General features: G+C 46.4%; 2 protein-coding genes and 1 pseudogene across 3 annotated transcripts in view; 2 read left to right on the top strand and 1 right to left on the bottom strand.

The window, feature by feature from the left end:
• Positions 1–30,789: 30,789 nt before the first annotated feature.
• Positions 30,790–30,912, top strand: LOC130036791 (uncharacterized; annotated as a pseudogene).
• Positions 30,913–40,119: 9,207 nt separating this feature from the next.
• Positions 40,120–48,704, bottom strand: SLC38A5 (solute carrier family 38 member 5). Its single transcript, XM_056128638.1, has 15 exons — positions 48,583–48,704; positions 48,425–48,500; positions 47,935–48,050; positions 47,750–47,823; positions 46,854–46,946; positions 46,647–46,725; positions 44,624–44,706; positions 44,297–44,355; positions 44,057–44,197; positions 43,750–43,829; positions 42,471–42,571; positions 42,158–42,273; positions 41,099–41,243; positions 40,907–41,010; positions 40,120–40,502 (listed from the first exon to the last, which is right to left on the bottom strand). Exons 1-15 carry the CDS (start codon positions 48,633–48,635, stop codon positions 40,401–40,403), a joined length of 1,422 nt encoding a protein of 473 aa, XP_055984613.1. The 5' UTR covers positions 48,636–48,704; the 3' UTR covers positions 40,120–40,400.
• Positions 48,705–59,246: 10,542 nt separating this feature from the next.
• The window catches only part of FTSJ1 (FtsJ RNA 2'-O-methyltransferase 1), an 18,152-nt gene continuing 9,770 nt past the window's right edge, over positions 59,247–67,628 (top strand). The window contains exons 1-9 of one of the 2 annotated variants that reach the window (XM_056128589.1): positions 59,247–59,541; positions 62,554–62,705; positions 62,922–62,991; positions 63,103–63,193; positions 63,990–64,068; positions 66,433–66,485; positions 66,581–66,634; positions 66,721–66,823; positions 66,932–67,015. In XM_056128589.1, coding sequence (XP_055984564.1) covers positions 62,585–62,705; positions 62,922–62,991; positions 63,103–63,193; positions 63,990–64,068; positions 66,433–66,485; positions 66,581–66,634; positions 66,721–66,823; positions 66,932–67,015 — 655 coding nt within the window. In that variant the 5' untranslated portion in view covers positions 59,247–59,541; positions 62,554–62,584. Of the gene's footprint in view, positions 59,559–62,553; positions 62,706–62,921; positions 62,992–63,102; positions 63,194–63,989; positions 64,069–66,432; positions 66,486–66,580; positions 66,635–66,720; positions 66,824–66,931; positions 67,016–67,628 lie in introns of both variants that reach the window. The other variant, XM_056128590.1, reaches the window with a different exon arrangement.

The following is a 67,628-nucleotide window of genomic DNA, read 5'->3' as shown; positions in this document are numbered from 1 at the left end:
GGCCCTAAAACAAAATAACCTATAAAACTAAAATAGAGGAGTGGAGAGAGAAGAGAGTACAGTGGATCTGGCACTTACCTTGCACACACCCAACCTGGGTTCTATCCCTGGTGCTAATATGGTCCCCGAGCCCCACTAGGAGTAATTCCTGAACACAGATCCAGGAGTAAACCCTGAATATCTCCAGATGTGACCCACAAAGCAAAACCAAATAAAAAGGGGATGGAGAGATAATACAGAAGGCAAGGCGCTGGTGTTGCATGTGGCCAACCCCAATAAGATTCCTGGCTCGAATATGCTCCCCTGAGCACATCGAGAGGTCACTCCTCAGCACAGAGCCAGGAATAGCTCCTGAGAATCACCTAGTATATGGTCCAAACACCAAAAGAGAGAGAAAGAAAGGGGATATCTGTGGCATGAGCAGTAAGGGAGGATGCAGTCAGAGTACAGAGTCTTTAAGGTCAGTATGCAGATGTGGGTACTAACTGAACAGGTGATTAGAGCTCACAGCCACTTATGTTTCTTCTCTCTCCTCTTAGCCCTCGAAAAGAATGCCTTTCATATATGCATGCAAAACTGTGAATTTCTGAACTTCAGAACAATAACAAGTGAAAGAAAGAATTTACAACACTAAGCACTATTTTCCTTTGTACAAAATGTTTTATTAATTAGTTGTTAGTTTTGATGATGAAGAATTTTATCTAACTCATGTTTCTTTATGTAACTAAGCACTTAATAGATATTCTCTGCCTAGAACAGCACTCCTTCCTCTATGTGATTATAGGCAGGGGGCAGTATTTGGTATTTAGTTTCAGGTGTTTTTCTTTGCATTTTCACACATGGGATATAGTTATGAGTATTTTCCACTTGCTTTTCCTTACCACTAGCATGTTATGGACAATTCTATCTCATTCTCTTTCAAACAGTGCTCCATGCTACAAGTGTCTGTTACTAATTGACCTGTACTTGTCACTGAAAATCAATAAACATTTACAAGTTTTTAAAATGTAGTTTTCTCCTCTCTTTCTTGGGCATAGACCTTACAGGTGTGATACTTCTTTAGCGTACATTCCTACAAATAGAAAAACTGCATCAGAAAGTTAATTCAGGAGGCTAGAGCCATAGCACAATGGGTAGGGTGTTTGCCTTGCACGCAGCCAACCCGGGTCCAATTCCCAGCTTCCCATATGGTCCCCCGAGTACCGCCAGGAGTAACCCCTGTGCATCGCTGGGTGCGACCCAAAAAGCAAAAAAAAAAAAAAGGTTAATTCATTCATTCAACAAACACCTAGTGACCACAGTTTACTTGGTGCTGTTCTAGGTGCTGAAGTAAGGGATAGTAGGGGGAGAATGAGAAGAGACAGAAAAATGTCCACAACCAGGAGTGGAACAGGAATTCTAATGGGGGAATTTTTCAGTTTTTATTTTGTATTTTTGTTGTTTTATTCAGGGGTCACATCAGGCTATGCTCAGGGATTACTCCTAGCTCTACACTCAGGGATAACTACTGGCAGGCTTCTGGGGACCATATGTGATACAAGGAATCAAACCCAGGTCAGTTGTATGCAAGGCAAGTATCTTAGCACTATGCTATCTGTCCAGCCCTTCAGTTTTTATTTCAAGAAATACTTAACAACTCAGCCCCAAAGCAGGATTCTGCAGTAAGTAGTTCACCTTTTGTCTAAGAATCAGGCCAAGGGGAATAGTACAAGGACTTAAAACATAAGTCTTGCAAGCATTTGGTATGAGTTTAAATCTCTGGTGTCCCACATGTGCCAGCTGTGATCCTGGAAACTTTGCTATTTGAGTCTAGCAACTCAACTATCCTTCACCAACCAGAGTTTCAGGCACTTTCCAACCACATTATAACCAGGTGTGTGTGAACACCACAGAAGGGGTGTGATTCCAGAAGAACATCACAACTAAAAAAGTGTGTGAAATGGCCAAGGAGATGGCTCAAAGCACTGCATGCAGATTTTCATGCATGAACCCAGGGTTCAATCCCCAGCACTGCAAGTTCCCCCAAGAACCAATTAGTGCGACCCCGAAAAACATTTTCAAAAAGTGCAAGAAGGTTGGGGGTATGGTGCCGCCAGCAGGTCAATCTATACCTGTGAGGCAAGTGCATCAGCAGCCTGATGGCGCCTTCAGACTTTCAGATACCCCAAAATTGCTGCTGGCCAGACCCCAAACACTTGGGGCAAAGTTTACCAAGAAAGTAAATGGCCAAAAGTTAGGTATGTGGGAGACACACTCACAAACCACCTTCGGCTCAGCTATATAATTGGAGGCATGGCCTCTCTGGTTCCTAATCAAACTGCTAAACAACCATGATCCCAGAGACTCAGAAAAAAATTGCAAAACCCAACAGCTTTTGGCAGAAATGCATCCAGTCCCTACAGTAGGTTACAGACGCTGGGCCACCCCAGGTGGCAATAGGTTTCGCGCCTTAGCCTGTTCCCCCTGGCGGCCCGGTGGCCGCCATCCTCCAGATGCCACTGGACAGTCAGGTTTGGGCCCACAATGACGAGACACGTGGGGCTTCACGGTGGTGCGGAGCCAGCCCTTTCCCCACACCCCAGTGAGACCTCGAGTCGCTGCCAACGAACGTCCTCTCTGGCTCCTGAACAAGCCGTTTAATGGCCATGATCCCAGAGACTCAGAAACAAATCGCAGAACCCAGTGGCTTTTGCCAGAAATGCGTCCAGTCCCTGCAGTAGGTTACTGGCGTTGGGTCACCCAGGTGGGAATAGGTTTCGTGCCTTGGCCTGTTCCTCCTGGCGGCCTGGTGGCCTGGTGGCCTGGTGGCCGCCATCCTCCAGAGGCCACTGGACAGTCAGGTTTGGGCCAACAGTGACGAGACATGCAGGGCCTCACAGGATGGGGACAGAGCCGGCCCTTTCCTCCCCATCCCAACAAGACCCTGAGTCGTTGCCCATGAGCGGCCTCTCTGTCTCCTTATCAAGTTGCTTAATGGCCATGATCCCAGAGACTCAGAAACAAATCTTGAAACCCAGCGGCTTTTGGCAGAAATGCATCCAGACACCGCAGTAGGTTACTGTCCCCGGGCCACCCCAGGAGGGAAAGGGTGCTATCCCTCCACCTGCTCCCTCTTGGCCGCCATCTGTCAGAGGCCATTGGAGAGTCAGGTTTGGGCCCTCAGTGATGAGACACGCGGGGCCTCACGGGATGTGGGTGGAGCTGGCCCTTTCTTCTCCATCCCAAGTCGCCACCCACAAACGGCCTTTCTGGCTCCTGATCAAGCTGCTTAATGTCCATGATCCAAGAGACTCAGTAACAAATCTCGGAACCCAGCAGGTTTTGGCAGAAATCCCTCCAGATTTAATTGTTAAAATTTTGGAATTTCAAAATTGTGCAGCCACTGCTACAGCCACGCGACATCATATGTTATTCATAACCAGCAATAGAAAACAAATTGTCTACTGTTGCCTTTTCAGCAGATCTGAATATTGGGGTAAAATCCCAAGTAATAATGGTGGGTCTGGTGTCAAAATATTGAATGTAACTCAATTAGAGAAAGAGTAATGTGGAAATTATCTGCCCCATAGGTAGGGGGAGGGTGTGGGTTGGGGGTAGACTTGGGTTTTGGGGGGTGGAGAATGGGCACTGGTGAAGGTACAGGTGTTTCATTGTATGACCGAGACTTAAACCCAAAAGCTTTGTAACTGCGCTCACAGTGATTCTAATAAATAAAATTATAAAAATGAAAAAAAGTAAGGTGAAGTTCATGCCCAATTCAATCAGCTAATCAGTGGCTGAATAAACAGCAGTGTTACTACATAAAAAAAGATTGAGAGTCCTCTCTCAAGTGCACCACTGCAGGCTGCAGAGAAAGTCCTGAGAAGGAACTAAAGAAGGACTTTTTAGTGAACCAAGATAATTTTTTGTAGGAGTACTGCTATTTATTCAGTCACTGATTAGCTGATAGAATTGGGCATTAACTCCACCTTAATTTTTTAATTTTATTTATTTTTTCTTTTTATATTTATTTATTGAATCACTGTGGGAAAAGTTACTAAGCTTTCAGGTTTAAGTCTCAGTCATACAATGATCAAACACCTTTCCCTTCACCAGTACTCATTTTTCACCACCAAGAACCCCAGTATACCCCCCCACCCCTCCAAATGCCTGTGAGGCAGATGATTTCTACTTAACTCTTCTCTACATTAATTACATTCACTATTTCGACAAAAGATGCACCATTATTGTTTATAATTTCCCCCCAAACAATCAGAATTGCTGAAAAGGCATTGTGAAATATTTTGTTTTCTATAGCTGGTTATGAGAATCATATAATGTCATGCAGCCATGATTTTGGATTTTTGCAAAGAGCCAGATAATTACGAGATTGGTTTCTCTGTGTCTTGTGTTATGGCCATGCCGGAGAGCCGCTCGTGGGGGGTAACTTGTGACCTCGGTAAGGCGTGAAGGATATGCCGGTACCACCCCCTTCCCATGAGACTGCAGTTGCCCCGTCACCACCGGCTCATACCTGGCTTTCCTATAAGCTCTGAGGCGGCAGCCACTTTGCTGCCAGGGGGGAAAAAGGCAGAAGGGAGCAACACCCTTTCCCTCCCGGGGAGGCATGGTGCCATAGTTTAACGCATGGTCCATTCACTTTTCTTCTGCAAGCTGCTGGGATCTGAACTAAGTCCTTTTGCCTCTCGAGCCATGGCCATGCCAGAGAGCCGCTTGTGGGGGGCAACTCATGACCTCAGTAGGACGTGAAGGACAAGCCGGTACCCTCCCCTTCCCATGAGACTGCAGTTGTCCCTTCACCGCCAAACCAAGATAATTTTATTGAAAGATATTTATGTAGAAAGCTGTATGATGAGAAGAAAATGAATAAAAATGTGTTCAAAAGAGAACAGGAACTTGAAAGTACAAACAAGCAAGGAAACATAGACAAGCAAGCAAGATATTCAAGAGAGAATACTGGCTTGAAGACAACCTGAGAGGCTTTTTAAAATTTAGTTTGGGAGTTGAGGGGATACCGCTGCAGTTCTCAGGGATCATTCCTGGCAGGCTAGAGGGACTGTATGTGCTGCTGTGGATCCATCCCTGGTTGGCTGCAAGAAAGGCAAGCACCCTACCCGCTGTACCCCCATAGAAGGCTTTAAAATATTAATAAACCATTATGTTTGTTTAGGATATAAAGGCCACCAACAGAGGTCACCAGAGTAACTTGCATGCAACATCAGGCAGCAGCTCCAGAAGGAGGCAGGATTGGCCATGTTGTCGCTATTTACACTCAACTTACCTTCCCGCCTCTCCCCCTCAGCCTTAGATAGTCACTCTCCTGCTGCTGAGTTCCCAGTGTGCACTACCTCCGCCTTTGTCCCATATCAGGATCCATGCCCTCCTTCCTATAGACTTGGACTGAAAGTAGGAAGGGGGGCAGAGAGAGAATACAGTGCTTGCTTGCCTTGCACACTGCTGACCCAGGTTCAGTCCTGGGTCAGAAAACATAAGGTATTCACTAATGGGAATATATCCCAGAGAGGCAAAAAAGTATAGTAGAAGTGACATCTGCACTTGTTTATTCATTTCAGCACTGTTTACAATAGCTAGAATCTGGAAAAAACCTGAGTGCTCAAGAACAGATGACTGGTTAAAGAAACTTTGGTACATCTACACAATGGAGTACTTACTATGTAGCTGTTAGAAAAGATGAAGTCATGAAATTTACATACAAGTGGTACTACATGGAAAATATGGTAAGTGAAATGAGTCAGAAAGAGAGGGACAGACATAGAAAGATTGCATTCATCTGGTGAACATAAAGTAACAAAATAAGAGACTAACACCCAAGAACATCTGTGATAGACACCAGTTTGTTCACTCCATGGCTTTGAGGCCAGCCACACACTCTAGGGGTAAATGCAGCTCAGATAGAGAAGGGAGCACCAAGTAAAGGGCATTGGTAGGATCCTCCCAGGATGGAAGATGCACACTGAAAGTAGACTATAGACTGAACATGATTGCCACTCAATGCCTCTTTTGCAAACCACAGCACCCAAAAGGAGAGAGAGAACAAAAGGGAATGCCCTGCCACAGAGGCAGGGTGGGATGGGTGGGGATGGGGGGTGGGAGGGATACTGGGATCAGTGATGGTGGAGAATGGCCACTGGTGGAGGGATGGGTACTTGATCATTGTATAACTGAAACCCAAGCACAAAAATTTATAAGTCTACAACTGTACCTCATGGTGTTTCACTAATAAATTTTTTTTAAAAATAAATAAAAGAAAACATAAGATACCCTGAGCGCTGGCATGAGTGATCCCTAAACACAGAGCCAGAGGCAAGCCCTGAGCACTGATGTGTATGCCTCCACAAAAAAAGGAAGGAGTGGGTGGGAAATAGCACAGCAGTTAAGTCACATACCTAACATGCACCCACCTAACCTTGATTTCGAACACTTCATGGTACCCTTTGCATCACCAGGTGTAGCTCTGGAGCCCCCAAGTACCAACAGGTTGTCCAGGTGCCCCTGGCATCCCTGAAACCTCTGGCACCACAGGGATTGAGTGTCCTCAGTTTGGCAAGAATTAACAATGGTGCTCCCAGCCCTCTTGAGCATTGCTTGGGAGCCCCCATTCCCACCCCACCAAAAGTAAACCAGAAGATGCTTCACACCTATGAGAATAGCACACATCAGAAAGTCTGGAAAGAGCCTGTGCTGGCTGGGTTGTGGTGAGACGGGAAACCTCACCCACTGTTTGTTTGAATGTTGTTTGTTCAGCTTTTACAGAAATCAATATGGAGAGTTATCCAAAAAATAGGATTAGAACAACAATATGACCCCCAACAATACCACTTTTGGATTCTCTCCCCCAAACACGAAACCATTAAATCAAAAGGACATATGCACACCTATAGTCACTGCCGCACTTAGTATAATAACCACTGTCACTGTCACTGTCCTCCCATTGTTCATCGATTTTCTCGAGCGGGCCCAGTAACGTCTCCATCATGAGACTTTGTTGTTACTGTGTTTGGTATATCGAATATGTCACGGGTAGCTTGCCAGGCTTTGCCATGAGGGCGAGATACTCTCGGTAGCTTGCTGGGCTCTCTGAGAGGGGCAGAGGAATCAAACTCGGGTTAGCCATGTTGGCTGCTTGCAAGGCATACGGCCTACCCACTGTGCTGCACTGGCAAGTATAATAACCAGGATATGGGAACAACCTAAATGCCCAACTATTGATCAAGAAGTTGTGGTACACACTCACATGCACACACACACAGGAATACTATGCAATTCTAAGAAAGAACAAAATCATGCAACAGATGAAATTAGAGGCTGTCATGCTAAGCTAAGACAGACAGAAGCAAGGGGGAGTGTTGGGAGAGATTCTGGGGATATTGGTGGTGGGAAATGTACACTGCTGGAGGGATGGGTATTGGTTGAGACATTGTATGACTGAAACCTGGTCATAAACGCTTGTAGCATAATCTCATGGTTATTCAATTATAAATAAATAAATAAAAGAAGGGAAGGGAGAGATACACAATGATCTCTGTCATATGTGGGACTTAGAGATAAACAGCAAGAACAGCAAAGTAGTGCCAAAGATCCAAAGGCAACACAATGGGAAAACTGATCCACATAATTGAGTTGAGGGCTGGGGGGTCAAAAGGGAGGGGTGTTGGAGATCTTGATGTGGGGTAAGTGGATACACTGTTTATGAGCATGGTTTCAGAATTATGTGCATAAGAAACTATTATTAACTGTACAGTAAACTGGAGGGAGAGTACAGTGGGTAGAGAGTTTGTCTTGCATGAAGCCAGTCAGGGTTTAATCCCAGCATCTTATATGTTCCCCCAATCACTGCCAGAAATAATTTCTGAGTACAGAGCCAGGAATACTCCTGAGAATTGCTGCATGTAACCCCAAAACTTAAAAAAAATGCAACTCAACTAATGGGAAACCACCGAACTGGGCTAGATTTTCCATGCCATTCTTTCATGATGCCTCTGTGTTGATCTTAGCGTTCTCTTATACCCCATAATCAATATGTGAGGAACTCCACAGTATTCCCTATAGTATGACTCGTTTTCAAGAAAGCATGATCTTCCACTTTGTCCTATTTCATAATCTACGTGCCAGGCTCCCTGATTTAGAAAAACTACTAGGAATAGGAAGGTAGTACAGAGGTTGACACTTGCCTTACATATGACCAACCCTGGTTCAATCCTCAATACCACATATGATCCCCTGAGCACTGCCAGGTGTGGCCCAAAACATACCCCAAAAAATATAAAAAGAAAAGATAATTACTGGGATTCTTATTGGAATGTCATTTATTTCCTGACCTATTTCAATTTCAATTGAGTCTTTCATGCAAGAAGCTGGCCTATGTCTCAAGTTCTAAGTTTCTTTTTAATGTCTTCTGTATGTTTTGTAAGTTATTGCAGCCAGTTTGCATATTTTCATTATATTTATTTCTAATTCTATGTAAGAGTCTATTGCATCTATTTTTCACATAGGTGGAGAAAGCCCGAGATTTACAAAGTGCTCAGCCTCTTCACTCCATTCACTTGAGGAGGAACTTGCAAAGAGACAGATCTACTCTTCCACTCAGGACAAATACTGCTGGAAGACACCATTCACACTTAAATCACACAGGAGAAGAAATTATGTAGTTCCAAGATCATCATAACATTTCTACTTTTTGAGGAGGGGGAGGGCATTGGACCACACCTGGTACTCAGGGGTTATTCCTGGCTCTGTTCTCAAGAGTGATACCTGTGGTGTTCAGGTGACCGTGTGTGATCCCAGGATTGAACCAGCATTGCATTCCAAGAGGCCACATGCTACACAAATGTCCTTAATGTACTATATCTCCAATCCCATACTATTTATACTTTTATCTTGTTTTGGGGCCACACTGGTGGTGCTCAGGGCTTATTCTGGGCTCTGCACTTAAGGATAACTCCTGGTGGACTCTGAAGACTATATGGGGTACTGGAGATTGAACCTAGTTTGGCCACATGCAAGGCAAACTCACTACCCATTGTATTATTGCTCTAGCCACAACATTTCTACTTTTGAGGAAACAGCTAATCTTTACAAATAAGAATGATACTGGGTAGGGAACAGAGGCAGAAAGAATTCTGGAATCCAGTGAGAAAACCACACTGACCCCACAATATCACCCGAATTTATTCCAGTTCACTTTGTTCACTCTGTTCAAGCCTGTTCTCTCTCTCTCTCTCTCTCTCTCTCTCTCTCTCTCTCTCTCTCTCTCTCTCTCTCTCTCTCTCTCTCTGTTTATGTGTTTGTATAGTGCTGGAGATTGAATCCAAAGTCTCACACATGCAAGTGATCTACTGCTGAGTTGAGCATCAGCATGTTTTACTGGGAATCCAACTTGTGGTCTCACACATATGTTCTGCTCCTCTGAGTTTTTCTCCAGCCGTGGATCATTTCTCTTAATATCAGTGTATCTGGGGGGCAGAGAGATAGTACAGCAGGTAGGGCATTTGCTTTGCATGTGGCCAACCTGGGTTTGATCCCTGGCATCCCATATGGTACCCTAAGCACTGCCAGCAGTAATTCCTGAGGGTAGAGCAGTAATTCCTCAGGGTAGAGCCAGGGCTAAGCCCTGAGCAACACCGGGTGTGACCTCCCCTCAAAAAATGTGAGGGATGGTAGGATTTATTGCTGCTGATTTCTTCTGTCAATACAAAGAACCAGAGGAGGGGAGCAGGCCAAGTGAAGGGGACGTTGGAGACTTGGGAGGAAGAAATGCTGCCTTGTTGCTATGTCAGTACCCCTGGAGGCAAATGTCTCACCTTTCTGCTCTGGTCCCTGTCCATTGACTTCCTCCCCCAAGACAAGGGCTATGAAGGAGGCAGGGCTGGGAAGAGGATCCCACAGTCCCTAGGATTGAGGAAGCTCAGGGAGCCAGGGCTTGGCATTTGGCTCCTATGAGATCTGAGGAGTACACCTAACCTGTCTGTAGGACTTTATAGGTATCTTTGGGGGTTACAGTTTTTATTTTGGCAGTGATGAGAAGCTACTCCTAGCTTAGGGCCTGGTGGAGCATGTGGTATCAGGGACGGAACTTGGGCTTTCTGCATGCAAAGCCGCTGCTCAGATGTGAGCAGCTTCTCCAGCTCTTCAAGGGTGCTTTCTTAAGTTCCTAGTGCAAAGGTGGTTTTCATGTGTGGCCTATTATATGGTCAATTTTGTTTCTTTCGTTGGTTTGGTTTGGGGATCACAACTGATGATACTAGGGGCTACACCTGTCTCAATTGCTTGGAGTTGCTCCAGGTTCCAATGAGTGCAAACCATGTACCCTATTGCATTGTGCTATCTCCCTGCCCCCAGAGTCAAATGTTTAAATGTTCATGTGTATTACATAGAATGTTAGATATATAGATATTTCTTTGTCTTTCTTTCTTTCTTTCTTTCCTTTGTTTTTCTCTCCTTTTTCTTTTGTGTTTTGCTGTTTCGTTAGCTTGGTTTTGGGGCCACACCCAACAATGCTCAGGAGTTATTCATGGATCTGAACTCAGAAATTACTCCTGGTGGCAAATGCCCTACCCACTGTACTATCGCTCCAGCCCCCAGCCCTCATTTTCTTTAATGAAAAATTCTTGAAGTTTCATCTGAGAAGCAAGAGCTGCTGCCTTCATATCTGTGGTGTTGAAGAGGAATCAGCAAATAAACTTTTTTTTCTTTTTATTAGTGAAACACCATGAAGTACAGTTGTATATTTACAATTTTTTGTGCTTGGGTTTCGATTATACAATGATCAAATACCCATCCCTCCATCAGTGCCCACTTTCCACCACCATGGATAATATCCCTCCCACCCCCACCCCCCCATCTCACCCTGCCTCTGTGGCAGGGCATTCCCTTTCAGCAAATAAACTTTTTAAGGTTTGGGTTTTCTTTCCTTTCCCCTCCCATGTTACAATGACCCGAAATTGCACATACTTGGTTGATGTGTTTGCAACTTGGTTGTGGTATTCACCAGGGCTCACAAACTGTAGTTGTGGCCCTTGCACATGTGCTTGCAGCTGGTCACATCTGGTCGCCGTTCTTACACTCACCTGGCTGTCATGCATCTGAGATTCCTCACTCTGTAGCAGAGCTAGGAGCCCCAAATAACAGTCACAAGGATTGCACTAGGCTCATGTGGGCCACACCAAGGATTAAACTCTCAGACTCGTGTTTAAACAAGGCATGAAGGCAGATGGCCTTTTTTCTATTGGGGACACAGCAAATAAATAAATTTTTATTTATTTTGTTTGAGAACCACACCCAGCAGTGTTCCTGGCTTACTCCTGGCTCTGTGCTCAGGGATCATTCCTGGTGGGGCTCAGGGAATCATATAGGGTGCCAGGGATCAAACCCAGGTCAGCCTCATATAAGGTTTAACCCCTTATCCCCTGTACTTTTTGCCTTAACTCCTATATTGTCTCTCTGGCGCCATGCAAATGAACTTTTACATTAACTTACCTGATACTCCTGCTTATTATCCTGTTTGATTCTAGGTTTAGAGTTTTTTGTTGTTTGATTTTTTTTTTTTTTTTGCTTTTTGGGTAAAACCAGATCTCTGAACCGCGCGGCCGCATTTGCAGCCGCGCGACATTTTATTATGACATTTTATTATGACATCTTATTATCTCATTCCTACTTTGGACAAACTGGCAGGCTACCAAATGTAGCCTGCCCACACGGCAGAGTCTGGCAAACTCCCTGTGGCGTACCCAATATGCCAAATACCAGTAACAATGATGGGTCTCATTCTCCTAAAGAGCCTTGAATATAATCTCAGGGCTAGGATGAAGGAGACGTTACTGGGGCCTGCTCAAGGCAATCGACGACTAACAGGATGATTTGTGATTTGTGGGTAACACCCAGCAATGAGCAATGCACAGGAGTTACTTCTGGCTCTGCACTCAGGAATTACCCCAGCTGTGCTCAGGGGACCATATGGGATGCTGGGAATCGAACCTGGGTCGACTACGTGCAAGGCAAATGCCCTACCCTCTGTGCTATTGCTCCAGCCCTGAGGTTCAGAGTTTTTCAGAGACTTGGTTATGGAGAAAATCTGTTGCCTCTGATGCTCTGAGCTTCAATCATCTATTTCCTTAGACTTCTATGATATTTTCTACTTCCTCTCTACCAGAAGTTCCTCAATGTTCCTGGGGGCTTACTGTCATTTGTTCTTGTTTTCCTTGACTGTTAAGAGTTTATTCTTGTGGGACTAGAGAGATAGTATAAGGGGGTAGGTGTTTGCTATACAATAGTTCGAATCCCTGGTACCACCAGAGGTCATTTCTGAGCACAGAGCCGGGAATAGTGTCTCAGAGTACTACTGAGGGTGGCCTAGAAACTAACAACACAAATATATAAATAAAGCCAACAAACAAAATACAACTTGTCCTTGGGAACTTTCAGGTTGATCAACACAGACAGGCGATGAAAGCATGCTGGCCAGTGAGGGATACAGAACCTCAGAGGTCCTTCCCACTCTCCAAAGCTCATGCTGGGGATCTGTTCTATATAGTTGCTCCAGAATTGTATCCTTCACATAAGCTATTAAATGTTTTGTACCAGTCTGTGAACTGGAGGAAGAACCTAGAGATGGAAAACATGTAAGTAAGGTAAAGTAAAGGCCCTCCCGTTGATCATCGATTTGCTCGAGCAGGCCCAGTAACGTCTCCATTGGAGACTTTGTTGTTACTGTGTCTGGCATATCGAATACTCTCGGTAACTTGCCGGGCTCTCTGAGAGGGGCGGAGGAATCGAACTCGGGTCGGCCATGTTGGCTGCGTGCAAGGCAGACGCCCTACCCGCTGTGCTATCGCTCCAGCCCTGGAAAACACGAATGGGAGGAAATGAATGAAGATTGCCAGGAGGACATCATGGATGACTCTTGTGTGCACACTCTTGCCTTGCAATTTCTCCAGCTCTTAAACTCTAAAGATTTTCATTTTCTGGTCCTCAGTGATATAGTTAAATCCCTGCCATCACCTATGGTTTCCCCAACACCACCAGGAGTAATCCCTGAGCACAAATCCAGGAGTTAGCCCTATGTATAATTGGGTGTTGCCCCCCACAAATAAAGATGTTCGTAAAGCTTTTCATCCACCCACCCTCAACCTGGGGCTCAATCAGGTCTGCAAGATTTCAAGACTTTAAATGGCGCTTCCTCTGTTTTGGTGGAGGTTATTTTATATTGTTTTGGGGTCACATCTGGCTATGCTCAGGGCTTAGTCCTGGTTCTGCATTCAGGGAGCTCTCCTGGAAGGGCTTAGGAAACCATATGGACTGAACAAAGATCAGCAAGGGACAAGCACAGAATGATTTTTCTCATAACTGGGATATAAAGAACATAATAAGGAAATGTCCATATTGAGAACTGGTCTTTAGTAAAAGCATATCATTGCAGGGGGGTGGAGGGGAATAGGAGGGGTTACAGTAGAACAATGATGAAGGAAAAGTTTCACTCTGGTGGAAGGTGTACTGTTGCAATGTTCTATGCAAGAAACCCTGTCATTATCAATATTGTAAATTATGGTCTCTAAAACTAAAAAAAAAAAAAATCAGAGGAAAAAATATTCTGTGGGCCAGTTATTTGAGCTAGATCGCTAGTATTGCTAGTCTCACGTGTTATCACTCATACAACCACAGTCAGGCAGCCGGCTGGTTTGGGGCCTACCTGGGATGGACAGACAGGGCTTTTTTGCATGGTAGACCCAGGTCTTCTTAGATCTGCTGCTTATCCAAAATCTTTTCTATACTTTTTCTTGCAACAATTGTGGTGCATGACTCAATCGGTTATAGAGTCCAGATAAAAACTCATCTCTCAAGTCAGTATTTAGAAAACAAAGAACTTTAGACAATTCCACAGGGTAGGTTAGTGGAGATAAAGAAACTATGTACTGTACAGAGCTGAGCCGAACTGCAAAAATAATCTGAATATCCTTTTTCTCCAAAAATATTGCCTGTAAACTAGTTTACTACTTATTTTCTATTCCCTCTCTCTAACTCCTGTCTCAAATTGTCCATTTTCCTTATCTTTTTTTTTTTTTGGTCTTGGGGCCACACTCATCTATGCTCAGGACTTACTGTGCTCAAGGAACACTCCTCACTCCTGGAAGGGTTCTGGGACCATATGTGGTGCCAAGGATCAATCCAGGTCTAATGTGTGCAGGGCAAGTACCTGACACTGTACTATATCTAGGGTTCAATTTTCCATTTTCTTGATGGGACCGTTTTGTTCTTCCCAGAACTGTAGCACTGTAGCACTGTAGCACTGTCCTCCCGTTGTTCATCAATTTGCTCGAGCAGGCACCAGTAACGTCTCACAACAAATTGTGAGACTTGTTGTTACTGCTTTTGGCATATCGAATACACCACGGGGAGCTTGCCAGGCTCTGCCGTGCGGGTGGGATACTCTCAGTAGCTTTCCGGGATCTCCGAGAGGGATAGAGGAATTGAACCCGGGTCAGCCACGTACAAGGCAAACGCCCTACCCGCTGTGCTATTGCTCCAGTCCACCCAGAACTGTAGTTTCTATAATCAACACCATATATCTCCAAGTATCTGTGCATGATATATAAGCCATTTTCCAAAGATAGACCTTGGGACAGCTAAGACATTTCCAGATAGATGGCACAGAGGACCTATGTTTGGAAGAGTGTGTGAGAGAAAGGAAGGAGAGAGCATTTGTCTGTCTGGCTCACTTCCAGTTTCTTTTTTGATGGGTCAAAAGATGCCCCATCCTGGGGGCCGGAGCGATAGCACAGCAAGTAGGGCGTTTGCCTTGGACGTGGCCAACCCAGGTTCGTTCCCCGGGGTCCCAAATGGTCCCCCCAGCACTGCCATGAGTGGTTTCTGAGTGCAGAGCCAGGAGTGACCCCTGGGCATCGCTGGGTGTGACTCAAAAGGCAAAAAAAATGCCCCATCCTACAGCTTCAGAGGCCAGAACAGGTAGGTTCAATTCCCAGGACCCCACATGTCCTCCCCTCACCCCAGGTTGGCCAGAAGTGATCCCTGAATGCAGAGCCAGAAGTAAGCCCAGAGCACCACAGGGTGTGGCCCAAAATCAAACAAACAAACAAACAAAAACCCAGCAGATATTTGCTCCCCCATCTGTCTCAACTGCATTAGGTGGCCTGCAGGGCAGCTATTTGGAAAGCCAGGTGTCACACTTTGATGTGTATTTTCATAAGACTCGAAAGCGATATCAGGAACCAGAATGTTCTATAGTACAGTTGAGTTGCCTGGTTTTGCAACCACACTCAAGGGAAAGCTCTTCCCAGGAAGTTCCTAAGTTCACCTGGTAGTTCAAGCAGCCACATGTGTAAACAAATGGCCTTTATCCAGAGGGGAAAGAAAAATACAAAATTCCTCTCCCCAGACAAGCAGGTGCTCCTGTCTTGGACCCATGCATAGAGGAGTTCCCAGGTGACAGACAGGAAATAGGGGTACTGATCTTCCACGACATTCACATTTCAAAGAGATGGCTCCTTCAGAAAGACATTCTTGGGTTATGGGCTGACAAGAGGCTTATTTAGCTTTTAAAAGGATGTACATGCATATCAAAGCAGAGGGAAGGTTCAAAAGTCCTGGGTTTCTCAAGGAAATGCTTTAAAGAAAAATGAGGCCAGGGAAGTCTCTTTCCCTTCTGGCAACCAGGAACCTTCAATTCAATGTTTATTTACCCTTAACAGTTTTCCCCTTTGGTTACTCTTTTACAGTGACACGCCCATGATTTCATGCTCTCCCTTGCCATTTCAGCCTTTCTCTGGGGAGTTCATAGAGTACTTCTAAAGAGTAAGGCAAAGAAATGCAATTTTCAGAATAACAATAGAATTAAATTTAAAAGTCAGGGTAGGTCAAAGTGCTAGAGGACATGCTTTGGCACAGCATCCCAGATTCCAACCTGGCCCAAACCCCTCTCCCCTACATCAATTAAATTCCCTGTAGAAAAAAATCCTTAACTCTGTCCTACTAAGGGTTCAGGGAGATACCACTGGGGTGAGGCACAAAGCATGTGACAAAATTGGTTAAGTTGAAAAAAAATATTTTTCTTTTTGGGTCACACCCGGCGATACTCAGGGCTTACTCCTTGCTCTGCATTCAGGAATTACTCCTGGCGGTGCTAGGGGGATAATATTGGGTGCTGGGAATCAAACTCCGGTCGGCCGCATGCAAGGCAAACGCTCTACCCAATGTACTATCACTCCAGCCCCAAGTTGGAAATTTTTTTATTTTATTAATGTACATGATTTACAAAGTCATTCGTAGCTGAGCTTTAGACATACAAAGTTCTAGCGCCAATTCCATCACCAGTGTCAACTTCCCTCCACCAATGTTCCAAGGGTCCCTTCCCCACCAACCTCCACCCCCTGCCTGCCCTCTTGACAGGTACCTTTTTGAGTTTGATTATTATTGAAGTTTCTATCTCATGAGTTCAGTGTTGTTGACTCTGGTTTGGATATCATTCCTTAACACCACCAATATACCTGAATTTCCTTGACCCCTGGCCCCAACTCTGTTGCTTCTCATCTGTCTCTTATCCCCCCCCCCCCACACACACACTCAATTTCTTTCCTTCTCCCTATACTCTGGGGCCATGGGTGATCTAGGCATTCCCCTTCCCTCCCCTTTAAACCAATGCATTCCCTCATTCAGTTCATCTGAATACCACATAAAAGTGAGATCACCTTGTGTTGCAAATCCATTTTGATTACTGGCACCACAAGATCTCCTGAGCACTGCAGGGCCCAAGCAACAACACATTCAAGTGGAACCTACAGATCAGTTGGCCAAACATTGCTGGGAGTAGCCATGACCTGGGAGGACAAAATTATATTTAAAAAATTCCTACACAGGGATATAGCTCAGTGGTAGATCTCTTACATTGCATGGTTTCAACCTACAATGATTATAATAATAATAATGCTAAAGAGGGTATTACACGTAAGGCACTTACTTGCCTTGTACACAACTGACACATACAGTATGCCAAACTCAGCCAGAAATGATCCCTGAATTCAGAGCCAGGAGTAACCACTAAGCATAGCCAAGTGTGGTCCCAGGTTCCCCTAATACTAGTAACAATGACGCATAGTTGATTCTTGCGCAGTAATGTTTTAAAACTATTCACAGTAGTGCCTTAGTTTTATTACTTGTGATTTTATTGCTTCTGCTTTCTCTTTAACATAGACCTTCTGAGGCCCCGTATGACTGAGATTCTCTTTATTCCACCTTATATAGTGTCCTTTCTTTTAACACTTCAGAGCTACTACACCATTTTTTCCTTACCTCCAATGAGGTTTTTGACAGATTATGGTCAATTTCCCTTGAATTCAGTCCCCCCTGTGCTTCCCCAACACACACACACACACACACACACACACACACGCATGCACGCAAGCACGCACACACACAGTCTTGTTGAAGAACTGTTCTACTCTTGGCTCTTCCTGATGCCAACTTTCATATTCATCTTTTGTAAGAAAACCGCCATTTGTCTGAGCGTTTCCAAACAATTTTTGCTTATCTTTGAATATCTTAGGGCTGGAGCAATAGCACTGCGAGTAGGGCGTTTGCCTTGAACGTGGCCTACCCGGATTCGATTTCTCCACCCCTCTCGGAGAGGCCGGCAAGCTACCAAGAGTATCCCGCCCACAGGGCAAAGCCTGACAAGCTACCCGTGATGTATTCCATATGACAAAAACAGTAACAAGTCTCACAATAGAGACGTTACTGGTACCCACTCGAGCAAATCAATAAACAATGGGAGGACAGTGCTACAATGCTCGAATATCTTAAACTTCACTGTATCTGTGGAAATGTGTGTGTGTGTATGTGAGAGAGAGAGAGAGAGAGAGAGAGAGAGATCTATTCTGTTCCATTTATTGTCATCTGTTTTGGTAGGGTGTGAAGGTTGAGTCATACCCAGCTGTGCTCAGGGATCACTCTTGGCCAGGTTCAGAGGATCATATGTGTTGCTGGGGCTAGAACCCAAGTCAGCCACATGCAAGACCAAGTGCCTAGCTTCTGTACTATCTCTCTGGCCTCCATTGTGATCCCTTAAAAATTCAGTAATCTAACTAAATCTGAGATTTTGTTTTAATTTAGGCACTTAGTTTACAAAGTAGCTGACAATAAGACTGGAGTGATGGTACAGTGGATAAATCACTTGTCTTGCACACAGCTGATCCATATTCCATCTCCAGCATACCATATGGTTCCCTGAGCCCACTAGAGGTGGTCTCTTAGTGCAGAGCCAGGAGTAAACCCTGTGCACTACTGGATGTGGTCTCAAAACAAAAATATGCCGTAATCTTAACTCCAATCCTACCACCAGTGTCCACATTCTTCCATCAATGACCCTAGTAACTTGAGATAAGTTATGACCCCCCCAACTTCTCTCCTTGAAAGATATATTTTGAAGTTTAATTTTGTAGTTTGTGTCTCATGCTTATAGTCATGTTGGTTCCAGTGGTTTAGATATATACAGATACCTTGCTTTCACATCTCAGATGAGTTCAAGGCCCCTGACACTTGTTCCTATGTTACTAGAGCCACCTCTTCTTGCTCCCCCACCCCAATTCATCTCCTTCCTTCGCATTTTCATTTCTTTAATTTAGGGTCAAGGGTTTGTCCGCTTTTGATACCTTCCTTTCCCTTATCATGTGAGGATCTCATGTTAAGTGAAGTCAGAAAGAAAAGGATAATCTGTGGGATATATTTGAGAAATTGCTCATTATTCACTTCTTCCTTTCTGATCACTTTGTTTTTCTTTTCATTTATTTTTGGGGCCATACCCAGTGGTGCTCAGAGGTTGCTCCCAGTGATACTACAGGATCATGTAGTGCCAGGAATCAAACCATGGCTTCCTATAAGCAAAGCATTCACTCAGCCCTTTGAGCCAGGTCCCCAGTCCCATAGTCTCCTCTTTATTTTGTGTTTGTTTGGGACACACATCTGGTTTACTCAGGGATTACCCCTGGCTCTGCACTCAGAAACCACTCCTGGCAGGGTTCAGGGAACCATATGGAGTACTGGGGATCAAACCAAGGTTGGCCTCTTTCTTTTTTTTTTTTTAATTTTATTGAATCACCGTAAGATAGTTACAAGCTTTCATGTTTGGGTTACAATCACACAATGATCAAATACCCATCCCTCCACCAGTGCACATTCCCCACCACTAATATCCCCGGTATACCCCCCCTTTACCACCCTCCCCCTGCCTCCATGGCAGGTAATATTCGCCGTACTCTCTCTCTCTCTACTTTTGGGCATCATGATTTGCAATACAGATGCTGAGAGGTTATCATGTTTGGTAAGGTTGGCCTCCTTCAAGACAAGCACCCTACCTGCTGTACTATCTTTCCAGCCATGTGCTGTTCTTTTTTATAACTCCCTCACCCCCTCCCTTCATTATTGTTGATGTGATTGTTTTGACCAGGGTTGCAGACACGACTGGCTATGGTGCACCTGCATTTTTAGCTATGGTGTTCTTGAAACTGGGGGGTGGAGTCATGTTTACATCAGGTGCACAGACATTTGGTGGAAAGGTTCACCAAGTTGCAGTGTTTATACACATGAGCACCAGGTGCCACTGCAGTGAGCAACCATATACTCCAGAGCTTGCCTTTCTGGTTCATGGTTTGCACACATCTTTTTTTTTGTGGTGGTGCTCACTAATAATTGCTCGTTTTGCTTGCGGTGCTTGTACATATCTAGCCAGAAATTACTTGTATCTCCACGAATCATGAATAGCAGTGGTGCCGGGATCATGCTTCGCACATGTGGGACACTGAGCCATGAAAACATCACCATACACTTTGCAAGGCTCGAGCGGGCCCAGTAACATCTCCATTGGAGACTTTGTTGTTACTGTGTCTGGCATATTGAATACTCTCGGTAGCTTGCCGGGCTCTCCGAGAGGGGTGGAGGAATCGAACTCGGGTTGGCCATGTTGGCCGCGTGCAAGGCAAACGCACTACCCACTGGGCTGGAGTGATAGCACAGTGGTAGGGCGTTCGCCTTACAAGCAGCCAACATGGCCGACCCGAGTTCGATTCCTCCGCCCCTCTCGGAGAGCCCGGCAAGCTACCGAGAGTATTCGATATGCCAGACACAGTAACAACAAAGTCTCCAATGGAGACGTTACTGGGCCCGCTCGAGCAAATCGACGATCAACGGGAGGGCCTTTACCTTTACCTTACACTTTGCAAGGCATTTGTGCGAAATTTGGAGGTGGGGAATCATTTGTCATTGTCTAGACTGCTGATTTCATTACTATCCTGCCTAACTACACATTTTCCAGGAGATTTTCAACCCCACTGTGACTTGATGTGATCATGCTCCCTCAAACTATCACTAAACCATTCTTTTTTTTTTTTTTTGCTTTTTGGGTCACACCCAGCGATGCACAGGGGTTACTCCTGGTTCATGCACTCAGGAATTACTCCTGGCCGTGCTCGGGGGACCATATGGGATGCTGGGAATTGAACCTGCATCAGGCCGCGTGCAAGGCAAACGCCCTACACACTGTGATATCGCACCAGCCCCATTAGTCTGTATTTTAAAAGGGATAGGCATCCTTGTTTTTTGCTGCTTTTCTGTTTCTTTGGGGGAGGGCCACACCAGGCAGTGCTCAGGGCTTACTCCTGGCCCTGCACTCAGGACTTATTCCAGGAAGGCTTGGGGGACCATAAGAGGTACCCAGGTCATCCACATGCAAGGGAAGCACCCTACCCAGATATGCTCAAGGGTCTCTGGGGCCACGCCCAACAGTGCTTGGGAGGTTTCCAGGTTTACACCAAAACAAGCTTGGGGATCACACCCAGGTACCAAGCTTGCAAAGCATATACCTCTCAGTCCAGTGGTATCTCCCTGACCCCTCAAATTTTATCCTTCTGAATAAATTTGACTTTGGTTTTGTCTGCTCTGGGGCACACCGGACAGTGCCCTGGGGCTGTGTCCAGTGGTGTTCAGGAAACCGTGTAGTGTTAAAGCTGAAAACTGGGCCTCAAACATGCAAAGTCTGTGCTACTACCCAGATGGCTACTACTCTGAGCCATCTCCCCACCCAGATTTTACTATTTTTCTTCCTCACTATTGCTTATTGGAACCTCTGTTCTCCTAAATCCTTTTCCTCCTACTAATCTTGGGAAGGATACATGTGCAAGGATATTTTTCTTTTTGTTTTTGTTTTGTGGACACACCTAGAAGTTCAGGAACAGTTTCCTGGCTCTGTGTTCTGTGCTTGCTCCTGACAGTGCTTGGGGGTACAAGAGGTGCTAGGGATGGAAAGAAGCTGGCCTACTTCATACAAAGCCACACTCCAGTCTGGCGCCATCTCCCCAGCTCTTGAGCATTATTCCTTCAACCTTTGCCTGCTCTCCAGTCTTTCCACTCTCTATGTCTAGAACTCCTATTAGATGGGTGTTGAAACTTCTGGCATTTCCCCTCCAGTTCCTTTCGTTCATTTCCCTTTATACTTATATGTTTCTCAATCCCTTTGTGCTATATTGTTCATGAATGATGCCCAAATGATTTCATCACCGTGTTGCTTCACTTTCTCTTACTGATTTGCAAAAATTGTGTTACATATTAGGGAAAGCTATTTTTAACTTGTTGCATAATCTAGGAGATCAGAGTATGCCAACCCAAAATATGCTTTTTGGCATAAAGATTAATTTGAGCCATTTATTTTGAAAAACAGCAGACACAGGAGAATCTCTGAAAGAAAAGCAAAAGTGGCTCTTTGGTAAGAAATATATATATATATTGCTTATATATAAGCAATATATATAATATATATAAGCAATATATATTGCTTTTATAATCACACCTGGCGATGCACAGGGGTTACTCCTGGCCCTGCACTCAGGAATTACTCCTGGCGGTGCTCAGGGGACCATATGGGATGCTGGGAATCAAACTCGGGTTGGCCGCGTGCAAGACAAATGCTCTATCCACTATACTATCACTCCAGCCCCCCCAAAATGCTTATATTTTTTAAAAGGAATCTGCATTTATAAAAAAGTGTTCCTCTCAGTACCTGGAAGAAAAGGGTGACTAAATAGTGTGCTAGTACGCATGCACAAGCACACACGCACACACACACACACACACACACACACACACACACACACCCTAGTCAATGAAGGTCTCCACTGATATTTGCATAACACATCTTATCTTCCTTGGCCATCTTTTTCCTGATCACCTCCCATAATTGCATAACTGGTCTCTATCGTCCAGAAATCCAAAATCCCTTTTTCTTTCTTTTAGTTCAAGTTTCTGTAGAAACCAAAACTGTAGTCATTATTGGACATACTCAACCTTGAGTTGCTCCCATCTATTTATAAGATACAATGTCAGGGGACTGGAGAGATAGATAGGGCACTTGCCTTGCACACAGCAGACCAGGGTTCGATTCCTGGGGCCCTAATGGCCCCCTGAATCTTGCAGGAGTGATCCCTGAGCGCAGAGCCAGGACTTAGCCATGTGCATAGATGGCTATATCACAGAAACAAGTAACATACACGTATCAGTATGGTACTATTCTTTTTTTTTTCTTACTAATCTGTCTTCTGTTGGGGCAAGGGAGATGGTTCAATAGGCTGGAGTGCATACTTCGCATGTAGAAACCCCAGATTCAATCCCTGAACCCACCCTAGCCCCAAAGCACTTTCAGTTGTGGCTTCCTTTCCCCCAAAAAAGAACCCTATCAGCAACAATACTGTAAATCACAGTGCAAAACCTTAGATTTAGAAAATCACCTATTGTAGAAGCAGGGTGGGAAGCAAATGGGGGAAGTGGGGCAGGCATTGGCAGAGGAAAGTGGACACACTGGTTAAGGGATTAGTGTTGAAATATTGTATGCATAAAACCCAATCATGAATAACTGTAATTTAACAGTGGTTAAATTAAAAAAAACTAAAAACAAACAAAAGCACCTCCTTTTGTTATACAAGCCCCAGCTAAGAACCTACATGAGTAAAAGAAAGTTTGTGTTTACCCCTACAACAATTTTACACCTAAGTCTTTTTCTCTAAAATAGGGGTCTTCCCAGGCAGAGCTCAGTCTCCTGTAGGCAGGCAATGTTCCAACGGCCACTAGGGCAGCACCCTGTTATGCTGGAGGGATCATGATATGCCAAGGATCAAACTCAGAGTTTTGCACATACTAAATAGGTGCTCTACCATTTGAGCTATCTCCCTAGCTACCCTAAATTCTTTGATTTTAATTTTGATATCTTAAATATGTCTAATTTTTTTTTCTTTTTTTTTTTTTCCTTTTTTTCCCCTTTATTTTATTTTATTTTTTTTAAAGTTGTAGATTTACAATTTTTTGTGCTTTGGTTTCAATTATACAATGATCAGATACCCATCCCTCCACCAGTGCCCATTTTCCACCACCATGGATAATATCCCTCCCACCCCCATCCCCCCATCCCCCCGTCTCTGTGGCAGGGCAATCCCCTGTGTTCTCTCTCCTTTTGGGTGTTGTGGTCTGCAAAAGAGGCATTGAGTGGCAAACATGTTCAGTCCATAGTCTACTTTCGACATGCATCTCCCCTCCTGGGAGGATCCTCCAAACATCCTTTATTTGGTGCTCCCTTCTCTATCTGAATAGCCCTTTCCTCTAGGATACCCGGCTGGCCTCTAAGTTATGGAGTAATCCTCCTGGTGCTGATCTCAGCTATTCTTGGGTATTAATCTCATACTTTGTTACTTTATATCCCCCAGATGAATGCAATCTTTCTATGTCTATCCCTCTCTTTCTGAAATATGTCTAATTTTTTACTCCAGGTCTTGGTATAATGCCAAGAAATGTTTAAATCACCTGAAGATTTATTGCAATTTTTCCTAAGTTGTATTCTACTTATTTATGATTTCACATTTTCTCATTAAAATATTTTGGAAGCGCCAGAGCAATAGTTCAGTGGGTAGGGCATTGACCTTGTGTGAGCCCCAAAGGGTTCAATCCCTGACATCCCTTATGGTCCCCTGAGCATCCCCAGGAGTAATTACTGAGTGCAGAGCCAGGAGTAATCCCTAAGCATTGCTGGGTGTGGGCCAAAAACAAAAACAAAAAACACTAAGTAAATAAATAGTGGGGACAAGTGCAATAGTACAGTGGGTAGGGCACATGCCTAGCACACAAGCTAACCCAGACCCAGGTTTGATCCTCAGCATTACTTATGATCCCCCAGGCACTTCCAGGAGTGATCCCTAAGTGCATAGCCAGGAATAACCTCTGAGTCTTGCCTGGTGTGACAAAAATAAATAAAAAGCTCTGAAATAAATAGTTTGGAAACCAGAGATACTACAAGGAACAAAATGAGTTCAATCTCTAGCATCGCATTAGGTTCCCTTAGTAACATGGGGAGTGATCCCTGACCACAGCGCCAGGAATAGCCTTGGCTATCCCCTTACCCCAAACCCTCCAAATGAAAATATAAAATACATATTTTTTCTTGAACCTATTTTATGTGGCTTAACTTTTAATTTTTACTTTTGCCACATAGAGACTTGACAAACCATAATTTATAACCCAATTCATGTCTTTTCTACTGTTTGGAAATGCATTTTGAAGTTTATAGAGAGGCCAGAGAGATAGTACAGCAGGAAGTGCCTTGCACATGACTGACCTAGGTTTTCACACCATATGGTCCCCCAAGCCCTGTCAGGAGTGATCTCTGAGCACAGAGCCAGGAGTAAGCCCTGAGCATCACTGGGTCTGGTCCAAAACCAAAATGAACCATTCAAATAAATTGGTCTATTTTAACAGTTCCTATGTTCTTTCCCTGATTGATCTATTTCTGTGCCACATGTTTGGTGGCTTAAGAAAAATCATACAAATGTAAGATTTTGCAGTTCTGGAGGGGGAGTCAGAAGTCAAAAATGAACCTCACGAGGAAAAATTAAGGTATCGGCAGAACTTTAGTCATTCTGGACATCCAGAGGAGAAATTCCTTTGCCTTTTCCATCTTCTAGAAGTTACCATTCTTTGACTCATGACTCTGTGTTTGGTTGTGAAAACAGATATGTTCCTTCTAAGTGAGACAGTAATTTGAGTCTGAAGAAAAGAGGCAGGCCTGGTGCAATACTAGGGTAGGGCACTTTCCTTGCACCTGGCTGGCCTGGGTTTGATATACAACACCATATGTCCCCTGAGCTCACCAGGACTGATTCCAGAGTGCAGAGCCAGGAGTAACTCCTCAGCACCACGGGTGTGGCCCCAAAAACAAAACAAAGGAAGAACAGACCTACAGATGGTAGGCAGGACTTCTGCAAAAGAACATCTACCCACCTCGTAGTGGCTTGTGGCTTGCTATGATCCTTCAAAAGAAAGTCCTGGGGCTGCAGAGATAGCTTAGTGGGCTGAGTGCAGACTTTGTACACCAGAAACCCTGGTTCAATCCCTGGTTCAGCACCATCCTCTGAGCACCTCTGAGAGTAACCCCCAAGCTTCTTTTAAGAGCTTCTGAGCAACAAGGTGTGGTCCCAAACCAAAAATCAAACAAACAAACAAACAAACAAAAAGAAGGTCCTAGTTAAATATCTAATAGTAGATTTGTCTAAGAATATTGACACTGAAAGCTCCGGAAGTATGTCATATGTCCCTTTGTTCTAGTAAAATTAATGACTATATTTATGGTTTTGTGAAGAAAAGCATTTCATTAATAATTATCATATATTTTGACTTTATTCCTCCAATATGGTTTCCATTGGTCACAGGCTAATGACGGCATTGCCTACAAGTAACTTTAAGTTGTTTCTGAGCCATCCACCCCCCCCATCATTCAGTCCACATAATCTTACCTCCAATCTCCCACTTAACAATCTCTAAATCCCGCTTCCAATATTTAAGGCCTCACAGCAAAAACTTATCTGAAACCCACTCCACAATAGTTATATCCATAGCCATTTCTTTATATCATAACAGAGTAAAAAAGTTTTAAAAATTGACAACTGATTAAAAGGTATGACCATGGATCAGAGAGGTAGTACAGGAAGCTAGTTGTTTGTCTTACACATGCCAACCTCAGATCAATCCCCAACACCACATACTCAGTACTCCTGAGTACTTCCAGGAGTGAGTCCTGAACACAGCTGGATGTGACTGAAAAACAATAAAAGCTAAGTAAATAGAACTAAGCTTAAATAAAATGTGTAACCAACCATGGCATGCTATTTGCAGTAGTCTGGTGGAAATTGCAGACCCAACAGTTGGAATGGTTAGGCATTGTGCCCACTGCAGGAAAGTATTTCCATGACAAAGACCATATATCATAATGCAAAGCACCAAACTGAGGACAATAAAACAAGTGTTTAGTTAATATGATGCAAGCACAAAAGGAAGCTAATTGGAATGATATCAGTCCAAGGGAAAAGAGGTCTTCCTACAGCATTTGCTTAGGATCCTGATCTATATAAAATAGAAGTTAGGGGTTGGAAAGATAGTACAGAGGTTAAGGAACTTTTCTTGCACAGTGCTTTGATCCCTTGAGCTTTTGATCCCTGGCACTGCATATGGTCCTTTGAGCATTTCCAGGTGTTATCCCTGAGCACAGAGCCAGGAGTAAACCTTAAGTATGCCAGGTGTGGCCCCCTAATTTTTTAAAATAGCTTATTTCCTGCTCTACTATCTCTCCAGCATCTCTTGAGAACTCTTCAAGGATGGGGGAAGTACTTTCCAGTTCATTGCCTGCCTGTATTGGAACTGCAAGGGAGGTTTGCCGCAACCTTTATATTTTAAAATGCTTGCATCTTGGGGTCAGAGAGATAGTACAGTGGTTGCTTTGCAATCCTAACCCAAGTTTGATTCCCAGCACCCCATTTGGTGCCCTGAGTCCTGCCAAAAGTAATTCCTGAGTGCAGAGCCAGTAGTAACCCCTGATCATTGCCAGTATGACCCCCCCCCAAAAACCAAAACAAAACAAAAAGGAAGAAAAGGAATGTGCTTAACCTGTTGAGCTCTCTCCCTCTCTCCTTCTCTCTCTCTCTCTCTCTCTCCTCTCTCATCGACTTAATAATCAAGGTTGGTAACTTCCACTCTACTCCACTTCTAGCACATGGCCACCTTCCTCATTATCACTTTCTCATGGGTGCCATGTTTTGGGGTACCATCCTTCTTTAGTAATAAGGGTTCTTATTTTTCTCTCTTTTGATAATTTTTGAGGCACACCCATCCTTGCTCAGGGCTTACTCTTGGCTGTGTTCAGGGATCAGTCCTAGGACTCAAGGAACCATATGTTGTGTCAAGGTTCTAACCAGGGTTGTGGCGTGTGCTGTGTACAAGACAAGTACCTTAACCCCTGTTCTAACTCTCTGACTTTTTTGAACTTTATAAATATTTATTCAAACTTGAATATTAATTTAAAAAACACCTTTAAGTAAACTTAACCAGAGCCATATAAGTTCTAAATGAAGACAGGTTTGTTTTTTGCTTTGAGGGGTATATTTTTGTTTGGGGGCCATTCCCTGTGACCCCCAGGGCTTACTTCTGGCTCTGCATCCAGGGATCACTTCGAGCTGTGCTTAGGGGACCATATAGGGTGCTAGGGGTCAAACCTAGCTCACCGCAGGCAAGGCAAGCACTTTATCTGCTGTACCATTTCTCCAGCTCCCAAGATGCTCTAAATTTAAAACAAAATTAAAAACAAATCTATTTTTGGATAGGAAGTCACACTTACAAATAGGCCAATTATCCCTGCTGAATTTATAAATTCAATGTGAAAGCAGTAAAAAAAGGCAAAACAGAAAATTGTATTTTGTGGGGAACTGGGAAAGCTTGACAAATGGTCTAAAAATAGACTTAAGAATATTAGGTAAAAATCTTGAAAAGAAGAAACCCAGATTGGCATCACGCAAGTACATTTTACCTGCTGTACTAGCTATCTGGCCCCCCACATTCTTTAAAGTTCCCTCTTTCTTTCATTGACACTGCTTAGATGACTGCCCCCCCCCAACACACACACACACCTAACTGTGCTGCTCACACTTTTAGCTGTGGTACTGGCAGGGGAGGTCACACATCAGGTTCTGTGCATGCATGCTTTGCCTGGGAGCTCACCAAGGCTTGTACTCTTTTAGTTGTGGTGCTTGCACACATGTTCACAAGTAGTTGTACTCTTTGGTTGTGGTGTCCCAAGCATTCTGGTCATAGTGATCATGGAGGTTCGCTACAGTGCTCATTTAGGCCCCTGCCAGAGTACAAAACCCCTGACAATGATTCTCACATATATTTTGCTTTGGTGTTCACTGGGAGTGGCACCCCTTCACTAGTGCTCCTCACACACACATACCTGGCTGTGGTGTAGCCTGAAATCACTTGCTGTGCTGGAGATCACAGACAGCAGAATTTCCTGGATGGTTCTCAGCACGTGTGGTGGCACAAGCAATAGAACACAAGACTGTGTGTACTTGCAAGGCAGGGTCCTGGAACTTCTCATATTCTTACTTTTTAAAAATACATCATCCCTGAACCCTAGCTACTTTGCAAGTAATCACTTTCCAAGTTTTCCTTGCTGTTTTATCTCATTATCCATTAACTCCACAGCCCTTTTCTGGCCCAAGGTATCCAGCACCTCCCACCGTTCTGCTCCAGTAGCAGGCACTGCCCAAGTGGCATCTCCTAGTGTGCACAATAATGACCACACAGTCTCAGTCTCGGGTCTTTCACCTTTCTTTTATCACTTATTTCCCCATATTCCTCGGAGTCTTTCAGGAGTCCAAGAAGCATTTTCAGGGTGCCCCTGAACTTATGCACCAACCCAACTTGTTAGATGATGCAGCCCTCTCAAGGCCAAACTAATAGTCCAGTTGGCAGGTCACTTGCATTGCATACACCAGATCTGACTTTGATCCCCAGCACCCCATAGGGTCTCCTGACCCACCAGGCATGATCGCTGAGTAGTGTAGAGGCAAGAGTAAGACCTGAGCACCACAAGGTGTGGCCCAAAACAACAACAAAAATAGAATATAAAGCTTCTTTCTCCAAAGAGGACTGAGGCCATCTTGATATTTCTCCTGGCTGACTGGGGTTTATCTCTGCCCTTTTCCCCTTATCCTGGCTGCTTTTATCTTGCACTCCTGGTTGGCTCGAGAATTGGGAACAAATAAGCTCCCCAAAACTGAGAAAAACATTTGAGTCCAAAGAAAGGGGCAAATATGTCCACAAGATTAAGGCAGACTCGAACCAGAGACATTGTACAGGGGTTAAGGAACTTGCCTTGCATGCTGCTGAACCCAGCTTGATTCCTGACTCAGCAGAGATTTCCCCCAAGCACTGTCAGAAGTGATCCCTGAGCACAGAGCCAGGAGTAAACCCTGACCACTATTAGGTGTGGCCCCCAAAAAACAACAGGGGATGGAGAGATACTACAGCAAGTAGGGCACTTGCATTAAACTGTCAAACTTGGATTCAATGCTAGCACCCTATATGGTCCCCCAAGCCCAGCTAGGAGTGATCCCTGAAAGTAGAGCGAGGGGTAAACCTTTGAGCACCGCCAGGTGTGACTCATAAAACACAGCACAGCACAGCACAGCACAGCATAGCACAGCACAACAAAACGGGTATCAATAATGTCTTGGGTAACTTACATACAGGGATCTCAGCCCCAGAGAGTGGTGGACAGGTCTTTCTTTGATCTCAGAAAGGATCCATCCATATCTACCCACACTGTTGTGTGCTAAGTATACCCCATCAAAAGTATATCCAACTTTAATATCTAACTAACAATAGATCAGTGTAAGAATATTGACACTAAAAGCCCCGGAAGTATGTCACCTGCTCATTTGTTCTACCATGATTAATGATGGTATTTGTGGTTTCATGAAGATGGAAGTTTTGTTAATAATTATAATACATGCTGACCTTGTTCCTGGAATATGGTTACCATGGCTCATGATTATGATAGTCATTGCTTAGGAGCAGAATGAAAGACTCTCTGATAAACCCCTTTCATCCATCCTCAAAGTCAACAGCATAACTTTCCTCAGACCTTCTCCTCTCATCACCCTTCCTCAGAGTTCTGTGGCCCTTTTCCTTTAGGAAAGGGCTTGATGATTACACTGGACCCACCCGGGCAGTCTAGAGTTCTCTCATGTTTTTCAACCTCAATTTCAATGGCAACATTTAACACTCCCTTTCATGTAATCCCATCACCACAGGTTCTAGGAATTAGGGTTTGGCTACACTTGAGGGTAATTTAGCAACTGTCACAATTTTCAGCCCCTTACAATGATTTTATTTTATTTTTTCATGAATCACCACGAGATACAGTTACAGACTTACAAACTTTGGTGATTACACTTCAGTCATGCAATGATTGAATATTCATCCCTCCACCAGTGGCGATTCTCCACCAACAATGTTCCCAGTATCCCTCCCACGACTCCTACCTCTTCCCACTCCCTGCCTCTGTGGCAGGCACATTCCCTCTTACTCTCTCTCTCCCTTTGTTGTTAAGGTTTGCAATACACTTACCATAATTTTAAAGTACATTTCAGAGCCAAGCAATAGAACAGTGGTTAAGACACTTTTTTTGCACATGAACAATATGGATTCAATCCCCAGCACTCTATATGGTTTCCTGAGCACTGACAGGATCCCTGAGCACAGATCCAGGAGTAAGCAAATGATCACTGCTGAGTGCACCCCCCCCAAAAAAAAAAACAAAAAAAAGTTCTCATTGCAAGAAAAATGTACATAGTGGCAGATGTTAAGTAGACTTTTTGTGATCATTTGGAATTGTGTATAAACATCTAACTATGTAGAATGTGAGATGAACATATCTGCATGTTAGTCTTAGGTTCTGATGAAAATGATGTGTATTTATGCTTCCCTTCTTGGAAGTTAGGACTTGACTAGTGTGTGGACATTTCTGTTAATGATGAAAATGTTTGCTAGGGAAAAACCCAGGTATGCAGGACCAGTGACTGAAATCTCCAAGCTCACGCAGAGTAGGAATGGGAGACCTCCCCACTTCTCCCTAATTTACTGGTAGCTTGGCAGTCATGCCCACAAGTTGCCCCTGGCGCCATATAATCTCATTAATGTCCATGATCCAGAGACTCAGAAATAAAGCTCCCAGAAGAGAGAAACATAGAATGACATGCTGCAGAGATGCCTCACCCATGAGTGCATCTGCTGCAGAATTCCTGGAGTGCACGCCTCATCTATACCACTGATGTTCCAAGAGTAGCACACCACATTTGATGGGGTGTAAAGTAGAAGGCAATACAACAATCTTCACACTTTCCTCTATACAAAATTAATTATTTTGGTTCTGCTTTGGGGGTATGGTTTGGTATTTGGGGGAAAACATTAAATAAAAATATGGTGGTGGGAAGATGCAGTGGTGGTGGGGCTGGTTTTCAAATAGTAAATATAATTAAATATTTTGAACAACTTTATACAAATAAAAAAAGGAAAACGTCTACTAGGAGAATGCAGTACAGCAAATCTAGTTTCTATAAGCTTGTAAGATAAAAGGGAGAAATTTGGGGCTTGGCACTTGGCACTTGTGGGCACTTGTACATTGGGTAGGACACTTGCCTTGTATGTGGCCTACCTGGGTTCTATCTCCAGCACCTCTTTATGCCACCAAGAGTGAGCACAGAGCTAGGAATAAACAATGAGCACTGCAGGGGGTAGCAAAAAATTTTACAGAGAATTTTTTAAATAGAGGCCACTAGGGTACTTGGCTTTCAGGTATTGGACTGTGAGTGCAGTGCCTGCCATGGGCCCGTATGCCCAATGTGATCCCAATGGCAATGCAGCCCAGTAGAAACAAACACCTCAACAAAGGGTCAGCTCTTGACAGACACCACAAGCAAGTGTGTGCAAACTCCCAGTCATCACAGTCACCACAAAGGGAAGGGAAGGGCTGAAGAAATCAAACATACATATTTTGTTATTGTTGTTGTTTGGGGCCACACTTAGCAGTGCTCAGGGTTTACTTCTGGCTCTGCACTCACTCCTGGTGAGCTCAGGGAACCATGTGGAATGCCAGGGATCGTGCCCAACTTGTTCATGTGCAAAGTAAGCACCCTACCCGCTATACTATCTCTCTGGCTCTTAAACATATCATTCTTTTTGGTACAGAATAAAAAATACTTTAGGATTGGAGAGAGAGTATGGGTATTAAAATTACTGCTTTAATTCTTGGGGAAAAGATGGGAGGCATCACCTTCCCCAACCTCAAACTCTACTACAAAGCGGTAATAATTAAAACAGCATGGTACTGGAACAAAGGCAGAACCGCAGACCAATGGAACAGGGTTGATTATCCTTACACACACCCTCAAATATATTATCATCTAATCTTTGATAAAGGAGCAAGAAATGTGAAGTGGAGCAAGGAAATCCTCTTTAACAGATGGTGCTTACAAAACCGGACAAATACATGCAAAAAATGAGCTCAGACCTCTACTTAAGACCTTGTACAAAATTCAGATCAAAATGGATTAAAGACCTCAACATCAGACTAGAATCCATAAGGTACATTGAAGACAAGGTCGGCAAAACCCTCCAAGACATTGAAGCTACAGGTATCTTCAAAGATGAAATATCACTGACCAAGCAAGTGGAAACAGAGATAAACAAATGGGACTATCTTAAAATAAGAAGCTTCTGCACCTTAAAAGAAACAGTGACCAGAATACAAAGACAATCTACAGAATGGGAAAGCATATTCACCCAATACCCATCTGATAAGGGTTTGATATCAAGGATATACAAGGTACTGGTTGAACTCTACAAGAAGAAAACATCCAACCCATTCAGAAAATGGGGCAATTAAATGAACAGAAACTTTCTCAAAGAAGAAATCCGAATGGCCAAAAGGCACATGAAACAATGCTCTTCATCACTAATCATCAGGGAAATGCAGATCAAAACAACAATGAGATATCATCTCACACCACAGAGACTAGCCCACATCCAAAAGAACAAAAGCAACCGGTGTTGGCGCAGATATGGGGAGAAAGGGACTCTCCTTCCTTCACAGCTGGTGAAAATGCCGACTGGTTCAGCCTTTTTGAAAAACAGTATGGACGTTTCTCAAAAAATTAGAATTTGAGCTCCCATTTGACCCAACAATACCACTTCTGGGAATATATCCCGGAGATCCAAAAAAGTACAGTAGAAATGACATCTGCACCTGTATGTTCATTGCTGCACTGTTTACAATAGCCAAAATCTGGAAAAAACCCGAGTGCCCAAGAACAGATGACCGGTTAAAGAAACTTTGGTAGATCTACACAATGGAATACTATGCAGCTGTTAGAAAAGATGAAGTCATGAAATTTGCACATAAGTGAATCAACATGGAAAGTATCATGTTAAGTGAAACGAGTCAGAAAGAGAGGGACAGACATAGAAAGATTACACTTATCTGTGAAATATTAAGTAACAGAATGGGAGACTAACACCCAAGAATAGTAGAGATAAGCATCAGGAGGTTTGCTCCACTGCTTGGAAGCCAGCCTCACATACTGGGGAGAAAAGCAGCTCAGATAGAGAAGGGACCACCATGCAAAGGGTGTTTGGATGGCCCTCTCGGATTGTGAGATGTGTGCTGAAAGTAGACTATAGACCGAACATGAAGGCCATTCAATACTAACATTGCAGACCACAACACCCTAAAAGAGAAAGAGAGTAGAAGGGAATGTGCCTGCCACAAAGGCATGCATGGGGTGGGGGGAATGGGCTGGGATGGGAGGAATACTGGGAACATTGGTGGTGGAGAACAGGCACTGGTGGAGGGATGGGTACTGGATCATTGTATGACTGAAACATAAGCACAAAAGTTTGTAAGTCTGTAACTGTACCTCACGGTGATTCATTAAAAAAATTAAAAAATTAAAATAAGATGTCTGCTTTGCACATATCCAACCCTGAGCCCCTCCTGGAGTGATCCTTGAGCACAAAGAGAGGAGTAATACGTAAGCACCCTAAGATGTGGCCCAAACAAACAACAACAAAAATAAAATGTTGGATCCAGAGCAATAGTACAGTGGATAGGGTGTTTGCCTTGCATGTGCCCAACCCTGGTTTGATCCCGGCACTCCAAATGGTACCTGGAGCCATGCTGTAAGTGATCACCGAGTGCAGAGCCAGGAGTAATTTCTGAACACATCTGGGTGTGACCCCAAAACAAAGATGATTTTTACTAAGAAGTAGTGCTACAAATTGAGTTTAGGTTATTATTCTATTCCCATACCATTTTTTCTATTTTTTGTTGTTGTTGTTGAGCCACACCCAGGCATGCTCAGGGCTTACTCCTGACTCTGCACTCAGGAATTACTCCTGGTGAAGCTTGAGGACTATATGGGATGCTTGGGGTCAAACCCAGATTTCCCACTTGCAAGGCAAATGCCATACCTGCTGCACTATCACTTCAGCCCTATTTTTTCTAATTCTAATATTTTGGTTGATTTTCTTGGGTCTCTTAAGTAGATGTTTCCATCATATGAAAAAACATGCATAGCATCATTAAAAATACTTAAACTGGTGACAGATGAGAAAGTTTAATGGACTGGAGTACATGCTTTGTGCACAGGAAGTCTGAGTTAGACCCCAGCACAGAATGGTCCCCTGAATACTACTGAGAATGACATCTGAGAACCAAGCTGGAAGTAGTTCCTGAACACTGCTAGGTGTGACTCTCTAATAGAAATAACAAAAAAATTATAATTGTGACTCTCCAATAGAAATAACAAAGAATTATAAATATAATACAATAATATTCTTAAATACTTAAACTCTTTACTGCATTGAATATCCTTCCAGGTCAATGTATATAGCAGGCAATGTCACTGTCACTGTCCTCCCATTGTTCATCGATTTGCTCGAGTGGGCCCAGTAACGTCACCATTGTGACAATTGTTCCTGTGTTTGGCATATCGAATACGTCACGGGTAGCTTGCCAGGAGGCGAGATACTCTCGGTAGCTTGCTGGGCTCTCTGAGAGAGGTAGAGGAATCAAACTCGGGTCGGTCATGTTGGCTGCCTGCAAGGCAAATGCCCTACCCGCTGTGCTATCGCTCCAGCCCAGCAGGCAATGAATCCATGGAAACTGAGGGGTTTTTTTCTTGTTTTTCTTTCTTTTTTTTGCCTTTTGGTCACACCCAGCGATGCTCAGGGGTTACTCCTGGCTCTGCACTCAGGAATTACTCCTGGTGGTGCTTGGGGGTCCATATGCTATGCCGGGGATTGAACCCGGGTCTTGCCACATGCAAGGCAAATGCCCTACTAGCTGTACTATCGCTCCGACCCAGAAACTGATATTTAAAACACAACCCATTTGTAATGAAAATAAGATAGTACACAGGGTAAGGCGTTTGCCTTGCAAGAGGTCAGCCCAGATGGTTCCAGATGGTTCTTTGTAGGATAGCATTGTTTTATCTTTCCTACATGGCCTCAGGTAGTTTAGGTTTATTGGTTGCTCCCATCACAGTGCTCCCATTCCCGTGTGTTTATTTGTAACTTCTTTCTTTGTGCTCTGTTGACTTGTAAATATTGTTTTTCTCTTCTCCCTATGTCCTTTGCATAGTTTATTCAGAGCAATGTCCTTTTTGTATGAACACAAGAAGACAGTATATGCTATGCTTTTGTAATGTGACTCTCAGTGTTATTTTCCTCCTGGGCATCTATTCTCTCAAACTAAGCCTTGGCTGCTCTTACTTCCTAGTACCCCCAAAAGCAGGGTCCTGACGAGGGACTGGATGGAACCAGGGCAAACGGTACTAAAAAGCTGATGAAAGAGAGACCAAATAGAATACCTAAATAAGTAGAAAAAGAGGACTGGGCTCAGGCAGAGAGGTCAACAGCTGAAATACATATGGGAAAACAGGTACAATTCCCTGGACCATATGGTTCCCCAAGACTGCCAGTAGTGACCCCTGAGCACAGATCTCACTCGGTAGCCCCTGAAAACTGTCAGGTGTAAGCCCAAACCCCCCAAAAGAAAGAGAGTCAGAGAGATAGGTCAACTAACTGAAGGGCTAGATTTCATTCCAAATAGTTCCCTGAGCATCACCAGGAATGATACTTGAGCACAGAGCTGCTACTAGCCCCTAAGCACCACAGGGTGTGAAGGTTATAATTTTCAAAGGCAAAACAAAAAAGAAAGAGCTTGTCTTCATATATTTCAACACATATGTTCAACAGTTCCTATGACATTTTTACTAGATGTCTGTTTTCTACATTTTAATGTACAGATTTAAATGTAATTCTTATCAAAATCCTGACAATATAGTTGTTCTAGATAAGATTGTGCCAGAATTTATAGAAAAAAGCAAAGAAACTGCATGCAACCAATTCCAGTTGATCCCTGGCACCACATATAGTCCCCTGAGCACCACCCTGAATACTGTCAGGAGTGATCTCTGAGCACAGAGCCAGGAGTACTCCTGCTATTGCTCAAAAACAAAATAAAAGTACTTCAACCTGACACTGACCTCTCACATTTATTCTTTTTTTCCTGAGGTGTAAGGCTAATTTAGTGGAGGAAGGATTGTCTTAAGAAATGGTGCTGGCTCCTATGTTCATTGCAGCATTATTCATAATAGCCAAAATCTGGAAACAGCCCAAGTGCCAAAGAACAGAAGATGACTGGATAAAGAAACTATGACACATCTACACAATGAAATACTACTCAGCCACCAGGACAAATGAAGTCATGAAATCTGTTTATAATTGGAGAATATCATATTATAATGGAGAATATCATGCTGAGTGAAATGAGTCAGAGAGAGATGAGTCAGAGGGAGAGGGACATAGAATGATTGTACTCATTTGAGGGATATAAAAAAAACATAGCATGAGACTAATGCCCAAAGACAGATTATAACCTTTCAGTAACTGTATTGCAAATCTTAATTCCCAAAAGGGGAGAGAGAGAGAGAGAGAGAGAGAGAGAGAGAGAGAGAGAGAGAGAGAGAGCCTGGGGTGGTGTGGCAGGAGGGAAACTGCGGACATTGGTGGTGGAAGATGTACACCAGTGGAGGGACAAATGTTGAAACATTGTATGATTGGAACCCAATATGAACAACTTTGTGACTGTGTATCTCATGGTGATTCAATAAAAATAATAAGTCAATAAAAATGAAGAAATAATGCTGGGGCTCAGATAGATAGTACAGGAGTTAAGGCACTTGTCTTGCACAGGTTCAACCTCTGTTCAATTCCTCGGCACCTTGTAGAGTTCTCCAAACACGGTCAAGAGTGATCTCTGAGAGCAGAGATAGAGCATTGTGGGTGTGGCTCCCAAAACAAAAATAAAACACAAAAAAAGTTTTAAAAGAGGAAAAAATGGTGCTATGTGTGAGAGAGACAATTTAGGGGTTAAGTCACTTTCCTTGGACGTGGACAACCCCGGTTAGATCTTTGCAACCACATATAGTCTCTCGATCACTACTCCCAGCATTGCAGGGCTGGACCTGCACTACATCCTCAGACCTTTGTATTGAACTGCAGCCCAGCTGACTGAGAACGTCCAGGAGTGACTCCAGGGTCTCCTGAGTACCACTTTATAGACCAAGAGGGAAAAAAAGATATGGATCAGTTAGGAATTATTTCCCCACACATACACCCAAATGAATATTGACATAAACCTCATGCGCAATACAAAACCTAATTCAAATTAACTTAAATGTTAACCACAAAACTAAATTATTTGCCATATAAGCAGCTCTTAAACATGACAACAAGAATACCTATGGGTGACAAAAGATAGTTTAAACTACCTCCAAAGTTATCTTACAGACTCAGTGTAGAGGATAACCTCTTTTTGTGTTGTTTTTGTTTAAGTCAGGCCTTGTACTGTTACATTGTTATTAAAAAATGAGCTAATGCCAGAGATATAGTAAAGTGGGTGTCACTTGCCTTGCACACAACTGACCCAGATTCAATCTCTGGCACCATCTAAGATCCACTGAGCACTTCCAGGAGTGATCTCTGAGCACAGAGTCAGGATTAAGCTTTGAGCATCACCCAGTGTAGCCCCCAAACAAAAAGGAAACTTTTAAAAAATGAGTTTATGAGGGCCAGAGCCACAGCACAATGGGCAGAACATTTGCCTTGCATGTGACAACCTTGGTTTGATCCCTGACACTTCATTGGGTCCCTGATCCATGAAAAGCTTGATCCTGGAGCACAAAGCCAGGAGTAACCACTGAGTACCAATAAGTTTGGCCCTAAAACAAAAAAAGGCAGATAGAAAGGAACTTGAAGGCCAGCAATGAGCAGTGTGGCTTAGCACCAGAGCACAAGATTGGCATGTGTGAGGCCCTTCAGTTTGATCCCTGGCACCACATGCACACACACACACATACACACACACACAAAGAGAGAGAGTATAGTTAGGCTTTATGGGTCAGAGTGTCTCTGTTGCATCCCCTCAGCTCTGCTGTTGTAGCCTGAGAGCCATAAACAGTATGCCACTGAACAAGCATAACTGTGTTCCAATACAACTTTCTTGGCAAGCCTGTGCAAAGTATGTTTTGTTGGGAAGTGTGCCAACCTAGGGAGCAGGTTCGGTTTGCCCTGCAGGCCATCTTCTGTCTACTCCTGCACTAGAACAGCAGCTTCAAGAGTTATTCGCTGCTTGATTCACTTCTGTGGCCCCAGCACTTCAAGCAAGGCCCACAGCAAAGTAGGATCTCAGTCGTTGGCTTAAGTGAGCAAGTAATGAAACAATGAACTGAGTAGTGAGTGAAGGAAGGAGTGGAGAAATGAGTTAACAGGAGAGAGATGGCTTAGTCCTACTTCCAGGGTGTTGATTCAATCCCATCTGAACCTAAGCAGGTTTCCCCAAGAAGTCCTTTTTTGGGGGGTGGAAAAAAGTCTTTTTAGGGCCAGGCAAAAGTACAGCAGGTAGGAAGTCTGTCAGGAGTAAGCTCTAAACACAGAGAAATGTGGCTCCCACCCAAAATACCTTTTTTTAACTTAATTATTTTTATTTTAATTTTTTAAATCAGGAACATCCTATTGCAGAACCAGAGATAGTACAGTGCGCAAGGGGTTTGCCTTCCATGCACCAGAACTGGGTTCATTGACATCACATATGGTCTTTCAAGCCAGGTCAGTAGTGATCCCTGAGTATGGAACCAAGAGCAAGCCCTAATCACTGCTAGGTCTGGCCCAAAATACAAACAATAGCATTGAAGTCATTATTTTATATTTGCAGTTGCGACACCAATCCCTCCAACAGTGTTTTCAAGATCCCTTCACCATTTTCCCCTGGTCCCTTCCCCATCCCCTCATCCCCACAATTCCCAATTCTATTATTCATGTTTCAAACTCATGTTTGTTTCCATTGGGAACTGTCTAATGACTTTCTTAGTTTCTTTATGCTCCACATAGATCATCTGGCCTTTATATTTTACTTTATAACTCACTTCACTCAGCATGACACTTTTGAATTTTATCTAACTTGCCGCAAACTGCAAAATTTCATTCTTTCTCATAGCTATATAGTAGTCCATTGTGTATAGTCACTACAATTTCTTTATCCATTCCTCTGTTATTAAGAACTTGGGTTGTTTCTAACTATTGGCTTTTTTTCATGCAAAGTTAGTTCAAAGGGCTGGGGCACATGCTTTGCATTCAGGAGACCCAGGTTCGATTCCCAGCACCACCAGGGGAAATCCTCCAGCAAGGCTCGCCAGGAGTACCCGCTAAATACTGTGGGTAGGTCCCCCAAACTTGGCTATTGTAACTAGTGCTGCAATGAACAGATGTGTATGCATGTTTTTGGATTAATGTTTTTGTGTTATTAGGGTACAGCGCAACCAGGTGTGGAAACATCTCCCCCACCCAGTTTTAGAAAGAGATTGGGGCAGGAGAGATGTTACAATAGGGAGGGCATTTTCCTTGCATGCAGCCAACCCGGGTTCGGTCCCTGGCATCCCATGTGGTCCCCCAAGAAATGCCAGGACTAATTCCAGGGTGCAGAGCCAGGAGTAACCCCTGAGCATTGCTGGGTGTGACCCAAAAAGGAAAAAAAAAAGAAAAAAGAAAGCAATCAGAAGGCTGAGGTCTGAGTTATAATTCAACATCTTTATTATTCCCCAATAGCTTGAGGATAATCTTGACAACTTCCACTGGGAGGAGGCTGGTAGGAGCAGGCTGGACAGGACGAGCTCCCTCCAGGACCAGGCCAGGTCCTCCTTCCCTTCCCCCTCAGCCCAGCCTCCCCCATATGGTTGGGTTGCTGTTGAAGTCATCCTAGGAGAAGGGAAGTGGGCTTCTCTGAACGTTCACTGCCCTTACACCAGGCAGGTGGGAACCAGAAGGGCACCCTCATTTTTCTCTATGTGCTCAAGAGGTGTGCACATGAGGGGCCCAGGTGGAGCAGGGCATGGTCAGTGTCCAGACACATGACTCTTTCCTGTGGCCCAGTTGGTGAACATGAAGCCTAGACTGATGGCCATGAAGAGCACCCCCAGGCCACCAAAACACATAGCCTGTGGAAATAATGGAAGACAAGATGGGACAAATTGGGCCCCCCCAGAGACTCCATGCCTTCCCAGCCTGATCTCATGCTCCCTTTTCCTTCCTTCAATCCAGCCTTTCCCCGGGACTACTCCTTGAAACTTGCTCCTGACCCTCTACTCCCAATGCTCCTTACATCTGGTACCTGTTCCCACTAACCAGTCTCTTCCTGAGTGCTCCCTTCATCTTCTCACCTCTGCTTCTCTTTAACTAGCTCAATCTGTTCCCAAGGCAATCTCCCTCATCCCTTCAGGCTACCTGTGCCTCACCTGGAGGCTCCTCTTCTCCCAGCCACTGCCTTCTACCCACCTTCTACCTGCAACCACCCAGAGTGCTCCGTCCTCCAAGTGCTCCCTTTTTCTCCTGCAGTGCTCACCTGAATCTTAGGCCAGGAGTAGAGGGGCTCTATCTCAGAGGGCACAATGCGGAGGTAGAAGATACTGGGAAGGATGAAGATGAGGCTAGGGGCAGAGGTGGACCCTGGTGGACAAACATGAAGGACCAGAGTCATTGTCAGTTTGGGCCCAAAGCTCCTGGTAGATGGGGTCTGGCCTTGGGGGGAACTGACCAATCACCCCAAAGATATCCTGGATGGTCGGCACGCAGATGACAAGGACATTGACCAAGACAAGGATGATAAGAGCGATGGCCACGTGGCGGGGCCAGCTGAATGCCTTGCTTGGGAAGAGCAGCTGCTGCAGAGCACGACGAATCTGTGACCAGAGGAGGGAGGGTGCGACATGGTTTGGGGCCCAGGATCTCCCCCACCTCTGTGGGATTAGATCTACCTTGAACTCTATCCTCCACATGACCAACCATCTGGGCTGCTCCCACCAGGTGTTTAATTTTCCTTCCTCTGTCACTCCCTTTTGCCTGAGCAACCTCCACTGTTCGAATACGTATCTGCCTCCCTGCTGACCCACAAACCCTGCCTCTTCCTGATTCATTGCCCACCTATGCCTCTGCCCAAGGTCTAAAAATCTCAGCCTCTTCCTTTATTAGATTGCCTCGCCCCAACCATCTGACACTCACTTCTTCTGTCACTCTAAGAGCCCTGATTGTCACCATGTAGTGCACCCCATTGGTGTGTCTCAGAGGCTTGGCCTTTCATCTTGTTGCTCCTCAGAGCACCCAAACAACCCACATGTGCCTCCACCCTTTATTCACTCTGACTGCCCCCTAACAATGCTGCTCCCTCTTCTGTCTAGCTCACCACTCTGAACCTTCTTCCTCCACATGACAACAGTGTACCTGACTTTAGGTCTTCTATTTGATTGTTGATTTCTTCCATCTCTGTTTATAAGGCAACTCTGCCTTTTCTGTCTCTCCATCCCTGCCATCTCCCTTCATCCATCTACTTTTGTGTTTTGGTTTGGGGGCCCCATCTGGCTGTACTCAGAGTGTGCAAGTGGGGGTTCAGGGATCCTGTGTGGTATTGGGATGGAACCCGGGTCAGCCACATGCAAGGCAAGAACTTCCCCCACTGTACTCTTTCTCTCTCTCTCTCTCTCTCTCTGGTCCTATTCATCTACCTTTATGTCAACCCTCCATATAAATTGTTATGCCTATGCCTTCAACTCATCCATCTTTATTCCTCCATTTCCATGGGCCCTTGATCCCCACGCACAGGAAACAGCACGACTGGCACCGTGAGAGTCACTGCGAGCAGCACCGCCAGGCGTACACAGAGGATGAGCAGGTCCTGCTGGCTGTACATGTGCAGCATCTCTGCTTCCACGCTGCCTGGCCATGAAATGAAGCATAGGAAGCATACGGAGGGAACACTAGTACCAGACTCCGAGAAACACACACATACACAGAGTGATGAAATCTCCAGTTTCCCTTTGTAAACTGACGGGTCCAAGAACATAGAGGGAAAGGGCTGATTTTAGGCATCTAAACCCACTGCCCACTCCCACCCCAGTCTCGGCCCCACTCACTGTAGAAGGTGAGATATCCAAAGGTCGCTGTGAGCCCATACATGATGAACATGGCCCCAATGGACACATTGGCCACAGCCTGCATTCGGTGTTTGGAGGGCCTGAGGTATAGAGAACAGAAAACTAGCAAGTCACGCCCCTAATCTGGATCCAGCCTCCACAGAACCAGTTCCCACACTCTTGAGTCTCCCACTCAGAGATGAAGTTGGGACATAATGGGGTGCCCATTTCTGCCTCCCCTGCATGACTCGCCAAGCTTACAATCTTTTTCTTTTTGGTTTTTGGGCCAAATCTGGCGATACTGAGGGGTGACTCCTGGCTCTGCTCATGAATCACTCCTGGTGGTGTTTATGGGACCATATGGAATGCCAAGAATGGAACCCAGATAGGTCTCATGCAGCACAAGTGTTCTACCTGTTACTATCACTCTGGTCCCCAAGCCTACCTTCTTTTTTTCCCCCTTTATTTTTTTATTAGTGAAACACCATGAGGTACAGTCCGTCTGTCACTTCATAAAACCTTGTCTGTCTATCTCATTTGTCTGATCATCTCTCTGCTTTCCTCAGCATGACTTACTATCTCTTCTTTCCACCTGACCCCGCATTCCATTCATCCCTCTCTGACTAATCATCCACCTGTTCCCCCATCATAACAATGCCATATTTTCTTTATTCATCCCTTTCATCTGGATATTCCCTTCACCCTCCATAGATGTATATCCCTCCATTTGAGCTTCTCCATCTCCCTCACTCTGTGTATTCACATTTGTGTTTGGTTTTGCATCATACCTGGTGGTGCTTAGGGCTTACTCTGGCTTTGCACTCAATCCATTAGAGACACCCTTAGGGATCACTCCTGGTGGTAGTCAGGAAACCATATGGGGGACCAAGGATCAAACCTGTGTCAGCCACATGCAAGTCAAGCGCCCCAACATTTCTATTCACATGTCCAGCCATGTCTATTCACACTTGAACTGAACATGTCCCATGCAGGGTCTCAGGGAAGTGACTGCTTATTGCATGGGACATGTTCAGTACAAATGTGAATGAACAGGACCCAAGTGATAGTACAGCAGGTAGGGAGCTTGCCTTGCACATGTCTGGTGCATATTTAAACCCCAGCACCTCATATGGTCCCTCTAACTATCTCCTACCACTCCCTTGGCACAACCTAGGCACAGTCAGGCTACATACTCAGGACTACTGTGGGGGGATGGTCAGACCCAATTATCACTCCCTGCCCTCGGCCACTGACTGGAGTTTCACCAAGACCCACTCACCGGCAGAGCTCCGTGTAAATGGGCAGCACCTCAGGGTGGCAGACAAAGGCAAAAGCCATAATAGGCACTGTATAGAACATCTGGGAGGAAAACCCGAGTAGACATTAGAGAGATTTGAGCCCATAGGGTTCTGCCATCCTCCCCATTCCCCTGGGCTCCACAGTTCCACCCTACACCCTCTTGTTCTTGCCCCTACCATTGCCTTCCATACCAGACACATGCTCCACTCTGAGTACTGGGCAGGCAGCAATAGGCAGTGAGCAGCAGGCCTGAGTGTCACACAAGTCCCAGATACCTGAACACCTACCTGTGAGTCCACTGTGAACATCCGGGCCTCACAACTTCTGTTGAACCTCTCGGGAGGAAGAACAAGGGAGTCGTCGCTCTGGATTTCTGCTGTCTCATTGTGACTTATGGCACAACCAAGCTCGAACTTCTTATAGATGACCTGCAGCAGGAAGGGTGCGGAAGTGGGGTCACAGAGAAGGCTACGCCCCAATATCATGAAGCCTCACCCCACTCTTTCACCGGTCTTTTTCAGACTCACCGAAATGAGGAAAAACACCATACATGTCAGAGAAAGACCACTGGTATACCCCAGGTAGCCTGTAAGGAATAATACACAGAGGCTTAAGAATCCAGAAACACCCCACAGCACAAGCCGCAAATGCCTAGACTAGCAGAACTGGGGACTTTCACCCCAATTCTGCCATACATTTGCAGTCTTATTTTTCATTATGATTTTTGCTGTTCTGTTTTGTTTTGAGGGGCTTCACTCAGTGGTGGTCAGTCAGGGCTTACTTCTGGTGCTGCTCATGAATTACTATTGGAGGGATCAGGGGATGCCAGGAATCCAACAAGCAATATCTCTCACCCAGGTGTCGCATAAGAGCCAGAGGCAGGATGATGAATATGGTGACGAAGATGAGGAGGAGGTTTCCTGTCAGATACCAGTCCCTGTGGAAACAGGCAGACATCATGACTGTCAGGCAGATGCTCAAAGGAGATGGCACATCACAGATCTCTGCTCACAGTCAAGAGAGATGAGCTGACATGTCAGTTCTCAGAAATCCTTCAGGTGAGCAGTGACAAATAACATGAGAGGACTGACTGAAAGAGCCCTTTGGATGATGAGACTGTTATTGGGGTACTGCAGGAGAGTGACAACTGAAACTACAGGCACCGATTGCATACAACTGTGCCCTCTGACTGCAAGTAAGCATCCAACCAGAGGCTCAACACCCCGAAATCAGCCAGACACACACAGTCTAATACAAGATGTCAGACACAAAGCAGGCATCATGCCCCAATACCAAGAATTTCAGTAGTAGCACAACCTTTGATGAACTCGTGGACAGACCTGAGGCACAGCGCGACCAAAAAGTCAGCATCGCACTTGTGTGGTTGTAGAAACAACTCAGGTGTGCTAAACAGATCAAAGTCATGGGGCGTATTTGGTCACACAACAGAACTGGAACAGAAAGGAGCTAGTTGGCTATACTGTTGGAACTAAGCTCAAGAGATACAGCAGAGTTTGTGTAGATAAGTAGGAGTGCTCAACCAAGACAATAATTAGTCAGACAACTACTCATTCATTCAAAAGAATTCTGTTGAGGGCTGGAGAGATAGGACAGCAGTCAACCTCACACACATCCAACCTAGGTTCAAATCTGGGCACTACATAGGGCCTCTCAGCACCACCAGGAATGATCCCTGAGCAGTGATCACTAGTCACAGTGGCAGGACTAAGCCCTGAACACTGATAGATGTGCCTTCCCCCACAAATAAATAAGAAAAGAATTCTATTGCATTCCTGCTGTTTTAAGCATTTTGGTACTATCTTATGCTCATAATTATACAGAAAGAAATGAATGAAGCATCACTGACTATATTTACAGTGGTATCTAATTATAATAATTAGGCACCTCTATAATAATTAGGTATCTCTAGTCACATTGACAATTAGCTATTTAGATGGTCTCAGAATCAAACTAGTGCTCTAGTAGGATACAAAGTAAGCCAATATGTACACAAAATTTGCCCAAAAAATCATCACCAAATTAAATACACACAAAAATTGGAGACTACTAACATATATAGCTGAAACAAGTCACAGATACATAGTTGGCACCACAGTACAATATACCCTCACATACATAATGATCAGTAACATATATATATATAGATAGATAGATAGATTCAGCCACCTCGATAGACCCAGATTCAAACAGAATCTACTAGACAGGGCAAGTCAGGGGTCGGAGTGATATTGTGGTGGGTAGGGCACTTTCCTTGCATGCAGCTCACAATTTTAACCCCCAACATCCCATATGGTTCCCCAAACATGCCAGGATTTATCCCTGAGTGCAGAGCCAGGAGTAATCCCTGAGCACTGCCAGGCATGTCCAGACAAAAGACAGGACAAGTCAGAGGAAGCAAGTGTCAAATACACATGGGTGGTGGGGCCCCACCCCACTGTCCACACCCCCAAGAGTTGAAATCATGTTACAGAGAACACAGCTATAGTAATCAGCTCACAGAGAAGATTATGAGCAGAGAATGGGTCAATATTGCAGGAAGATAATGAACTTTATAGGCAGAGTCTAGGCTACCAGATTATATACAACCATAGCCAGTGTCCAAGTCACCAGACTTTCAGCCAATCAACAAATGAGTCAAAAAAAAAAAAACAGCCACAAAAATCCAGAGTACACCAAACTCCTAAAGTCAAAGCAACAGCCACCTATACTGTGGGCATCACAATGCATAGGAATTACAATCTGGTTGCACAGAACTGCCCCACAGTTTCAAAAACCAAATACCAGAAGTATGTTGGGCACAGAGTTGCAAACAGGAGCAGGACATCACATACTCATTAGTGTCTGTTTCTCACTTACCCCTCAGGGTCCTTGCCCAGGAAGGTGCCAATAACCAATGGGAGTTCAGACTTGATGATGAACAGATAACTGGACATGGCTGGTATAAGCAGAGGGAGAGATCAGTGGGATTTCTCTGATCCACCCCATCTTCTCCAGTCCAGCCTGGGGAAATTCACCTTACCCCTCTTCCACCAAGCTGAGTCCCCCTACTCCCAGAAACCTCACCACCGACATTGTGGAGACAGATGACCATGGCCACTACTAGCTTTCCAGCAGGCCCCAGCGCCCTCTGTCCCAGCTGCTCATAGGCTCGGATGCCTGTGGAGAGGGTGTGGGCAGGAAGGAAAAGTTAGAGATGCAGGAGGCCCTGCCTGAGGACCAGAAGGGAGGAATCAGAACCTCAAAGGGCCTAGGAGCTACAGTTGGAAGGAAATGGATCTGATTGATGGGGACTGGAGGTAAGGGTTAAGAGTTAGGCTTGGGTGGTGTCTGGGACATGAATCTTAGGACAGGAAGCTGGTTGGTGACTGCATAGAGGAGCAAGGGTCTTGAAACAGGCTATGGAATGAAGCCACCATGGGAATCCAGCCTGACGGCTGGGGCAAGGACACTGTGACAAAGGCCTCTGTGGTTGAAGGTGGGAGCTGGACTCTAAAGGGTGGGAGTGAGAGATGAGGTAGAGGGGCGTAGATGGTCTGAGCAATGGAGTGTGTAGCTAGATTGAAAAGCTAATATTGGGGATTAGGAGTTATCACCCTGCCCAAGGGGGGCAAAAGGGGTCTAGAGGCCAAAGTATTCATTTTTATTGTTTTGGTTTGGGGCTATTCCTGGCTCAAGGGGACCACACAGTGCCAGGGATCCAATGTGGATGTCCTGCATGCAAAGCCTTCTCTCAGCCATTTGAACAAACTCTGAGTCCTTGTTCTTGAGACTGTGGGGCAGTTGGAGGTCCAGGATCTGGGGTCAGGGTGAAAGGTCCAGAGTCTGGGGTCTTAAAGTAAGGTCTTGGGTCTGAAGTGAAAGGGGTGGATATCCAAAGATTGGGGTGAGCTCTAGATCCAAGTCTCATGTCTGGAGTCCACAAGGGTGCTGGGCATCGGTATCTGGGCTTTGGGTCTCACCTACGACTCCGGCACAGATGAGCAGGAGATGGATGGAGTATGAAGACAGGAGTGCGATGCATAGCAGCAGAGTCCTGTGGCATACGGCTCCACTCAGACTCAGCCCCCGACTCCCAGGTATCCCACCTGAACTATAAACTGCCCTTGCATGTCCTGCCCACCCTCCAGGCCACCCATGAACTCACAAGAAGAAGAGGATCCCTGTGTGAGCCATGGCATAAGCCAGCCCCAGGATGCCACTGCCCATGATGGCATTGCTGAGATTGAACACGGACATTCCAAACGATGTCTTCCCCTCGAACTGCGGGGAAGAGGCAGGGTCCAGGCACACAAGAGGTAAGGGGGGCCCAGTAAGGAGACTGGAACTGTGGCCCCAAGAAAGGGAAGGGAAGGAGTGACTGGGCCTGGGAGAAACTCAGGGAAGGGTCACAAAGGCAGGGAGGAGACAAAAGGGATGAAAGAAGCTGGGGAAAAGAGAGCTGTGGAGAACGGAAATAAAAGTGTTAGGACAAGAGAGGGATGGGGGAGCATGGCAGCTCCCAGAGGCAAAAGGTGTGGGGGTCAGCTAGAGAGGGTAGCAGCTAGGACAGGAAGTCACATTGGAGGCAGTGGAGAGAAGAGGAGAGTGTGTCAGCAGGCAAGGTGCAGGCAGCCCAACCCTATGGGGTCACTCACATCCATGAACTGGGCTGGTTTCCTCCCAGGAGCAGCTCCCTGGCTGGGCAGGAAACCCTCGAGTTCCTGCCTGTAGCTGCAAAGTGCAGGGAAATGGGGGGGGCAGATGAGAGGGTCTTCCTGAGCCCTAGATACCGCCTCTGGGGCCCCAGACTTACCCCACAGCCCCTGCCGCAAGGGCTCCATTCATCTTTGGATCCTGGAGTTCCATCCTGAGAGCAGAGAAACAAAGAAATGGAGAAGGGGGTTCCAAAGTGGGGAGAGCAAAGATGAAGGAGGTTGTGGGAGGGGGGAGGGGGAGAAAGAGAAAGAGATATGAGATAAAGAACCGGGAGACAAAGAGAGGGGAGGAGGGTCAGGAAAGAGAGGGAGGAAGAGAAGGGAGGAAAGACAGTGGTTACACAGTTCTGGATAAGAAAAGACACAGAGAGAGAGAGGGAGAGGTAGAGAGAGAGAGAGAGAGAGAGAGAGAGAGAGAGAGAGAGAGAGAGCGCGCAAAATGGGAGAGCCAGCTAGTGAGCAAGCACCCAATGCAGCTGAGAATTTGCAGTTGGGGAGCTTCTTCTCCCAGACCCCAGACTCACTGTCTCCAGCTCTGGCTATCAATCCCTTTCCTTTCCAGTCTCCCACCCCCCCACCCCCTCCCCCAGCCTTCTTTCCACCCTTACTGTGTGGCCAGACTGCTTACTCCTTACAGGGACACGTTTTATCTGCCCGCCTCCCCACCCCGCCAATGCCCCCTACCCCCTCCTTGCCAGGTCCAGAGCCCAAGCTCCAAGCTGATGCAACTTGCTACAGGAACTGAAGGCGCTGGCGGCTTGGAGGGGACCCCAGCTACCGTCTCCCCACCCCCACTCTGCCAGCTGCTCTCTGCCACAACTGTGAAGAGTCTCCCTAGAGGCCAAAAACAATTTCCCCAACTGAGCCCCCTTTCAGGAGTCCCCACTGCTGAATTCCCCTTCTAGGGACAAGTGGTCATTTCTAGGACCCCTCTCAAACCCTAAGCCCTGGGATCGGCAGTGAGATGCCTTCTGGGCTCCAGGTGTCTCAGAAACCTGGCCCAAGCCCCAGTAATCCCCCATCACCATCCCGCTAATAACTGGGAGCTTCAGCGGGGAACCCCCTTCCTCCAAGGTCCCTTAGGTGTTTTAAGGGTGTCTGCACCCCGCCCCTAACCCAAATATGGAACTCACACAGTTTCCGAGGAAGTCCTAGCTCTGAGCTCATGTGTGGGAAAGGAGAGATCTCAAAACCCCCCTTCAGGGTCCTCAGCATTGTGGAAATTGCCTCAGCAAACCCTCCACCCTAAGCCTTGATCTCTAGGCTCTCAGTCAGGAGGCTGAGCCCACTCTCCACCTCAACCATGAGCCCCCTCTGGAGACGGTCACCCCGCGCCCCCTCCTCCCCGCCTATCACACTTTCTACGGTGAGGTACCCAAAGGATTCTCCCCTCCCGTGCAAAGTTCTTGTTACCACTGAAAATGCCTCCTGGGTACCCCTGGTCCCTCTCCGGGGACACCCCCACCCTCACTCATGCCTACTTGGCTCTCTGCAGAGTGCCCCGTCCAAGCTAGCATGCGCCCCTCCTCACCTCGCGGCTCTCCACTGGCTTCTGAAACCGCGAGGCTCAACACAGGGATCTGGGACCCCGAGGCCTGCAGCTCCCGCCTGCTTGCCTCGACCCTGCCCCTGCCCCGCCCGCAGCCAATCAGCGCGCTGTGCGCTCAGCCCCTAATCAGCTCCTCCAGGGCCCCATCTGGCCCGCGGTTTTTTATTTTTTTCTGAGAAGACATTTTCATTCCTTTTTCTCCCTTCGGTTTGGGCCACACCCGCGCTCAGGGCTTACACCCCGCTCTATGCTGAGGGATCACTCTTGGCGGAGCTCAGAGGAGCTTCTACAGTACCAGGGGTCAAAGCCTAGTCAATGACGTGCAAAGCAAGTGTCTTAACACCTGTACTGTTAGAAGTTTTCATCCAAATTCCCTTTTGCACCTTCTGACTCTGGGTGGGAGAAGCAGGAAGAGCAGCAGAATTGCGGAGGAGGATGCCCCACCTCATCTGAACCCACGTGGAAGGTCGCACAAATCTGAGGGTCTTGATGGGTGGAGAGGGGAAACAGAAACATCAAGCAACTAGAACTAAGCCCAGAAAAAGAGACAAGCCAACAGAGGGAACTGGCTCAGGGTTTACTTACAGCAGGACCAGACCTAAAGGGAATAGTCACAAATAAGAGGCCAGTCAGGCACACAGGAGAAATCTTACAAGGACAGACAACAGCCAGTACAGAAAGACAGGGTGCGGGGGAATGGTAGATTGACAGAAGGGCAGTCACGGCGGGGGCGGGGGGGTGGCACAGACAAACTCAGAAACGTGAGCAACCATAGTCTAATGCAAGTACCTGGCGGAAGCAAAGAGAATGCTGACTCAGTAAGAAGCAGGAGGCACAGCTGGTGAACAGGTGGGCCCAGCCATTCGCTTCCCCAGACAGGTTGGAAACTGGAAACAGACACACCAGCCAAAGTCAACAGCCCAGAAAGTGGGTGAGGGAGAGAGACACTGACCACAGGAAAAGTTAGCTTTAAGCATAAAGGCACATAGTGGGGGTGGGGGGGGGCAGAGAGATGGGAGGACAGCAGGTCCTATTGCCTTGAATGCAACCATCCTGTATGGTCCCCCTGAGCACTTTTAGGAATGATTCCAAGTACAGATCCCTGAGTTTTGCCCGCTGTGCCCCCACTCCATAAAAGAGCAGATAAGGTTGATCCAGGAAAAGAGGTGGCATTTGGACTAGAGAGATGGCTGCAAGAGCTACAGCACTTACCTTGTAGATGCTACATTTCCAGTTTGATCCCTGGCACTTGCATAAGCACCCCCCCCCCAGGACTGCCAAAGTGGCCCTAAAACTCACCACTGGGCCTGAGCCTTAAACTGTCCACCTGCTTGGCCAAGAATTGCTGGGGCCATGGGGCTCCCTGAGCACTGTTTGGGAGATTCAGAAATAGTGGAACAAGAATAGGAGAAAAAGTATGGCATGTAGGGCACTTGACTTGCATACAGTTCAATCCTCTACACCCATATGATTCCCCCAAGTCCCACCAGAAGTGATTCTTGAACACAGAACCAGGAGTAAGCCCTGAACACCACTACGAGTGACTAACTGCACCCCCCCCCCCCAAAAAAAGTGGAACAGGTGCTGAGATAGAAACAAGAAACAGCCAGGGCGCAAGAGGGTGACCTCAGACAGATTGCTTATCTGAGAAAGGACCCTAGATCTTGGGGGAGGCACCAGAGGTGTCAAGTAGGGCATTTTTGGCCAGATGAGTACAGACACACACCCTGCAAATGAAAAGCACCCTGAAATTCTGGACCCCAACCATGCCCTGCCCAAGGATCCTCACTGTTTCCCTTCTCGGGTTGGGGGGTGTCTGTCTGTTTATTCATTTCTATCACGGCCTGTGACCCTTCCCAAGCAAGTCATATGTTCCCTGCAGGGAGTCAGGCACTGTGGACATGGGGTCTAGACCCAACTTGAGCGGGCTGCTTGAGGCCCGGGGGACAGGAGGGCCTCTCCAGGCCTGCCCACCTCCCACAGGGAGCACAAAATTCCCGGAAAGGCCAGGGGCTGGCTGGGCCTTCAAAGCAAGGCTCGATGCCCCCCACCCCAGCCGCAGCTGGAGGAGGGCTGGAGAGGGTGTGTTTACTTCCCCCCAGCAGGAGAGAGACTCCTGCAGAGGCAAGGAGTGCAGCCCCATCCAGGGGCTCGGAGATGGGGGGCAGACTCACCATCACCCACAGAGGTACAAACACACTCAGACACAGCCCCACAGCCACACACAGAGAATACAGGCTGATGGATGGGAACACGCAGAGACCGCACATGGCGTTCCCAGGCCCGAGCATAGTCACACATTCGCAGCTGCAGCATTTCTCCAGCTCCCAGGTATCATAAGGGACCCGGCAGCCTGAACACAGATCCATTCCCCCATCCCCCACCCCTAGCTTGGTAGGCTACTGGCTAGTTCACAGATACTTTTGTTTTGCACTTTGGGGCCATGTTTTGCTTTGGGGGGCCATACCAGGACATACTCCTGTTTCTGCACTCAGGAATCATTCCTGGAGGGTGTCAAGGGACCATAATGGGATGCCAGGGATTGAACCCGGGTGGATCACATGCAAGGCAAGTGCCCTACCCGTTGTACCTGGCCCTGGTGTGCAGACACTTTTGGGGGTTGTTTTGGGCTATACCCAGCAATGCTCAAGCCTTGCTCCTGGTTCTGAACTGGCAGTGCACTGGGAATCATATGGGATGCTGAGGATTGAACCCGGGTCAGCTTCATGCAAGGTAAATGCCCTACCTTCTGTACTGTTACTGATCTGGCCCCTTACAGACACTCTTACAGAGTCTCAAATCCCAGACAGGGCTCTCACACAGGTTCACAGGTGCACTAGAGAGAACCAACACATGCACTGATGCAGATTCAGAGCTGAATACAGAGCACAAAATACAATATTTTTGCTTGTTTTAGGGCTTACGCTTGCCTCTGTGCTCAGAGAAAGCTTAGGGGACCATATGGGGTGTCAGGGATTGCACCTGAGCTGACCATGTGCAAGGCAAGAGGAAGACTACCCACTGCACTATCTCTCAGCCCGTTTATGTCTTCATATGTAACCAATTCCAGCAGGGTTTTCTAGATCTGTCTGTCCAACTCAGGTGTTTCAGTGACAGGGTTAATACGGGTGTTAAGGCACTTGCCTTACATGCAGCCAAGCCTGGTTCAATTTCTATCACCCCAGAGTGATCCCTGTGTGCAGAGCCAGGTGTAAGCCCTAAACACTTCCAGGAGTGATCCAAAAACAAACAAACAAAGAATTAAAGAAAAGACATATGGAGTTCACATACATGTAAAATTATGACTGAGAACATGTGCAGACAGAAGAGACCACTCAGGATACACATACGTGCACGCACGCACGCACGCACACACACACACTCCACACATACACACACACCACCACACACACACTTACTTTGACTTCTCACTCATCTTATCTGCCTCCTCCCACCCCAGAGCCAGGACACATCTGTGCCAGATACTGGCCAGGGAAAAATACACCTGTCAGCTAAGACCTTGGCCCAGATAGCTGAGGGGGATGGGAGATGGGCTATTTTCCAGATTCAAAATGTGAGGTGTCCTGTACAAATAACTAGTTCACCTTCGTCAATCCATAGATAGTTCCCCATCTATGGCAGCAGCTTCTTGCTCTGATCACCACCCTCTGGGGTCCTGTGCTTGGAAAGCTTTCCTACACAACCAAGCAGAGCCACCAGACACAGAGCAGGTGCTCACAAAATGCCACTGATATAGGGCCAAAGAGACAGTACAGTGAGTGGGTAGGGTTTTTTATTTGCCTTACACGAGACCGACTCAGGTTCTATTCCTGACATCCCGTATGGTTCCTTGAGCACCAGCTGGAGTAATTTCTGAGTACAAAATGCCACTGATATAGGGCCAAAGAGACAGGAATAACCCCTGAACATAGCCAGGTGTGGCCTCCAAACCAAAAAAGAAATGCTACTGATCAAACGTGATTCATCATCATTTTCTTGTTGTTGGGGAGGGAGCACAGCCAGCAGTGCTCAGTCCTTGCTCTGTGCTCAGGTATTATTCCTGGCAAGGCATAGGAAGACTCTATGCAGTGCTGAAGATTGAAGTCTGGTGCTTTGTGCAAGGCAGCTATCTGCCACATCTTTCCAGTTCTGTCATCATAATTTTTATGAGTTTCAATCAGCAGTACTAGGGCTATTCCCAATGATGGTAAACTTATTTGGCTGATGGGTCCATGCTTGGGTGCTACCAGGGCCATCCCTGCCGTGTGTGTGTTGGGGGGGGGGTGGTCACATGGTGCTGAAGATCAAAATAAGAACCTCACATATGTAAGGTATATGTTCTATCCTTGAGCTCCCTCCCAGGACCCTATTAGGATTTTTATCTCTGCCAAGCCAACGTTTCCAGGGTGGGGGAAGGAAGCCTTCTTCAGCTCTGCACCCCGTAGATCATAGATCGGAAATCGGAGATCGGAGATCAGCTAAGTCTCCGAGGTCCCAGCAAACAGCAGGTGCTCCCCACACGCTGTCAAGAGAGAAAACAAAGGGAAAGGGAACCAGGCCAGGGAGGGCAGCCGGCTTGAGAAGAAACAGATGTCCTGAAGCCTTGAGGCTTTGTTCGTTCATCAAAGTAGGGGTCACTTTTTTGTTGATTCAGTAAAGCAGACCCTTGTGTGACATTTGGGATTCTGACTGACTGTCTCTTCGAAGTGGCTTTGGGTTTTTGTCAGTGCTTTGAAGACAACCCCTGCTTTTCCTGAAAACATATCACAGCTAGCAGCCTTAAGGGCTGGGAGGAAGGAAGACCTAGAGCAAAGTGGGTAATGTACTAGCTTTCCCAACAGTGTTCTTCCTTTTTGTTGTTGTTGTTTGATTTTTGAGTCACTCTCATTTGTGCTCAGGGCTTACTCTTGGCTTTGTGCTCAGGAATCACTCCTGGCAGAGCTGGAAAAACCATATTTAGTGCTGGAGATTGAACCTGGGTCAGCTGTGCGTGCAAGACTCTTGCTTTACCTACTGTGCTCTATCGCTCCAGCCCTGTTCTTCCTTAGCTGGCTGTGGGGCTCCAGGAGTAAGTGTGAAACTGAACTGCAGTTCAGCTTCTTCCCAGGAAGAAGAATCCAGGGAGCTGGTGGGGGCGCATGGAGCTTGTGCTGACAGGAAAAACCCTTCCCACAATTCCAGACACACACTCACTGCTCAACGGGGCTCTGTGAGAGGAATAAATGAGTTCTTCCCGCTAGTGACCGCAACTCGCCATGGGGACTGCATTTATAGGATTCTAATCTCCTTTCAGGCAGGCTTCCCACTGGGTAACTCCCTCTCAAAGCAGCCCCTGAGTCGCAAGGCTTTCAGAGCTGGTGGTCAGTTCCCTGTGCTCTGGACCACCCCCACGCTTCCCTCTGGGCCCCCTGCCCTGGACCAGAGCTGGCCTGGCATTTCTCCCCTCATTAGCCTCTTCAAGAGACTGAAGGGAGCACATCTTTACAGTCAGTGGGGTGCCAGGTAGGAGCTGCAGGCTGGCACCCTACTCAGGGAAAAGCCTGAGGAGTTCAGAGCCTGGCGCCAAGCACTGCTCCCCCCAGCCCTGAGCCCTGAGGAAGAAAGCAAGTTTTCTTTGGGAAAATTTAAACATCCTCTGGGTAAGCGGCAAGAAAACAGGACATTATGGCAGTGTCCCATGGGGTGAACACTCCCCAAACCATGCCCAGCACCCCCTTTTCTCAAGGGAGCCCTGACTTCTGCACACACATTAACTCATCACCCCCAAGGGACTACCCCCAGGTAGTTCCAGCCACTCTCAGGAGGCCCAAGTTCTGCATCCCAGCTCTCCCTTCTGCCCTAGCTCTCCTTCCTGGGAGATGCAGAGGAAAGAATGAAGGAGCAAAGCAACCAAAGGGAGAACTCATCAAACTTCGAAAGTCATCAGAGGCTAACTGCGTGTCGGGCCCTGTCTAGGCGCAGGGAGGCAGCAGTGAACAAGACAACAAAAATCCCTGCTGGGTGCAGCTCACATTTCTTATTTGTTTTTCCATTTGGGGGCCACATCAAACTCAGGGCGGCCGCATGCATAGCAACAGCTCTTTCTCCTCTATCCTACCTGCTGCAATATCATTTTGGTCCCACGGTTCACATTTCTAAAGAATGATGGAGGCCTTTTCAGCCACACGTGCTAGGTGAAAAGGAAGCTCAGATAGAGAAGAGAGCACCAAATAAAGGGTGTTGTGAGGACGCTCCCAGGGTGAGAGAAGTATGCTAAAAGTAATCTATAGACCAAACATGATTGCCACTCAGTGCCTCTCTTGCAAAACACAGTACCCAAAAGAAGAGAGACAGAACAAGGGGGAATGCCCTGCCACAGAGGCAGGGTGGGACGGGGGGGGGGGGGGGGGGGGGGGGGGAGGGGCGGGGGGGAGGGGCGGGGGGAGAATGGGGGGGGATGCTGGGACCCGTGGTGGTGGAGGATGGGCACTGGTGGAGGGATGAGTACTTGATCATTGTATACTTCATGGTGTTTCACTAATAAAAAAATTTAAAAAATAAAAATAAAAAAGGTAAAAAAAAAAAGAATGATGGAGGCCTTTCTTTGGATCCCCAGCAAACTTTGGTGGTCTTTGCACTTCATGTTCCCTCTACTTGGAATGCTCTTCCTGCAAATGTTTCTAGGTCATACTTCCCCTTCATGGCTCAGCTCACGTGTCACCTCCTCAGAGAAGCCCTCTGTGATCACACAGACGAAAGCCACAACTCGGGGTGGTAATGGGGCTCAATGGTAGAGTATGCCTTGCTGCCTGGAATGCTCTTCCTCCAAATATTCCTAGGCCGTGCTTCCCCCTCATGTCTCAGCTCAAATATCAACTCCTTAGAGAAGCCCCAGCTGATCATACTATCCAAAGTCACAACTTAACTCAGCACTAAAAAGTGAGGCTCATGTGAACTAGGCTTGTGCCCATGAGAACTAGGCGTGATGCCCAGCACTGAAGGAAATTTTAAAAAGGGAAAAGAATGAAAGGAAACAAACCACAACTCAATCTTGATTACTCTATCTCTTTCACCCAACTTTATTACTCGTTGTAGTTTCTATTGCCACTGAACGCAACGCTATATATTTATATATTCATTGTTATATTTATACTTAGTACATCTTAGAATGCGATGTGTGCAAATATTAGCATATTTATTAGATGTATTGGCATGATCATGCATCTATTACGTGCTTAAGAGAATGTGTATGTTTTATATATAAATATGTATATACACTATACTAAATGCGTATTTATTCTCTTATTTTTGTATATATAATGCTATGTTTATTTTTATTGTATATTCTTATTAGTATAATTTGTTTGCAGTGACAGAGATTGAACCCAGGACCTCATACATACAAGACAGGTTCCCTCCAGCTGAATGTCACCCCAGCATAATAAAGATACTATGTAAAAATAGCAAATGTTATATATCACTTTATATTTCTGTATTGTTTTATTCATATCAAATGGCATGTTTATATATGTAATATAATGATCTATATTTTCTTTTCTTTCTGTTTCTTTCTCTGTAAACTGGAGATACAGTTAACCACTTCATATTTGGTTAAAAGGATAAAAATGAGTGAAGGTTAAACAACACATGTTTGTAAAGTTGCTTTTCAATTTCAGATATGTTGGAAATTGATTGCTAAACTACACCTGTCATTGAAAAATCCTACATATTTTCAGAAAATTGCATTATACTGTATATATTTTAAACTGTGGTGTGAAAGATTGTCCCCTTTAAAAAAACAAGGTTGGGTTAGTCCCCAGGTACTAGTTCTTAGAATATAATGGGCTGCAAATGTATTCTTAGAATACAATGGGCTGCAAATGTGTGCCTCCCGCCCCCTACCCCCAAAGAATAGATAACAAGCTGACAAGTTCTCAGGAAAAGAATAGAATAAAACAGTTCAGGATCTTTTTTTATCTTTTTTAATCACACCCCGTGATACTCAGCGGTTATTCCTTGCTCTGCCCTCAGGAATCACTCCTGGCAGTGCTCAGGGGATCTTATGGAATGCAGGGAATCGACCCCGGATCCGCAGCATGCAAATTCCCTACCCCCTGTACTATCACTCAGGCCCCAGTTTAGGTCTTTTAGATGTACCGAGCAACATAGGCAAAAATAGAATAGGAAATTGTCACTTTATAATTTAGAGGTGCTGCTGATTGGGTATGTGAAATACCCCAGCTCCTCGTGTACCTATTAAGTATTGATGCGCTAATTGTCCTTAACATATTTGTCATATTAAACTATGGCTCATGTGTGTTGAAAGCCAGGGTGGCCTAGCAATATTTTATGGAAATAAAATAAGCCTGTGAGCTAAGGAGACCCTAAAGCTTTTTGGGCAGTCCTTGTGTTTGTTTATCTCACTCTCAACAACCAGTCCTGCACGCAGAAGCCAATGGAGTGGGGGGCCGGGGGAGGGGGGGAGGTTGCTGTAGAACCGGTTTGGCAGGATTCACGATCCAGTGGTGGAGTAAATTAGATTTTAAAAGACTACAAACACCACTTCCTAATTATTTTAATAGTTTTCACTATATGGTCCTGAGATCACTGACCCGCTGTTTTAACTGTACAGTAGAAACTATCTAATCCTGCATTATTAAAGCTTTTCCAAACTATTTCATGATTACACTGCTGGTATATGAACAATTTTGTGAGGTGACAGTATGTCACTGATCAAATACTATATATATATATATATATATAATTATAAAAGACGGCTAGATGAAATGGAAAAAAAACGAACTGTGACGTCTGTACTACTTGTAACCCACATTTTATGGAGTTCAGAGACTTTGGTAAAATTCAGGCAGTGATACCAACGAGCGGAAGCGGGATTTGAAATTGCCGAGCAGCTTTGGCGCGCTCGCTTAAGGAATGCACTTTCCTTGCTCTACTAAGACCCAAGCTATACTCTCATGCCACAGCAGCGGCCAAACGAATGAGCAGCGTCGTATTCCTTGCATCTTGGAATCTGTTACAGCAGTAGTTCACTGGCATCGGAAACCGGAGGGGAGGCGAGCAAGCCACCTAAACTTAGAACAAAAGACATCACACCGCCCCACCGCGCGCGTACTGCGGCTTCGTGCCGGTCGCACTGCATGCTGGGACTGGTAGTTCGCAAGGCAGTTACGTCAACACACGCTGACCGGGCTCACGCTGTACGTTCGGGTTGGGTCCGAGCCTCACCCAAACCTGCCTGGACGTTCCGCGATGACAAGCTTGCCACGCTGTGGTCGCCCTGAGACATGCGCGATCAACTAAAGCATACGAATTGCAACCCAGCGGTTGCCCCCCGCTTGTAGGACCTTGGGCTGCTGGCGGAGTGACCTTCCAAATTCTGCTTCTTCCCACTGTGAAAGCTAAGATAGGCCCTGGGGTGCGGAGGCTCGCCGGCACTGCCCCGCGGGTGAGGGAAGGAGGAAAGTGCGCCTTTGGGGGCTGCTGCCGCGTGATCAGGCGGCTCCACCTGGTACGCTCAGATCTAAGGTTAGTCTGTTGAAGGGAACCACAATGAGGAGTGCGCTGGAGACAGAGGGGATGGAGCAGGGGCCCAGTCGGGTAGAGTCGCCTTGAGCGGGATCTAGTGGCCTCGGTGGAGACACGAGTTCGGCTTAACGCCGGGGGGGGGGGGGGGGGGGGGGGGAGGGGGGATGTGGCCAGAGGACTATTAATAGGATGGGGGGGTGGTTTTGCATGAAGGTCGTGGCGGTCTGGTGAAGATATTATCAGCTAATCAGTGGACGTTGTTAAATAGAAGTGTTTTAGCGCCCACGTTCTTGGGGGGCCGTTGGAGGAACGGGTGTGAGTCCCTCGGGGTTCATGAAGATAGGTGATTCAGTGGTGAAGCTCATACTGGTTAGGCTAAGAAAAATAGAAGGTGAAGCTTACCATAAGCAAGAAATTAATGGGGCCGTGATCAGCGGGAATGAGAAAATGAAATGGTGTAATGTCAGACGATTTTAGTGGGTGCTCATGGCAAAGGCCAGCACGGACTCTGTGGGAACAGAATAAGCAACAACTGGGTGAGAGTAAGCTATCGGAGTGTGCTGATAGAATGGGTACTACAGGGATTAGGTGGGCAGTGAGAAGAGAAGGCAGAACTGGTGGAGATTGACAGAGTAATCAAGAAGTTCCAGGGGAGAGTATAATGGTGTACTCTGGAAGGGAGCACCTGGAGGGCTGAGTTAATGGAGGCTGATACAGCAGAGTGATTGTGAGCTTAATGGAGCGCTAATAGGCCATGTTCATCCATGCATTCATGGGAGTTGATAAGAATAGAGTCATAAAAAAAGAGAGTAGGGAGCTGAGCATTTCAGGACCAAAGAGGAATGAGATAGGAATGAGATTAAAAGAGGAGTGGGGTGAGGTACAGTGATACCAGTTGAGGAGACAGAGGGTGAAAGGGAGATAAGTGGGCAGAAAAGGGTTCATATTGAGAGTGCAGGGTGAAGTAGTGGAGCTGTGACTTCTTTGGGAGGTGATTGAGGTCAATTACGGGGCATCTATTTAAAAAAACCTTTTTTGTTGTTTTGTTTCGGGACTACATTCATTTGTGTGCATTGGGCCTATTCCCACCCAGGGAATACATCAGGGTCAGGGTCATTCCCAGGCTGTGCTCTGACGACACATCAGAGCCAAGAATTGAACCTCACATACACAGGAACCTCACATACACATGGCAAGTATCACTGAATCATGTTCCTGAGCCCTGAACTTATTTTGTTTGGGGACCCATACCCGGTTCCTGGTTGTGCTTGGGATATTCTTGGCTCAGTACTCAGGGGACCATGTAGTGCTGGAGATGGAACCTGGGCCTCCTAAATGCAAATATATATCCAGTCCTTTGGGCTTTCAGAAGTTGCTTCTCTCTCTCTTTTATTATATCCAGTGATGCTCAAGGGTTACTCCTGGTTCTGCACTCAGGAATTAATCCTGGCACTGCTCAGGAGACCCTGTGGGAAGCTCGGCCACATACAAGGCAAGCACCCTGCCTGTTGTACTGTCTCTCCAGTCCTAGAAGTTGCTTCTTTTGACCTCCTATGAGGTGGTTTAACTTTCAGAATTTTTTCTTTATGAGAAATTTCTTTAGGATATATTATCATTAATCATATGATTTCTTTTTGATTGTTTTTTTTTGTTTTGGGGGCCACAACCTGACAGTGCTTAGGGGTCACTCCTGGCTCTGCATTCAGGAATTACTCCTGGCAGTGCTCAGGGGACCATATGGTGTGGCAGTGATCGAACATGGGTGGGCCACGTGCAAGGTTAACAATGCTGTACTGTCTCTCTGACCCCAGTAATCTTTTGATTTCTATACTGCGTGCGTGCACACGCACATGCGTGCACACATACACACACCATGTCACATCAGATTTTCTCTGGTGAAAAGTGGTAATGAGTAGGAAGAAATTAAGAATCGGGGCTGGAGTGATAGTACAGCGGGTAGGGCATTTGCCTTGCACGTGGCTGACTTGGGTTCAATTCCCAGCATCCCATATGGTCCCCTGAGCACTGCCAGGAGTAATTCCTGAGTGCAAAGCCAGGAGTAACCCCTGTGCATCACTGAGTGTGACCCAAAAAGCAAAAAAATAAAGATTAAGAATCTCTGATAGGGCTGGAAAGGTAGCTTGAAGAGCTGGAGCACTTACTTTGCTTTAGGAAACTCTGAGTTTCATCACAATACTAAATAATTGCCTGAGTAGGAGAGACCCTCATCACCAATCAGGGTATGACCCCCAAACATAAACAAGTAGGGGAATGCTGGAGAGAGAGCTCAAGGGGCTTTGCATATAGGAACCCCTGATTTGATCCCTGGCACCCCATGGTCCCCTAGCACTGAGGGGTCCTCAAGCACCCTACCATTAGAGGAATCCCTGAGCAGTGAGCCAGAAACAACCCTTTGAGCATTACTGGCTGTGATACCAAAACAAAGCAGGAAAAAAATCCTGATCTGTAAGGTAAGTGCAGGAGGGAAAGTGCTCATCTTGCACCCCAATTTGATTCTGCAGCACCACTTATGCCCCTCCCAGCACTACCTGGGGTCACTGCTGAGCACAGTGCCAGGAATAGCCCTCTGGTATAATAGCCCCCTCTTGCGTATGACCCAATGGACCTCCCCCCAAATAAAACAAGAAAAAAAGAAAATGGAAGGGTTGTGGGATCTTCGGCAGATCTGTGAGAGCGTCTGTGGATTGGGGTCATGGAGAGTCTATGTAGGGGAGGGGTGGTGGGTGAACTTGGCATGATTCGGCAGGGTCAGGGGTTCTGGGTGAGTGATGGAACCTGAGACATCAGTGTCACTGGTGAGGACCTTCTACTTTGTGATATCAGTGAATACAGAAACTGGACTTTGTTCATGGATGCTGCTGTCTGGGCAGTGCTGGAGTTTCCATGAGCCGGCTTGGGTGTCTACACAAACACTGTCCCACAGAGGTAGGTGGTGGCCCACTCACCTTTTTACTGATTGGGTCGGGGGTATCAGCTTCCTATTGACAGGTCCCTGAGCGTGTGAGATGGGCCGGACATCCAAGGACAAGAGGGATGTGTACTACCGCCTGGCCAAGGAGAACGGCTGGCGCGCACGCAGTGCCTTCAAGCTGCTGCAGCTTGATGAGGAATTCCAGCTCTTCCAAGGTCCCTGCCTGGCGGGCGAGTCCTGGGGGCTGGGGTCAGCAAAGTGGGTGAGGGCTGGGGCTTAGGGACTGGACAGGAAGATGAGCAAATCCTCAGAGGAGCTAGGCATTGATGCAGCTGATCGAGGGTGGGTGCTCCCTAGGAGACAGTGGTACACTTTGCTGTATCGCCAGGATAGAGAGGTGAGTGCAACTGACTATTTCTGTGTGTGCTCAGGCGTCACTCGGGCAGTTGACTTGTGTGCAGCCCCAGGCAGCTGGAGCCAGGTGCTGAGCCAGAAGATCGGGTGAGTATGGAGCCCCAAATTGGGAGAGGTGATAGGGCTGAGGAGGGTGGGCACAGTGGACGGTAGGCCTGGAGTAAGAACAGTGTTGACACAGGCTTTTGCTGTGAATAGGGGCCAGGGTTCTGGCCATGTGGTGGCTGTGGATCTTCAGGCAATGGCGCCAGTACCAGGTGTGTTACAGATCCAAGGGGACATAACGCAGGTGAGCACACAACTGGGGTTTTGGGTTGTATCCTGCATGAGCCCCCCAGCCCCCACTGGTAGTTGTGAAAAGCATAGGCAAGAGAAAGAGGAAGAGACTAATAAAGACACACAGAGACAGGGCCTGGAGAGCAAGGGGTTAAAGCACTTGCCTTGCAGGCAGCTTCCCCCCTACTGCCCCCCCCCCCCCGCCCATCAGCCCCCGAAGATTTGATATCTGGCACTGAACTGGGTCTACTGAACCCTGCCAGGAGTGATCTCTGAGCACAGAGCCAGGAAGAAGCCCTGAACACAGCCAGGTATGGCCCCCAAATCAACCAAATGGATCAGAGAGATAGTATAGTGGGCAAGGCACTTGCCTTGCATGTGGCCAACCTGGTTTCGGTCCCCAGTATGGTCCCCAGAGCCCCACCAGGAGTCACCCCGGAGTGCAGAGCTAGGAGTAAGCCCTGAGTACAGCCAGGTGTGGCCACAAAATCAGAAAACATAACCGAAAATCAACCAAAGACACATAGACCTAGAGACAATATGTGAGAAATCCCTTGAGAGTGTACCAGTAGTGAAAAGAAATTGGTCTAGAGAGATAGTATAGCAAGCAGGGCTCTTGTCTTGCATGCAGCCATGAAAGGTTCCATCTTCAGCATCCTTTATGGTCCTTCAAGCAACTCCAGGAGTAATTCCTGAATGCAGAGCCAAGTATGGCCCCCAAACCAAAATTTGGCTGTGGGGATCAGGCCCATGAGCAAGTGGGATTAGAGGGCTAGACAGCCCTAGCTCATCCTCCTTCTCTGGCACAGATGTCCACTGCCAAGGAGATCATCCAGCACTTTGAGGGCTGCCCTGCGGACCTGGTGGTGTGCGATGGGGCTCCAGATGGTAAAGAGCGGGGACTGGAAGTCCAAGAGGGGTGTGGTGCATCTGTGTGTGTATGTTTGCAGGTGTGCATGCATGTGTGTACGCATGCGTGTGCAAGCTCCCCCTCATATTTTTCTTCTTCCATTGACTTCTTACACTGCTTCAGCTACTCCTTGCCTTCCCACTTCACTGTCATTTTTTTCCCTACCCACAATCTGGCAACTTCTCCCCAGGTGTATTGCCTGTTTCCAGCCTCTGTCTTTCCCTTCTCCCACCACTTTGTGTTGCATGCTGCCCACCCTTCCCTCTTCTACAGTGCTGGAGGAATAGTAGAGCAGGGAAGGCATTTACCTTGCACCCAGCTAACCCAGGTTCAATCCTTGTCATCCCATATAGTCCCTGAGCACAGCCAGCTGTGGTCTCCCCTAAAATAAGTCCACCCTTCCCTCTTCTCATCTCTCCTTCTCTCTGGAGTTGCCTGACTCCATCATTTTTTTCCTCTTCTGATTCCATCTTCATGTTCATTTTGATCACTTCGGTCCCTCCATTTTTTTTCAACAAGTAATTCATGTGTAGGCACTGTTCTGCATGTGGGGGAAATGCCAGTTGATGAAATTCTGCTCATCTCTGGCCTCATAAAACTAATGTCCTAGTGGGAGCAGATGGAACAGAAGTTGGTAGTTGGTAGAAAGGTTATCAGCACCATGGAGACATCATGGGAAAGGGGGAGTAACTGTTGAAACTTCAAGGGCACAAAGGACCAAAGAGATACTATAGGAGTTAGGTGCTTGCCTTGTATGTGACCAAATCTACTTCGATCCCTGGCACCCCTGTATTCACCTGAGCATCTCCAGGAGTTAACCCTGAGCACAGAGCCCGGAGGAATCCCCGAGAGCCACTGGTTGGAGCCCCCAAACAAAAAAGAAATGAGAAAGTAATAAAGTGCCCTGGGCCGACTTTAGAGGAAAAGACCTAAAGAAAGTTTGTGAATGGATGAGGGACATGTCTGACAGAACAGTCTGGGAAAATGGGGTGGCATATGGAAAGGCTCATGTGACGACCAGGGAGGAGTTTCATGAGGTCAAGGCAGAATGAGTAGAGGGAGAGGGCTAGGCAGTGTGGTCAGTAAGCTGGCGGGCCTTGGATCCTTAATGTAGATCCTTATGTGATCCAAAGAGGACTTGCGCCTCTTTCCTGAGGTGAGAGCTGTGAGAAAATCATGAAAGGGTTCTGATCAGGTGAGGTCTAGGCGAGGCATGGGTAGGAGCAGGCTCCCTGTGACTGCTCTGAGCAGTGTCAGGGGCACTGGGAGGAGCAGGGGACTGGAGAAGAGACTGGTGAAGGTGTCCTGGTGAGTGATGACAATGAGGAGCAGTAGGGTCAGAAGCAGAGTTTTTTGAAAAGAGAGCCCTGAGAATTGGCTAATGGCTTGGGTGTGGGTAGGAATAGAGATCATCACATAGGAGCCGTCAAAGATAACAGAAGTTTTTGGCATGAGCAAATGAACAAATTAGAGAAGATTGGGAGAAGAACAGGTTGGAGCAGGAAGGTAGAGGCTGAGATGTTATTTTGGTTTTGTTTGTTTTGTTTTTGATCCACACCTGGCAATGTCCAGGGCTTACTCCTTGCTCTGCATTCAGGAACTATTCCTAGTGGTACTTAGGGAACCATAGGGGATGCAGGGATTGAACCCAGGTCAGCCATGTGCAAAGCTAATGACCTACCCACTATCACTCAGCCCCTGTATCTGGGGTTCAGATACACATTTGGGACTGGGGGTGCCTATCTAGCAGTTTGGAAAATAACAATGAGTGCCTAAAGGTAAAGAGTTCAGAAGCTAGAGATATAAAGTCCAAATTAAATGTGCTTGCCCTCCACACAGCCATCCCTAGTTTGATTCCTGGCACGGCATAGGGTCCCCTGAGACCACGAGGAGTGATCCCTGGGTGCAGAGCCAGGATGAAACCCTGAGCACTTCCAGGTGTGGCCTGGAACCAACCAAACAAAATGTTTAGAAGCTACACTCACATGGCAAATTGTAAATTGCATACAGAGCCTTAGCGAGCTGGGAAATGTTTTTTATTTTTATTCTATTTGGGGGGAAGGGCCACACCCAGTGGTGCTCAAGGCTACCTTCTTGCTCAGTGTTCAGTGGTCATTCCTGGTGGACCTGATGGAGTGCCAGGGATCAAACTGGGGTCAGCTGCATGCAAGGCAAGCACCTTCACCACTGTTCTATCTCTCCCACCCCGGGAAGTGTTTTTTAGTGTAGTAAACTCTTTGGGCTTGAGAGGAGTCTCTAGGGCTGCCCCTATGCTTTTATCTTTGGGGACGAGAAGACAACTCGAACTGGCTAACTCCCTTGACACTGTTCTTTTGCTGCAGTAACTGGCCTCCATGATGTTGATGAGTACATGCAGGCCCAGCTCCTCCTCGCCGTGAGTAACCCTGGTACCCCCCCCCACCCCCGCCTCACGTTGGCCCTGTTCCTGGCTATCTCTGTCTGTCTCTTAGCCATCTGTTCTGCCCACAGGCTCTCAACATTGCTACCCATGTCTTGAAACCAGGGGGTTGCTTTGTAGCCAAGGTAAGCCTTGGAGAACCTGATGGAGGGCTTGAGAGTGGTCTCTAGGGCTGCCCTTATGCCTTTATCTTTGCCACCCCTCCCTATAGATCTTCCGAGGCCGGGATGTGACGCTACTCTATAGCCAACTGCGGGTCTTCTTCTCCACTGTGGTCTGTGCAAAGCCCAGGAGCAGCCGGAACTCCAGCATTGGTTAGTGGGCTGGAACAGTCAGATGATTGTAGGCACATGTTGGAGAGGTTTCCTGCAAAGAACAGAACAGAAGTGACAGTCATTCCTCTCTCCATCTTCCATCCCCAGAGGCCTTTGCAGTCTGTAAGTGTTATGACCCCCCTGCGGGCTACTTGCCGGACCTGACCCAACCCCTACTGGACCATTCCTATGGTGAGAACCAAAGCATTGGGCTTGGTCCCTGGGAACACTCTGCCTGAGATCAGACTTCTTTGGAGTAGACGAGGGACCAGAGGGAGAGGAGAAGCCTGCAGTTCCATTTGTAGTTTCCCTTCCTTTTATTTCATTTGTAGCACTGTGGTTTTATTTGGTTTGGAGGCTATACTCGGAAGGACTCAGGGCTTACTCCTCGTTCTGGGCTCAGGGACCACTCCTGGTGGGCCTTGTGGGACTCTATGCATTGTCTGGAACCCAGTTCATCCATGTGTGAGGCAAATGCCCTACCCACCTACCCAGTGGCTCCAGTGCCTGAGGCACTGTGAATTAACAATACTGTTCATGATAGGATGTCCTATGTCCAGCACTCCCACACCACACCTCCACCAGAGAGCCTGCTTTCCTCCACCATTGTCTCAGCAATTCGTATCCCTGTAATCACCTCTTGTACCCCCACCTTGGTAAGCCTATTTCTCTCAACCAGTTCTCAGAGGATTCTGCCATTTTTCCAGTTTTGGAGCCATACCTGATAGTGCTCAGGGCTTACTCCTGTCTCTGTGTTCAGGGATCCCTCCTGGTGGGACTCGTGGGACCATATAGAGTAATGAGG

The sequence above is a fragment of the Sorex fumeus genome, unplaced genomic scaffold, assembly GCF_029834395.1.
Source record: "Sorex fumeus unplaced genomic scaffold, SorFum_2.1 ptg000065l, whole genome shotgun sequence".
Classification (NCBI taxonomy): domain Eukaryota; kingdom Metazoa; phylum Chordata; class Mammalia; order Eulipotyphla; family Soricidae; genus Sorex; species Sorex fumeus.
This window is presented reverse-complemented; position numbering and strand designations above follow the sequence as displayed.

What these genes read in the sequence shown, in the direction of transcription:
- SLC38A5 (XM_056128638.1), bottom strand. Translation starts at nt 48,635, where the DNA reads ATGGAACTCCAGGATCCAAAGATGAATGGAGCCCTTGCGGCAGGGGCT. An exon ending in GGCTCTTATGCGACACCTGG is followed by an intron (nt 44,356 to 44,623) that starts GTGAGAGATATT and finishes TATTCCTTACAG; the next exon opens with GCTACCTGGGGTATACCAGT. An exon ending in TGCCAGTCGTGCTGTTTCCT is followed by an intron (nt 41,244 to 42,157) that starts GTGCGTGGGGAT and finishes CTCTGGTCACAG; the next exon opens with ATTCGTCGTGCTCTGCAGCA.